The sequence below is a fragment of the Amyelois transitella genome, chromosome 6 (assembly GCF_032362555.1).
Source record: "Amyelois transitella isolate CPQ chromosome 6, ilAmyTran1.1, whole genome shotgun sequence".
In the NCBI taxonomy this organism is placed as follows: Eukaryota; Metazoa; Arthropoda; class Insecta; order Lepidoptera; family Pyralidae; genus Amyelois; species Amyelois transitella.
In genome coordinates this window covers 5,649,968-5,722,056 of record NC_083509.1, presented here as the reverse complement: position 1 = coordinate 5,722,056, position 72,089 = coordinate 5,649,968, and the positions used below count along the sequence as shown (strand labels likewise).

Below are 72,089 nucleotides of genomic sequence, written 5' to 3'. Positions count from 1 at the left end.
ATAACTAATATCTACACACTTATCCAACATTCAGTATGTCTAACAAAGCAACCTAATTCTAATAGTTTTTTTCGCTATTTGCATGAGATAAAAGTTAGATTTCGCGTACAATCTCCAACTGGATACGTGATCAGCACGGCAACCGCAGGGCCGTCCGTTCGGTGCTCAGGTGAGATTAAAAGTCCGTTGCAGTTGTTTGCGGTCGCTCCTGAATACACATGCACTCGCTGCACCGACGTCATAAAATAGGGAGAGAAGAGATAGTTTTGAGTTTTAATATCCGTTCTGTATAAATAATATCACTCATTAATCCACGTGAGGACAGAGACTTCATTTGCTATATACCCTGCATATTTGTTTTGCTTGATCTAAATCTACCACCAGAACGTCAACAATTGGATCACTGTGCATTTTTCTTGGCCTCACCCATCAACGGTTTTATTAAATTTTTACTTTCTATATTCTGCTACGTATTTTAACGCAATAAAATACATAGCAAAATATAAAAAGTAAAAATTTATGTGCCGTAAAGAAAATTTACAAACCCTACCTGCTCAATCACAAACTTTATTTAGAATGTTTGATACCTTATTGTGGGTTACCTTTAGTCTCGTCGTATGGCATTAGTAAGACAAGATGGAGTTATACTGTGTATGTACACAGAAAACAATGATTAACCCAAAATAACCGCTCTACTGAGTAAACTCCAAAGATATAAAAATCATAAGCCATAGAGAAAAAAAGCTACCAAAGGAATTTCGTTAGACTCTACGTAATGGCTATGTAAATTTTTCAATGTAATACTTATTAAGAAATAACATAAAATTTAAAAAATAATTTGGCGTGCTTTTTCAATCATTTGTCAAACAGAGTAATCTTCTATCCTCTGATTACTTTTCGCCCACAGCACCTTCTCGTTATGATTAATGTGCACCGTATTCACCTACAAATAAATGCCTACGACGGATATATTGCACAGTTATTTCAAGTTTCACATTCATTTTGTCAGTTTTGTGAGAGATCAAAGCATGAAAAGGCTTTATACTCGTGGAGTTTTACAATATGAAAAATAAAAGATTTTAGTGGGATGGGGTTATGGCAAATAGATTGTTTGTCTATCTTGTTCTATTACATTTTATTTAAATGATTTTTTAAATAATTGGCGCATGGAACAAGCATGTGATATTTTATTATTGTACCTACTTTTACTGGCAGCTTCGCCAGCGTAAATCCAGTGCCACCTAAAACATAATACAGGTTTTTGGCACATCCCACGGGAACTACAGTTTTTTACCCGTATGAGAGGTACCCTATATCTTTCTCTATACTCTTAATTATGTATACATGAAATTACAAGTAAATAAACAAATTGCCTTAACATTAACATATAATATAAGTTGAAATAGTTGTTGATCACTTCTTAATGGAACTCATGAATTTTAGCACGGAGATAGAATAAACCTGAAAATTTATCATTGCTACGAAGCTTCGGGCAGTGTATCTGAGAACACCTAAGTAGTGTAACAGTTATATATCAAAGGTAGTGTACTGGAACGATCATCGACCCATCTTCTCCCAAGAGACACACTTAGTCATCTATATTATTAAACTTTATGGATATGATCATATTGGTAGGTACTATCTAAATTATCTACATATGTCATTATATAATTATTCGAATAATGTAAATTAAATAAGGTATATGGGGATTAGTAATTTTTTCACACATACATACATAAAATATAATCACGTCTATATCCCAAGTTTATAAGCCTATAACTTAGTCGCCTTTGAACGTTTGTCGCATCCATGAGAACGAGATGAAGTGGTCCTTTTCTTTTTTTTATTAGTGCCGTAACTATACGACACTAGAAAAAAAGACACCTATTAAACATTTAATATATGTATATTTTAACATAAGAAACTATCGAGGACCAGTTAAACAGACGGTTCTCAAGGTGCTGCTGAGATTTATAGCAGCAGGCCGCGACCACTAACGACGAGCCCGGGGCGCGGCGCCGGAGCCCGACGCGTTGATTGATGCCCCACATTTGTTTCAACTGATTTACTTTCCGCATTTGCACACATTTTCAACGACTTCCCCCCAATTTATCGATCTTTTGTATTCATTCATTCATTCATTGAAAAATGTACTAGGAATCGATTCAAAACGCGGGTGCGATATACGAGCTCTGTCATTATTTATTTATAAACATCAAGAATAATTTATTAATTATGATTTAGGCTTTATCCCTTACGGGGTAGACATAGCCAACAGTCTCCAAAAAAGACTGTAAGGTCACGTTTAGCTAGCAACCAGTGACGAGCTCATGGCCTAAAAGAAGAATCCCAAGTTTATTATCCATGAGAAACAGATAAAGTGATTCTATGCTAAAGTGCAGGGGATCATACGGCGAATAATTTATTTATACAATTATCTTATTACTGCAGTATAATTCAGTCTTATTATACTGAACTAAGCCATCTCTTGATTAGTAAACCCATATTGTAATTAATGTGACATTGCTTGTGCAAAATCAGGCAAGAACGAGCCGTTCACCTCAGACGAAGTTTTCATTAGGGGTGGCGTAAGGGCAAATCATCGAGGGATAGAACGATGGACGTATTTTATTGTTGGAAAGAATAAATACGTTAAAAATATGTTTTTATACGTCAATATCTAGCTATAGTTTTTATTTTTGTGAAGTGTAATAGTGAAATTAAATAAAAATTTATTGAAACATGTAATCGTAGGTTTTTGATGGTTTTAAAGTTTATTTTGATATGTGCTGTTATCGCGTGTAAAACAGCGTCCTATAAAAACATTCACAAAGCATTACTTCTATACTATAGTTGTTTTGACGTCATAAGTTTGCGGTGAGTGTACGAATAGGAACGTTTGGTGCGATACTGATAACACAACAAACAACTTGTTACAAACGTGTTTAGTTTTAGTTATTGCTGCGAGTTCGACGGTTTAACTCATTGCTCTAATAATGAAGTGGGTAGAACCGGGCGCCGTAATTAAGCTGGGTTTTGTAGCATCCGCTACCACCGACTAATATTCATCTACAGTGTACACTGTATGCATGTTTGTATTCTGTGGTATCATCATGGGGTGTTAGGTTTCATGACTTGTTGACTAGAGTAAAAGGTAAATTAGGAGTAATCGTATTAAGAGCAAGCTTATATCAAAAATTATTAATATTTCACATCGTATAAGAGGTTAGAAAAATTAAATTCGATACACAGTGCATACCTTCAAATGGTTGTGTATCAAACTAAATAAAATAATATCAGAGATCATTGCAGCAGATTGAGAGTATGAAATGGATATTAAACAGAGTGAATTCCGATAACATAGACCGTTGAGTGCCAATTTGGATTTTTTTTATACTTAGTAATTTCTTAACTAGGCTTTTTTAACAAAAGCTAATAAACTAGTCCTACGACTCTAAAATTCGTATTAGGCTATGGTGCATATTTTTTTCGACGCACTGGTATATTTATCTATACAGCCATTACCGTGGTCCATCGTGGATCAATTTATACAAGGCTTCGTCAAAGTGGTACAAGATTCAATTACGTGCGCCCGCGTGCACGCTATGGCGTTCACTAACATTTTTTGTTTTTCCTACATTCGTTTGGAGGATGTCAAATAGATCTGTGGACAAAATCGGGATAGCATTTTTTGCCAATTAAAATGTTAACATAGTACGTTGTGTGAAAACTGACGAAGAGGAAATTCTGATTAAAATTAAATAAATAGAAAATTTTACTAATTATTTTATTATTCTAGACAAAAATTAAAAGCTTAGCATCGAAACTTTAAAACCTGTTTTCGGCATGTATCTTACCTACCTACCTAGTACCTTGCATGCACTGCAGGGCTCTGCCGTTAAATGGCCTAACAAGGTATTCATTTGTAGATCATAATTTATAAAAGGTACTATTTAATTCTTAATAATATACCGTTACTAAACTTTTTATTGGATTTTTGTAGATTGCGATTATTGTAAATTCAAATATATATAAAATAAACATTCATGAATTAGGTATAGTAAACTTGTAACTTATAACAGTTCCATTATTGTAAAACTTTTAAATTTCTTGAATGGATTTCAATGTTACATCACAATGCGAGGTGAAAATGGCATAGACGTGTGCCTACTTATACTTTGTCTTTTGTAGTGTGTCCGTTACACCATGTTAGGCAAAGGGGCAGGAAGAGGAAGCGGTTTATCTGCGCTCGGGAACTCAGGAAGACACTCCGGGCCTCGCTGGATTCCTTTAGGCTTTACATTCGTACAAAATTCCGTTTTGAACGAATGAAGTCATACTTTTAAACAGCGCGTGTGTGTTTGGTAAACTATGCGACATCGAATTAGCATATGGAATTTCCGCGAGGCACGTATATCTTTATGTGAAATTAGTTATTATAAGGTTGAGTTTTTTATCAAACTTCTTGATTCGTTGCGATTTTGAAAGCTATTTGAACTTACCATGATAAGTCCAATAAATGTACTGTGTGTTGGGATGTGGAATTACATATTATGTAAGCCTTAAGTATAAATGCTGCTTTATAATTATAACTATTTTGTTTCGTCGTGTGAATATTTCAACGAATTGAAAAATACGCAAGTTTTCAAATTTGATATGATAAATATTTAATTTTACTGCACCGAAGCTGTTGTTGGCTTCTGTCAGTGATCTCTAAACGTGCAAAAAAGTAAATGGCTACAACTCACAAGGTGAACGTAAATGTCTACTGGAACAAGAAATACGAGAAAAGCTAATGACGCTATTTCCTTTAGCCACACCGCACTGCAGCTACTCCAAATATAATTTTCAAGGTGTTCCCCGATAGGTAACACATAAATTTAAACAGCGATAGTAATAGGCCACTGTTGCTTCGCTTTGATTTAGTGCCATGAGGTTAAGACGATAAACGACCTTAATACTTAAGTTTTTACTAAAAGAACAGGTATTTATAATTGAAAAATAAGCAATTTTTATAACGTATGAGTTTGTTCATTTATGTAAAATTTCCGATGCTTGAAAGTGTAAGTATTAAGGTATGTACATATTTATTTCAAATATTTGTTTGTATGGCGTTGCCGCCTTTTGTTATTTATTTTTAACATTAATATGCCAGTAAAAAACTTGGAAGTACCTTAACGAGTTGTTACATCTACAGTTAACCAAAATTTGTAAGTACTACACCGTGAATCAGAGTCACTCACAGTTTGGATTTGCAGTGTTTGTATATCCTTTGTGGGTTAGACAGAGCCAAACGGCTTGAAAAGATTAAAAGGCCAGGTTCAGCTGTATGGAATTATGACGGAATTGGGATTCAAAGTTTTTGTTAACTATAACCAAGGCTATGGCTGAATTTAGGAAAGAGAGATAATAATTTTGATATTCAATATGTCTGATAACTTATACACCTAGTAAGCATCATTGTAGAGTGAAACTTGACTGGGCTCTGGAAGTTACTTAGTTAATGATGACGTAATGGATCGACGGTTATTCGCATGGGATTTCTCCGAAACTACAGTTGTAAGATACATATTATATGTTAACCATGGTACGAGTTAGCGACTAGCTAGGTTTGGCCATAAATTCTTGCATGCTGTTTTATTATTTTACATGGCTCCGCCCGTCGCGGGCTTACAACATTATCTACAATATACATAGATAACGGCTTAGAACACCCGGGCTTATGATGTACTTTTTTAACTGAGAAAGAATTTTCAGATCGGTTCAGCTGGTATTTTTGCTTTTACAAACCAACAATCACAGTTATTCATTAGTAGATTTTTTTTATCTTTATATTAGTAGAATATATATGCTCCACTTAACTCTATCGAAAAGTGTTAGCTCTTATGTTTAATAGGAAGAAGAATATTAGTATAGAAATATAGATGTACTTAAGAACTAACAATTAACATTTTATACACACGGTTAGCATTCCGAATATTATAATGAATTAAATTGGTTTGGAAATAAAGAAAAACTTAGTGTGTGTTAGCTGCATTTCTTTTCGGACAGACTATAAAAGTCAACCGAGAGTAAATCTTCTCAAAGGAGATTAAGAACTTCGTATAACTGACAAAAATCTTTTGATTATTATTGGCAGATGATCAAAGGGCAATATAGGTTTTTAAGAATACTAAATAATAATAATTGTAAATTCACGTATTGTAGTACGTTGTAAAGAAATTTTGTAACTAAAGTACTTTTTCTAAGATAAGTGTAAGAAGATTTAGCAAGGCAAACAAATACGCCGTGAAATTAACTGCGCCGCGTCCATGCCATTTCGGACGCCCCGCTTTTCTTTGCTGGAGATTTAATTATACTGGAAGTAGCATTGATACTGAAAATAATGGAATATTTAAAAACAGGGAAAATTTTAATTAAGAAAAATTTTCGCATTAGTATTAATATATAAATAAATTATATTCGAAACATATACTCACAGTTACGTTATATTAATGTCAGGCCAGATTTTGGGTTTATTAACATAGTCATACATAATGGGTACTTAGTTTTACACCAGAAATACATAATTAACAAAGTTAAAAGTTTATTCATTTTGAAATGTGTCATAATACACGATTTTTATTAGACAATAGGTTATCAACTTGTCATTGTCTAAATCTCATCTCTTCATCATTAAACCATCCAACTGAACGTAGTCTTTTCAAAACTATTGGCACTGTCTACTCCGTACGGGACAAAGAAGTTGTAGGTATTTAGGTACATCTTCCCACTCAGCAATGGTTGAGCAGCGAAGATCCATCCATTGCTTATAATTTCTTGGTTCATTTTCTTGGCATAATGTATGCAGGGGATATTTCTCGATGTGAACAGTTGAGAACAAAGGAAGGCGGGTGGAGTCCGGAGTAAGGATAGTTGTTAACACGTTACTAACTCTTGTTACGGAATGATAATTACTAGGTACGGACAATGTTGTAGTGATTTGTAGCTAAATATAGTTTTCACATAATATTATGTTTAAAGTCGAGTTGGGTCAAGAGTACCCTTAAACAACGAGCTTGCATGGAGAGAGTGATGAATGTGAATGTTGAAAAGGAAATTCTAAATTAATCAAGCATTCTTTTGCGCTGATTCCTATGAAATCATATACATACTTTTTTGCCAAATCATATTAAATCTTATAAAATTATGGTTGTGAGTTAATTAATGAAAAAAAAGTAGGAGAAATTCTGAAACTACGTAGAAACAAGCCGTCCTCCGCCTTTCTCTATTTAGGATTTTGTTCAAATCATTCACTTGATGCGGATTTCACCATAATATAGATAATTTTAATCCGAAGGCTAATACACACAAGATGTCAATAGAAACACCGCTGAAAAATTACATATCCACTTATTTTTTGTAAATAAAAAATCCTATTTTATTCATGGTGTGGGAGAAATGACCGCTATAAATTAAGTCTCTCAGGGACTGACCCGCTTACCACTTTAATTAACTTTTCAACCAGAATTTATTAAATGAGTATCACCACCTGATTTTGTTCTTAAAAACTGTGAACCTTCTTTTTTTTAAAACAAATTGAAATATGAATAACACAATTTTCATTAGCTTTTAGTTTATGATCAATAACGTTTTCCTTGAGGTGATAGGTGGTAAGGCAGAGCACGAATTTAAACCAATTTAGTAAAGTATGCTTCCCACTGGTTGAAACCCAAATTATTCTTCAACGGAGGCATTTTAATAACTTTGGATACAAGAGAAAAAATAAATATCTGTAATAAAAATGTTGTAATATTGCACCTGCCCTTAGATTTGACGTGGGTCGACTTGCATGTATCATCACCCTGACGGGATGAGTAAATTTCTGTCACCTGAATAAATAATAACGTCATTTTTGTCAGACGAATATGTTCCCGTCTCATATAGGCTTATGAATAACCGAAGCAGTACCCGCTGCGTACCTACCACTAACCCCATTTTTTAAGTCAGTTATTTTTGCTTAGTACAAGATGATGCTTTGTGCTGAGCGGTTCCAGGCATTTTAATAGAATAGGACCCCTCCAACTATCGTGTCATGGATGTAGTTTTTTTTTAATGCTAATGTGTTTTGTAAGCAAAAATTTTACATGATATGTTGACTATATTTTAGTGTCGGAAGTTTTGCGGTAATTATGGATGTAGTTAAAGGCGACCGGGGGAATAAGAACATTCATCTAGTGTAGTGTAGTAGCTTTTACTGTGATCCAATTTTCACCCTGGAATGGTTTCGAATGTCAGACCGGAGTTGCTTCGTGTAAAATCCTGACTGAATCCTGACCCAGTTGGACATGTTAGAACATGGTCAAAATACGCATTCCAGGCTCCACGCCAGAGATGATGATGAATCTATTTATACATTTTTTTGATAATAAAGGTGATTTGTCTGGCGCAATAGGTTTGAATTATGACACAATTATAGTACTTGTAAATTTATAATTCCTGTAACATAAAATATTTGACCTTTTGGTTTCTATTTTTGTAATAACTATAGGTATATAAATATTAAACTACTAAGTATAAAAAGCAAAAACATTTGCTGAATTTTAGATTACCTTCGGATAAGTTTTTATATTATTTTACATGTTCAGAATACATAAAAGGTTTGAAGTTAGAATAAAATAAATAAATAACTTTTAATTGTCATTAGAACTATGAACACTATTTTGGGTGTAGTAAGTCTTGGGATGAACTGCAGTGATACTCTACAAGAATAGGCGATGTTCATTTCATACCATTCAAAACTGCAGATGTTTTAGGTCCTCTATAAAGTAAAGAGTTACCTATCACCTATCAAGATCACGCGCACATTGATCAAGGAGTTGTACAATATATTACATCTTAAAGTTAAAAAAAAAAATCAATTGAAAAAATAATTAAAATATTTTTTTCTCGTAGTGGCCATCAGTACGAAACCACTGTTAGTAAACATAGAGCTACTTCCAAACAGAGACGTTTTGGCCAAGGTATTGTAATATATTAGGTGCCAGCACGCGACTCCGCAATAAGTCTGCCGCGCCTAGCTCTAGATAACAATTATAAATCTTACTAATACTTCTTACTGTCCACACAGCCCTGTACTGTTTTACGTGACGGTCTATTCGGGTCCTTCAAGTAAATGTAGCCAGATACTGATCTGATTCTACTGTGATAGAGTGAGACCAGCTCAAATTGAATTGTTCCTGTTCATTGTTATCTTGTTGATTAATTTCTTGGTAATCGACTATTTTATAGAAGTACTTGTTGTCCCGGCAAACGTTGTTCTGCCATATAAATAGTTTTTAAGTAATTTCTAGTAAATAGAAAGTGTTAAGGGTGGACAACCCTTGTCACTAAGGGGTATGAAAATTAGATGTTGGCCGATTCTCAGACCTACTCAATATGCTCACAAAATTTCATGAGAATCGATCAAGCCGTTTCGGAGGAGTACGGAAAGAAACATTGTGACACGAGAATTTTATATATAAGACAAGTATACAGCAATATGATTACTTCAACTTTCAGCATTTTGGACTTAAAATTAGTGCTTCTTTTATCGACTTTTGTTATCCCTTTTTAATCTTATCGGAAATTGTTGTGATACCTACTTATAATCTCTTCTTACATTTGTCTTCAAAGAAAAGGTACTTCACATTGAATATTCCAACAAAGCACATCTCAGGGATACGAAACATGGCACAATACGTGAATAGTAAGGGGGATAAAAAGTGCGACGTGCCTAATGTAACAGAATATTCGCATCCGCCGTCGTGGACACATCATAAAGGCATCAAGAAGCCATCAGAGATAGTAACAGGTTGTCCCACACACAAAATTCTTTATGCCATCCATATGAACATAAACCACATTTTAGTGTGTCATAAATCAAGATTTTTAGTAAGATTACGAGGATTCGCCTTAATTAATACGTGTTTTTATTTATTATACATACTATGAAATTAAGTACCAAGCATAATATAACTTTGCAATATAAAGAATAGATTCTTTTTAAGGTATTGCGGAGGCCTTATAAAACTAACTAGAAGTTTACACTGTTTTAGAAGTCAAAACCAAGGACAATACAGAGTTTTGTATAGTTCTCGAATATATCGGCAGTGCGACGGCGCGGTGGCTCCACTGAAGACAAGGTTTCCCACGTTCGATGTTCCTATCACTTTAAAGGCGACTTCACCGATCCCGACGTTTCCATGCTTTAAACGAATTTTCATAAAATAACGGTGTATTTGAATACTTGCAGAGTACACAACAATGCTATTTGTAGAATAAAAATACAATATTACTTTGTGTTCGAACTTAACAGAGAAATATATTGCATAAACATTTTGTTTCTCAAATAAGACGCGTGCTCTATTGTATCTTCAAAACTTAGAACGGCACAAACCTAAATTAATAATCGTCGTACACTTGTTGCTGTATTTAATAGTTCTTGAAGGACTATTCTCATCGATTTCCTTAAACATAATGTCCATAACCCAACTTGAATAAACTTTACGCGGTGGTAAGTTTTCGGCGCCATAAATCTTTTGGGACTAACTGTTTTTGTTCCGTAAAATCTTTGTGGTGGCCGGATTATAGTCAGATCAGTAAGAAGTAGCGAGTAAAAGTTTTTCCATTTGTTACCATTTACTAAAAGGTGTACTGTACACTAACGCAAGCTCTTATAGTAAGATAAAACATCGCGAGAAACCTACATATATATACAGACAACTGAATATGTAGGCATAGGTTGCGCTAACAATGGTCCGGCTCTACTGTTAGCCGATATGGAGGCTAGAAATCTGTGGCCAAATGGCATTCATTCCACTGTAAATTCTCCGACTTTAATCATGGTCCTAGGTGGATCAGGATCCTCCGTAAGAGACTTGTGTCTTTAAATATCTATGATTATCTATAAAATGGCAGGGAGCGGATAAAGAAAAATTAATTGTAACTTTCTTCGGTATTCAATTTCAAGCTGGGAAAGTGTTTGCTTATTAATTTTAATGATATGACCAAAATCTTGCTGAGCAAGCCTCTTAGTAGAAGTGCGCTTCTTAAAAAGGTCCATGGAGTGGGTTCAAGGTTCATCTCTCATGATAATCAGTCTTTGGACCCTACTTCACCTCGAGGGAGGTAAACGGGGTTGCTTTTTTTAGTACAGGTGTGAAGTAAGCAAATCTAAAGATTTATATTATTGCATATTAAAATATGCAATAAATTTTAGTACCGTGGTCAAATAATTTTAAAGGCTTGTTGGACAAGTCATTTTAATTATTTTTCCGAAATGACGTTTCTCGTCTAAAATTTAATACCTGTATCTTTTATTTAATTTATTAGTCATAAAGAAAAAAGTGTTTAAATTTTGAGAAAAATAAGAAAACAGAATATAGACGATATAAGTAAGCAACCCAATTGAATTATAAGTATCTTCAATAAACGAGAGTTCTGACATTATTGTACGGTTGGTAAAGTGATCATGTCCATTGGAATTTCGACCAAAAGTACGTCGAAATAAAGACTTGGAAAATTTTCTCCCTAACATTGAATTATTTATAAACATTCGGTTTTGAATGCGAACTGAGAAGAGTTTTGACACCAGCTATTGACTGCATACTTATGACTTCTGAGTGATGGCATCCTTTGTGTGCTTGCCTTTTGTTATTTTTTATAAATGAACTCTGCCATTTCTCATATTCATTCAAGATTTTGAGGATTTACTTTTGACGGTGTTAGTTTTTCTCGTAGCAAAAAGTAAGTCAGATTAATTTAATTTTTATATAGACTGATACAAATTTAAGTGTAGGAATGAATTCCTCAATTACACTTGTGTACTTACAAGACTTGTAGTAAAAAAATTCAATCTGTTTTTTTTTTTCAAATCCATTTTCATGCAGGAACATTTATTCAAAAAGTTGAACCCGATAACAAATTATGCTATAAAACGTAAGCCTTTTTATTGTTTTCTCTTACCATATAGCTAATTCATTCAAGAAACGGCCGGGAACAGCGGGAATTCAAACAATTCATCTTTCAGGCGGTTTAGCGCGAAAAAATCCGTTACTTGGTCGGGTGCGAAAGCAATCTAGCAAACGCGTGCGAACATCGCCAGGTGCTCATTCATACATTTTTTCTTTTTCTATATGTTACCGTGGAGTTTTAGAGATAAGTACGTTGACGTGCGAGGTGAGGATTTCAGATTTTGCATTTATCACCTATAAATACCTAACTACAGCATTTTTAGACGTTAAAAATAAACTAATAGATAAGTAATTGTTGGCAATAATGTATAATAATTATACATAAAGTTGCGTTTCTTCTCCGGGAAAGATGAAATATCCTACACCTCCGGAAGGGTAGGCAGAGATTTCATCTTTCCACGATCCAAAATGAATGCGCATGGATAAATGGTGTCAATATAATCCAATTAATATTTCCAACATTAGAAAGACATGTATAGAAAAATAAACTACGACAGAAAAGAGATTTCTTTTATGAAGTCTAGTATTCCACTCGCAAATAAGAAAGTCACAATCACAATCAAAGCAGATTCGAACACAACACAATCCACTTCAGTATTTGCATGCATACCTCTATACTCGTAAACAAATCTAGCGCGCGAAACGAAACTCTATGATCGAACGGACCACAAAATTCAATTACGTGGCAGACAAAATAAAAACGTTTCGGCCTGTAGCGTATCGTCGATTTGTTTTCGCTATGTTGCTCTGCATCACAAAGTCCGTGTCGTAAAATAGAATAGGAGTAAGAGTGCAGAAGATAAACAATCACAAGTTACACGGTTAGTTTAGTACGAGTAGGCTTTAATGCTAGCCATGGATATCACCTACTAATGAAAGCGAAAGTAGTTAGTTGTAATATTTAAGTAAATTATAATTAATTAGCGACCCGCCTTAAGACTTATAAGTATAACATTCCTTAGAAACTCTATTACCTATATTTCAAATAGGAACAAAATTCAAAATATATAGGGACTTTACTCGATGACAGCCGTGATTATGCGAATGAGCATTGGAAACTTTCTCTCTTTCTCTCTTTGTATTTTTCTATTTACTTCACTGATGTGCCCGTTTGTCACCAGATAACTTGAGCTCCGCCGACCACGTTGACGTTTAATAAAATGTTAAAGATAGGGAAAATCATAGCTCGCTACAGTTTGGACATGTGATAGGACAAAGTCGCTCCCTGGCGGGAGGACACTTTTGTTCAGATTTCATGAAGTTTAATTAAATCAAATCAAACGTCAAACATGAAACGAGACAGACATTTTATTTGTTTGTTTGACTATAGGAAATTAAAACATTTTCAGTGTGATTAAACCGATATTTATTTATGTGTAAATATAGGAAAATAGTAAAAAATATACAGTCAGTTTTATATTATTTAATTACAATAGATTTTTTGTTGTTAAAATCATTTTGTCATCGATTTTTTTAATAGAAATTAAATTAAAAAATATATTTATAATAGTAGTATTAAGTAATTAGTAAATAATAGTAGTAAGTACCTACGACACTATAGTTAGTAAGTCTCCGTAAGTTAAAAAATAAGGTACCTAGCGGATAAAACGTTGTCACGGTCTGCTCAGCTATTGTGAAATATGTCAAGAAAATAGCGGCGCAGTTTGCCACGGCTGCTCGAAGAGATAATGTCTGGAAATGAATGCAGAATTTGGTTTTGGCCCGACGTAACTACTATTATCAGTAACATACATATTTAGTTATTGTAATTTTTTATTAATACATGTTAAAAATTTAAAGGATATTTTATGTTTTGTTACAATTAAAACAATAAGGTAATTATTACGTATTTTTTATAAAATTGTTTGGTAATATTTGGCGAAATTACCTTTAATTTTTGACCTTTTAAGCATGACTAAAAGACAATATATTTCAGACTTTTTTATCAAAGTTAGAGTACAGTAAAGAACTATTCATTCGTCCAATGTTAAGTAGCTTTGCAACTACGAGAGTAACTAAAATGAAATAATGATAAAGGTTTTATTTATAAACCATTATTCAAATGCGTGCCATCACTGGGCAGCTACGGATGCTGGAAGCACGAATTAATTCTAATTCTATTTTACACCAGAGCGCCTTCAAGGTTTCTTGCAATGGAAGAAATATACCGTGAAATTAACTCCTGGATTCAGTTCGCACTGGACACTCAGGTACGAAAGACAAATGGCGCCGGGGGCACGAGTTGTACAGTACAGTATTCTCTCACATGATTGGAAGTTTTTAACTTACACTTTGACTTCGCAATTTATTTACAGCAGACTGCGGAAAGGATAGATTAAATAAGTAAAGGTTTAAACATTTCTGCAAGGATAAGGGTTGTTTTCCGATATGCTAATAAAGCTTGGATACATTTTTTTTTACTGTTGGTACCTATATATTATTTATAGCTTAAGTGTAGGTATGCAAACAAGTTACAGTTAATATTATAAGGTAAGTAGGTATGCAGAAAAGTAATCTATTTTTTATGTCTTGATATACCTACTTTACATTCGCCGCTATGTTGTTGCCGTGTAGTTCCCGGTACCAGTACAAAAAAGAATAGGACCACTCCATCTCTTTCCCATTAATGTCGTAAAGGCGATTTAGGGATAGGCTTACAAACTTGGGATTCTTTTTTAAGGCAATGGGCTAGCAATTTGTCACTATTTGAATCTCAATTCTATCATTAAGTCAAATAGCTGTGCGTGGCCTATCGGTCTTTTCGGGATTGTTGGCTCTGTCTACCCCACAATGGATATAGCCGTGACCATATGTATGTATGTATGTTGTAAAAAGACAGAGTTATGAATGTAGATGAAACGAAAGAAGTATGCAGGAATAGTGGCAAGTGGAAATTAGTCTCTGCCAACCTTTGCGAGAAAGAGGCATGAATATTCATTTGTATATCGTAAGTAAAAGGCAAAAATCACAATAATAGGTAATAAAATAATATACCTAATATATCTTATTTTAACCTAAAATTGTTCTTTTCCCAATTTGTACACAAATAAATAGTAAAAACAATATTATAATAATATTGTTTTTTTTATCATCATCATTCTATTCAAATTAAGACCTTAAAATATCGCCATATTTGACTACCTGAATCATGGTCAAAGGGATCCAGAATACTCCAAAAATGCAGTTGAGATAGATAAACATCTGAAGAGAAGAGATTCCGATATCTGTAAAATCATTTCAAGTTCCATTATCTCAAAGAAACTTCACATACTGAAATTAAAAACTTCTTAGCCGTAAGTGGCTCCACGTTGTTCGTCACATGAATTCTTTACGTCTTCGCGGCGTTCATAAAAAAGACAATTTCCCTTATTGCCGCAATCTGTGACACATGGTCGCGGGTTACGTCTGCAGCCTGCTCATAAACGACAAAGTAAACCATAATTTATGACGCAAATTTAGGGTCAAACATAACACTCATAAATTGCTTAGTAAATTACTTGGACTAACCAAAGCCACTTGGAACAATACGTTACAGTAATCTGTGGCGGACATTCGTTATAGCTGATTCTATTGCTAATATTGTAAAATACATTTTTGGAATATTTCGTGGATGATACAAGATAATAAACCTATTATTAAAATTAAATATTAAATAGTATCTAGTATAATATCGAAAAAATCCCAAAAAATAATAATTTGATTTCTTATTATGGTCAGAAAATTAATATAAGCTAGAGATTATTTCCAAAAATGATGATTTAGATTCCACTTTTTCATACTCGTAGCAATACAAAATATGTTATATTTAAAAAGGCTATATAGAAAAAAGATTATTAGAAATATCCTAAATGTTTATTCCTATTTTGGCCCTTGAGTCATATGAACAACTGATGCAACATGAGAAATGTTGGTACTGCTTTGAAAATTTACAGCTGAAACTTTTGAAAGTCTGAAAGATAGCTCTTCTTTTATTCATGGTCTGACATGTGGCGTTCCCCGTTGTGTTCAGGCTTTCTTCCTTAACAAAATAAACAACATTTGCTTCGAGTTAGGTCCTTTGAGAGACTGCTCCCAGCACTAATGTTTTATGAATGAGTCCTTATGCAGTTACGTCTATTACATGTGGATGCTCTACTTTGCTGTCGCTTAACTTTTATCCACTACGATAAAACGTTTGATTTGTAGTTCTACGAGTAACTTTGCCATGATAAATAAAAGAGATACCTGTACTATGGTCATATTTATCTACAGGTCTGTATTCGTTCTCACACTGATTCTTACAACATTTTAAGATTATCCCCACCATTCAAATCGTGTAGGCCGTTCCCTTTGTCATGAAAACTGTAGCTATCTCTGTCTATCACGGAAAAATTGTGACGTTTTCCAGCTTTTCGGCAGATAAGCGTTTTAGATAATATGAACTTTATGAATTGTCACAACTGAGGTGATATTTCAATGTCCAGAAATCCGCATGTATGACGTATTGGAATTACGCGAAAGCACCTTGAAAGCTGCGCCGATCACTAACGCTTGAAACGGTATATTTTACAAAGAAAAATGTATTTTGTGTCGTATGCAACGTTGGTTTATATTATTGTATCTTTAACGTGAGTGTTAAGTCGTTTTGCGTCGGAGACACTTGCGTAAAACTTGAAAGGTAGGCAAGGAGGAATCTCTGTGGATCGAGCCTTCAGTCGCATCGCGCTCATGCTGGCGTGAAGTCGGACTCGGAGCCTGGGCTTTGCGCGAAATGGCGCGAACTTTCCGATAACTTTCGTAGTAGAACTCGTCAATCTGAATAGCACGAAATAAACTCGAAAAACAGTTTCCTTTGACTTATAACGTTAGTGTGTACAAATATATGACCAAAAAGAGATTGTTTTACTATTTTCCGATTAAAAGTGACTCTAGTGGTAGATTATGTTTCACGGGCGCATTGCTGAGTACGTATACATACATGACTTCAATAACGTAACAGATTTTTCTTCTAATTTAAGAGTTAATTATACTTAATTACGCTTACATTTATTTTTCATTAAATTTAAACTAAGTAGATAAATTCAAACACATAACACATTATTAAAAAACGGATTATTTTATGTGTGATAAAAATCCAGCCAATAGCCTATAACTATTTTTTGAATTTTTACAAATAAACTACTTAAATAATAGTTTTACACAGTAAAAGTTTTCCAAAAAATGTGCAATTCATTATTTTCAAAGGTACTAACTAACTATATGAGAATTATTATAGATTTGCCAAAGTCACAGATTTTACGAGTATAAATATATTAATATACGCGAATTGTAAATAGCCGTAATTTATTAAAATATATCCCATGCGAAGTTAAAACAAATATAGATTTAATAGAAACAAACATTGGGCGTAGAAAAGCCGAAAAAATAATATTCGGCCAAATGAAAATTCCGACCGGTGCACCGGAGCGGCGCGCGGGGCGGTTTTAATTCCCTTGACTGTTGCGAATCGGCGCATGTTTTTTCATTAAAACGCATTCAATACGACGACGACGTAGCTTTGAAAAAGCGAACCTTTTCAAAAAATATTCCCCTGACATTCCGCTCCGCAATGCACTCATTCCATTCATCGTTTTTGTATACTTTAAAAATACTTTTTAATACGCCTGTAATGGTTACAATTAATGAGATATGCATGATTTAATATTTATAAAGCATCATTAATCATATTAAGTTTATAATATTGAAGTACTAGTTAATATTCAATTAAGGTTACGATAAAACAAAAAATTGTCAAATATTGTGCTTCATTTTATTTATATAAATAATATTTTTTACCGCTATGAACATGCAACAATCACAGAATTTCACCTATTTAATTACTCGATCTTGTAAATACGAAACAAATATTTATTAATAAAAATTATCGCCATTGCTTTAATGAAAAAGTAAAATTCAGTTGTCTTTGCCATTTAAATCGCTCTGACTGAGCTTCGACGCTTTAGTCAAACTTCCTATAAATCCTTTCAGATAATATCGGGCGGCCTTTGCCCTGTTTCATTCCACTTACTTTAGTTTCGCCAATTTGGCTTCAATTTAAATAAAGGAACAGTAAAAGTGAATTTATGGTTCACCGCATGATTTTTAATTAGCTCGAAAGAGTTAATAGTCCATTTAAACTGTTAATGAACATAAAGCAAGCAGGTCCTAAAAAATCGATTTAAATATCCTGCAGTAGATGACTAAGAAGTTACAAAGTTAAAATTAAAAGTACTTAAAAATATAATAATAAAACTTATAAATATAAAAATAAAACTTATAAATATAATAATAAAACTTATAAATATAATATTTTATTTGAGTATTGGTAAAACATACTATCATGATATTAAACACTATACTTTAATATTTCCGTCTATTCTTTTAGAGAGAGATATGTTATCATTTTTTTATTAATTTGCTTGTATGTGATTGTAGCAAAAAGTATATTTATATTTACCAATTACTCAAATGAACAAGGTTTGGGATATACACATTTGCGGTGTTCAATATAAGTTTATCTACGTTAATTATAGTTGCTTGGCTGACATTCGGGTTGCGCTGAAGTGGTTCGCTGCGGTCGCAATGACACCCTCACTTCTCCATTAGTACACCATGAAGCAGGGTTAACGACCAGTTCGCGTGATACAGCCCCACTTTACGCTTATTTATACGATGAAGCGAACAAACCAGAGCCCGCCATTCGAATGTTACACGGCCGCGACATATCAAATTTCCATTATCAGAAAGCAACTGAACGTAAACAATGGCCTTGGTACTTTAGAAACTCTGCCTCGCACGTCTCTGAAATTTTGGCTGTTCACTTGTTATTTTCGTGCCCGATAGAAATTCTGTGGTATGATGTTAAAATGTAAAATTACTACACTTGTATGATAGAATTGGCAAGAAAATATTAGTTTTCGTAATTCACAACTGAAATAATAACTACTCCACCAAGGTAAATTTGCATAACTATATCGGCTAACTCACCTTTTGCCCATACAATAGTATTTTTATTTAACCGATTTCCATGAATTGAAACGAGAACTCACAATCCTATATAGGCACAACTGATTTTCATTGTTTCAGATAAAAATGAAGTTTAATCGAAATAAATACATCAGATGTAACAGATAAACTCTACGAATACAGTTTTATTAAAATGAAAAGACTCAAAGAAGAGTTTAGTAGCACCAAGATGTCATAGACATCCAATGTGGGGGTCAGAAGAGCGCGTGGCATAGACAATGCACAGTCTCCTCGGAGCGGCTACAGCGTCGGCAATACTGCAAATACTGCTATCTCTTTCAGGTAATGTAAGCATGTAGCGTTAAAACTATTTTAGCCTCAAATTTACTCGTATAATTCTTTTGCCTATGTGGAAAAACATATATATCTTTTATGTAAAAGTAAAAGTATCTTTTATGTAAAAGTAAAAGAGGGAAAAGATCGTGAGGAAACCTGCAAATTTAAGCAAATGTAGTGTGTAGCCATGATCCAATATGAGTTAGGTTCTCCTGCAAAGGTTAAAGTTAGGTCCACGTGCGGCGTCATGTCAAAACCTGACTAACCCAATCCAGGATCGAGGTCTAAGGTGCACCCCAGGCTCCTCTCTCAAAAAGTACGAGTATGTAACCAGGAGTAGCGCCACGAAGGAGGTAGAGGTGTATACCTACAAGACATTCAATATTCTCTTTTGATATGTTATCTATAATAATGTTTTTTACTAGACTAATATATTGATTTCATTTGTATTATTTCCTAACTTAATATTTCTATTCATATACTTTAATTTAATACAAAATGTAAACACCCCGCTGCAGTAACGAAAGTGAAAGAACCTACTCCAATTACTTCTAATAATAGCTCTTTTGAATATTGACATTGAAAATTTAACAAAGAAAATACAAAATTAGCTATAATTATGATTGATTCCATGAGAGATAACAATTAAAGAGATTACTTTGGATAAAATAAACTTATGCGAAATTGCGTAACTTATGAAAAGAGATAAGGAAGAAGCACACAAAAAGATCCGCTTTCGTAATTAGCGTTTTATGTTGGTTTTATCGCACCTAATGTGGGGAGATGGTTGCCCACCACGCACACATTAGTGGAACGTTTGTGCATAAAATAAATGAAAATAGTCTGAATGCGCCAGAAAACTTGTCTGTCTTTTTTATCAATAGAATTATATAAAAGTTGTATGTCAAGGACTATAAAAAGAAATCTATCAAAACTGAGTGATTTAACTACAATTTTAGAAAATAGTAGTTAATTCTTATAATCCGATTTTTAAGTACATATTGCAACATTATGGTTTATATTGTTTAAATATTGTTTGTATTGCTTAAATACGAAAATTCAAACGAAAAAGAACAATAATAATAGCTCAGTATTAAATCTGTACGAAGTGCAATACCCGGGTTTTTGTCTTCTATCTCGCAATACAACATACATACATACATACATACATATGGTCACGTCTATATCCCTTGCGGGGTAGACAGAGCCAACAGTCTTGAAAAGACTGAATGGCCACGTTCAGCTATTTGGCTTAATGATAGAACCGAGATTCGCAATACAACATTATAAAAATAAATCGACAATATTTATTTTATCGATATAAGAACGACAATCCGAGATATCAGCGTATAACGAAGACGCCGACGGACAAGGAACGGAAGCAGCTGCGTCGCTCGCGTGCTGTTTGCCAATTTATCACTAAGCTGATTATATATAGGCCGTTCTGTGACGTGTTTTATGACCTTGTTTGCTCTCCTCCCATTGTTCCACACTCCTTTATTTACACACCTTTTAAATCGAAGACAAAGGTGCCAGCAAATTTTGCCGTCAATAAGTCGGGACGCGATTATTTGAAGGAAATTCTCGCTTCTTTTTTCACCCTTTATGTACACTTCTATTTTGAAATGCACAAAATATTATTTTGCTTTTTCTGTTGTCATGATAGCATTTCAGTTTTAATAATAAATTCAATTTTATACAATACAACTTAATTGTATTATATACAATATAACAATAAGCAGTGTTACCTCAGGTTTACCTCGGATATTGTATAATTAATACGGCAAAGAGCATTATCAGTCTTTTATCTGCACACTGTATGCGTTGAAAGTGCATAAAAAGTTTCGATAATTCAAAATGAATTTACTTCCAGACTTTTAAGTAAAAGGTTCCTCGAAATCATATTTAGAAATGAAAGGATTTTAATAAGTAAGGTATTACTGAACGTACTGAGCACATAATTTATGTAAATGCGATAGAGGAGATGCGACAGCCCCGTCACCCGCTGGGACGCAGCCTAGGCTGTGCCATCGCTAACCCATTTGGAGCGAAACGCCTCAAAATACACCGTGCGCTCGACTAATTAACTTGAATTAGGGATTGTTTGTTTTCAAGGGATTGTTCTACTACGTAATACAATTGTGGTTTCCAATTCTAAGATCTTATTAGGCATCATTTCTTTTTCATTCGAGGTATCTTATCCTATGTAATAAATAGGAAATATAACAATAAAATTACTCTTTATTGCATCACAATTGATAAAAGCAAATTCTCAATCATATCAAAACAAAAGGCGACCTTATCACAGAAAGCGATATTTTCCAGGTAACCTGTAAATTGTGTACCTATAAAACTTCACCCAGAGAAAATATTAGCAGGTGGCACTGAGTTAACTTTTAACCTATTCTATTGTCAATATACCGTCATAAATATGATAAAAATATTATTAACCTACATAAACATGCCTAAAATAAATCACATACCCAGGATGGACACTGAACCAGAGATATGAGATAGATAGATAAAACTCTTTATTGCACTATAAGAGTAAATCATAAAAAACAGCACCAAACAGATGGTAGAAATGCGGACTTATCGCAACTTATGCAATCTCTTCCAGTCAACCTTTGGGTGGAAGAAAACCAAACAGTAGATTGGCGTTAGCGCAGAGCAATAAATAAATGTTTGGATATAATAAAATGCATACAGAATATATATCTATTATATAATACATACAAATACGCATAAATATATAATAATAACATATACTTAGGATATAGTAGAATGATAAGTGAGAAGTTATGGAAATAACATTAAGTTTAACAAGATTTTAAAGCTATTTAGGGTTTACCGAATAGACAGTAGCAGGGCATTTCAAAGAAATATAGCTGGGACCTTTACGGTCCAGACTTGGTGTAATATTCCGAAATATTGAAATTCATTCATTCATTCGAACAGGGGTTCGCAGACGAAGGTTTTCAGCATTGTGAAGAGAGTAGTCAAGTAACGACGATAGTAAACAGAAAAGAATACAAGCCTTGAAAATTTATTTATACGTCGCGGTTCCAATGTAGACATGAACAGGGTTTCTGAAAGTCAAAAAAGCACTTGTGATAGAAATATCATTTTAATATAAAACACCACTTATTCTATTGTAATCAAATTGAAATACACCGAAGTAGATTTTGATTGTGCGGACATCCAATTTTCTAAATGTATTAAACTGCAACATATTCTATTGTTTTTTATAATTTCATTCTGGCGAATAAGCATAAATTGCATAAAGTAAACAAGAGTACAAAAGGCGCGCAGCAAATTGTGTTTTCAGTGCGGCGCAGGTGGTACGCGCCCTAAGCTTGGCCACAAAATACCGTGAGTCTAGAAATATATTGTAGAACATTTGTTCTGGTACTGTTAACTGTGTCGGCCTAGAATATTATTATTCCATTATCCGTTCTTTTAGAATGATAGTTTCTTTTTGTAGAATTATTTGTACACAGGTAAACTGGTGTAAAAATGCGAATGGCTTTATATATATGAAAGAAGGTGACTAATGGAATGACTTACTATGCACAGCTCAAATCGCAGGGTCCAAAGTTTCTTATGTAAACTAAGTGAGGATTTCACAAAATTCCAGCGAAACGGAATATTTTGTTTGTTTAAAATTTTATTAAACACAGAATCCAAAGTGTATTTATATGAGGTAGGTAACCCATTGATAAATTAAAATCAACTAGATAATTTTTAAATTAAACATTTGCCAAAATATTATCAACAAGACTAAACACGATTGTCTTGCGTTAGTTATGAATTGGTATAGTGCCGCAGCGTTTTTTTTGGTATAGTAAGATGTAGTAATTGAGTAACTAAACTTTGTAAGATTAAAACCTGTGGAGAATGATTTATTCTAGGTCTTATACAGGGAAATGTTTCGAATTCCAAGATTTCAGAATTGAACGTTTTAAGTCATAACTGTACACCTTTAATAATTTGTGTCTGGTCGGACAGCTCACTGGGGCCAGCAAATCCGTACGCGACTTTAATTTAACTTCGCTCCCCAACATTGTCTGAGCGTTACTCAAATTATGCTTGAATCAACTACATTAAAGTGCGGGATGATTTTCTTTGAAAAATTAAGTGGATATTAAAAACTGTTAATGTTCTTTTTTACCACCAAATTATTAAGAAACTCATTAGATTCAGTTGCCTTTCTCGTATAACCAAGAGAAGTCAGTATAGCCACTTCTTCATTCAAAAGATCTACAGAATACGAGTTATTAAGTTACTGTACTGACACTTAATCCAACAAAAACTCCTTTGAAATAGTGGCCATGAAACACCCAAAGAGATGAATGTCTGAAAGATTTTTCTTCAAGAACTAGGAGAACGCTTGATGATAATATTCACATTAAACAAGTCTCAGACAAAATTTCCTGAAATAGTAATAAACAGTTTTGAATCATATTCATAACATACCTACGTACTAAGGGTGAGGTAAAATGGAATAGTGTGCAATTTGCATAGGTTGGTAGAAGTTGCTCGCGCACTGCTGTAAACGATTCGAGTTGAATACTAACATGCAATAGAGTGTTAGTTTAGATAACAGATCTCATTTCATTCGCCATAAAGATCAAATTCGTTTGATAAGAAAACATTGGTCATGGACCCGCAAAACAATGTTCTGAAAGTCCTGGTGTTTCTGTTTACAAAATTCTTCAGTTATTCAAAAGATTTATTTACTAACAACATAGTTTAACTTATAATATATATACTTATGATAAATGTAATAATGTTTTTTATGTAATAATGTTGAAAAATATATTTGTAACTTATAATAAGTTACAAATATATTTTTCAACATTATTACATAAAAAATATTTCTAGGATTAATTATATAGATTGAGCCACCGCTGGCCCCAAACAAGGTATAAGTTCTTAGTTATTTTGATCCGCTATAAAATCTAAGTCTTTCGAAGATCTGTGGGATTATATACAAGGGCTCATGCAGAAAAATTAATCAACTTTAATATTACCTTTTTAATACCTACATCGCTTGATATGAACTTTTTTACATATGAATAATTCCTGAAATTAGCAATTATTTCTTTTTTAATTATGATTCCTTTTATTAAATTGAATATAATTAACTTTAGTAATTTTCCCTCCAACCAACACCTATACAAAATTTAAATTGAGTGACAGCAAATTTTCCACATCGAGTGTTTTCTTTGTCCGTGAACATATAAACGTATTTCAAACAAGTACCGCGTAGGTAACAGTACCTACTGTAGCTTTTCTTGTAGACATTGTTCATAATATTAATTGAATCATCGAATTATATGTTTATGAAATTTAAGACGTTTACCAATTTGTGACTTGGAAGTTTCAGTTTCAGTTCGGCGAAACAAACTATTGAAAATGGTAAGGCAATAAACAATTTTAGGTATAAAACATATCTAAGCGAATCACTATATAACTTAATTCTATTGAAAATAATTTATTTTATTACTGCGCTCTAATATCTCCTCTTCGCTTTGGCTTTAGTCCCAGTTGCATCCTCAACACTAAACTGTTTGCAGATAAATCTAATCCGTCTTGAAACGATGTTCAGGTTTCCTCACGATGTTTACCGTCACTGTAATAGCATCAGTTAGTATTTAAACTAATGTACATAACTTTCAAAAATGGTCATTGGTACATGGTATTGTAGCGGGAGCGATGTTTCGGCTCGACCGCCACCAAAAGGGACCTTTAAAGGGACAAAGAAGACTTTCCGCCAGGCTAGTTGTTATGCCTGGGGATCCGCGGCTCCGACGATGTTGTGTCGGAGGTTGTATATATGCTCCAATCCGTGAAATCTTTGCTTGCGCGATTTAGGTTTTTCGCTTTTTTGATTGATAGCGTCGCATGATTTTATTGTAAGTGCCAGGTTGTCTTCCTATCAAGAAAGGTATTTCGGGCTCGATCGCCACAGTACAATAGTATTCGTTTATAGCACAACGTTAAATTATTACAAAAGACATGTAAGTAAAGAAACAACTTAATAATATATTGTAGAAGTTATGTACGTTAGGCACATAACTTCTACAATATACATACATACATATGGTCACGTCTATATCCCTTGTGGCATAGACAGAGCCAACAGTCTTGAAAAGACTGATCGGCCACGTTCAGCTATTTGGCTTAATGATTTATTTTAGAGAATTGAGATTCAAATCGTGACAGGTTGCTAGCCCATCGCCTAAAAAAGAATCCCAAGATTGTAAGCCTATTCCTTAGTCGCCTTTTACGACATCCATGGGAAAGAGATGGAGTGGTCCTATTCTTTTTTGTATTGGTGCCAGGAACCACACTTCTACAATATGTTTTTATATAACATAAGGGGTTTGCTTTGCATTGCTTTAAGATTTTTCAAAAATAAATTTATTTATTATTTTAACTTCATTTTCAATACGAGTTTATCAAAATCACACAGCAAAACCAGAAATACAATTAAAATTATTCGCTTCATCGACGCTTTTGTGATGCGGGCGTTGACTGCACGGCGCGCAGCCTTGCCACATGCCACGCAAAGAACATCCAATGCACCGTGAAATTGCCTATTTTCCACGTGATTTTATTTATTTCACTCATATCCCGATGACATTCCATTGCCTTCCTCTAGAGCTGCAGTAGCTGTGTTTTATACCTGAAAACGATGGGTGCTTTAACTGAGAATTCTGACTCTGATGGAGATGTTGCATTCATGTAAGGACCATTAAATTGCTTACTTTTGCTTTTTTTCTTGAGAATTAATGAGCTTGTACAATAAAATGAATGATGCAATGGTGCATTGAGAGCTAAATATCAAGGGTCTTCAATAAAAACTTTTAAACTTTAGAGCAGAGAAATCTGATTGTTAAACACGCTTGTACACTGGAAACTTTTACCTATTTTCTTGAACATTTATGAGCTTGCACCATTTAAAATGAATGGTACAATGTGCCCACAAGTGCATCCTGCTTAAATGCGTCGCTGCATTGAGCGGTGCGATGCCGGCGTAGGGTCTCGTTTGCTATGCACGCTAACAGATATATCATTTGGTTCACTCAAAACGGAAACTGATTCATTTCCGATGCATGGTTGGAGCTCTTTGTGGAGTTCGTCGCCGGCGAATTGCTCACGTTTTCAACATTTTGATTGCGACATCAATACTGTTCAAGGGTTATTGATTTTATTTTTCGTGGTTTTTTTTTTAAATTGGTGAATCATCGTGGCTTGTTGATGATGATTTAATGTCAACTAGTCCATGAAGGGTGTGATTCATAATAATATTAAATAGTTGAAATGATAATAAACATTTATTCCGACATAATAATTTCTTCCACAAATGCATTCTTCACGTTACCTCCCGTAACAAAATTTAAAATTCAAATTTCACATGCAACCTTTATCAATACAAGCAAAATTATCTTTGTTGTTGAACGTAGCAATATGAAATTCCTTTGGGCATCCAGTGATATGCCTGCAGTCTGTCGGGAGTTAAGACTAAAGAACAGACGCTGACTGGCGTTTCTCGGGCGGGCACTTTCGTGCTCCACGTAGGAATCGCGTCGGCGAAATGCAACAATGCATAAGAATTCAATCTGACATTTGTTTCCATATACTCAACTCGTAAAACAATTTCAACGTTCAAGTTTTTCGTTTCGAATATCATCCTATTTGTTTGAATAAATGTTTTCAGTAAATGATAATAAAAAGATATAGTTGTAATGATATGTCTTTTGGAACAATTAAGTTTGCAGATAATGTAGTATGGTAATAGATGACTCTATATTAACGTGAATAAAATAATTTTAATATAAAACATACCTATTTTACTTTAATCTATACATTAGACGGCCTCTGTGGCGCGGCAGTAATACTTGTCTGTGATACTAGAGGTCCTGGGTTTGAACCTCGAATATAGCATAGTGAGAAACGAACTGATTGTTCTGGGTCGTGGATGTTTATCTTTATAAGTATTTATTATAAAATATAGTATCGTTAAGTTAGTAGCTCAGTTACAAACTTACTTCGAAGCTAACTCAATCTGTGTAAATTGTCTCGTATGTATTATTTATACGAGTATTTATATTTATTACTTATAATATAACAAAAGACTGTTGCTCGAATAGAAAATCTTATTGTTAAGGTATGAATATGGTAAAAGAAAGGACAACTTGCACAATTTGCACATGTAATAAAATTATCTAAATTCAAATTTATGAACATATTTTCATTGCAAAGTTCGGTAATTCATACCTACGTTGGCCACAATGTGCCATGCCTCAGGTGTTGTTTTCGACGGTAAAGTTGCTCTAAGCCGTACTGAGCTGTACTTAGTGTCCATGCAGACTCCCGAGCTCACTTAACGTTATCCCTGTTCTCAAAGCAATAATAATTATTAACCTATTCAACTTTCTCAACATTACTTTACAGTTACAAAATAAGAACTTCAATCCAATACGTTATTTAGAAATAAGTGAAAATGTATTCAGCTGATTCAAAGTTTGTTGAGTTGCATTAAAAGATTAAAAGTCGACAGTTCGCTCAAGCTGTATTGAATCGGGAGTGGAAACGATCTCCCGACTGTATAGGTAACATATACTTGTGATGCAGGCGGCGCGTCCGCGGCAAACTTCGCCTGGCGAATGCAAAAATTTAAATTAAAAACATAAATCAGGCGTGTATCGAGTAAGTTTCGAGATCTGTAGGTATATTTCGACTGCGCGCTTTTGGCTTTGGCTATGTAATGTATTCTAGTGTCGTTGCTTTTGTTTATTGGTTACTTTGTGTTCGCCGGTATATATTTCAACAATTTTGAATCCCATTAACATTCTGCATCGCATTAAAATTAAATATAATTAATGCTTTGTTGAAACCATTAAATTACCCAAATAAGTATCCCTTCGCGTGGAAGGAATATCTTGTTATAGGAAAATGTACTTGAACAGATAATTATCGCGAGGGAATCTCGACTAAGTATTTTTGAATTAATTGCTTGAAATATTATAAGTATCATAATCTTAATTAAGAGAAGTTAAGGCCGGAAAATTTTAATCTTTTAAAAAAGCCGATTATCTTACTCTAATCCTTGGAATGAATTAAGTCTGATTTTATTTACAAATGTTTGTTTTGGTTTCATGCAGACTATATTTTAGATTCTTTCTGAGACTATTATAAGTGTTTTTTTTATACCATTCTCTGACGGTGCTTTAAATATATATTATTTACGTTAATGATATTTCTTTAAAAAGGACACAGCAAATTTTTAATTCTAAATATTACAAAAACAAAAAGGGAAGTATTTTCTTTATTGATTAGTTACCTATATCAACTTTTAAAAAGTATCGGAGAATTATTTCTTTCACTATTGCGTTTCACCTGTGGCGAGGTCATTGATCTGATAAAATAATGCAGCCATGTATGGCAAGGAGTAGGAGTATTCATACTATTCATAATGAGAGCGGTGCAGAGCTTAATTAGATTTGGTTTGATTGCAGCCGTGAGTGGCGTCAGCTGGGAGGAATGGTGGACCTACGACGGAATTTCAGGTGAGCACTGCACAATTAACAATATGACATTACCTTCTTCCAAGACTTAAGCCTAAATGTTAGAACTTCGTAAGTAAGTATCTTTTTATATGATCACTAATTGCAAGACAAATATGTACCTAAGTGAGTTCCACTAAAATGAAATCCAATTATAATACAATTATCAAATGTGATAATGTAATGTTAAAAGAATATTATTATTAATTTTGTAAGGGTAAGGGTATGCTTCTATTTTTTTTAATTCTACATAATTAAATTTACACAATTGAGGTAAATTGTTTGTTTTCACAAATTGTTCTATGCGTTTTTTGAATCTTTAGCTCAGAAAATGTTGCACATAGAAATAGTATTTGAAATAGAAATGTTAACTTTTACGATTCACTATACGATATAAATCAAAAGAATGAGGTCCACGTGAAAAATTCAATGCATCCACACACAGGCGCGCCAAACATTCGTTTGTGGGCCGTATCAATTTCTCTGCGCCGATAACATTTTTCGCTTTTACGTGACATGGAATTTATACGGGCGATTTATCATGCATTCATATTACGTTACTAGCAGAATTGTGAGGTGTGTTATCATGTCAATTTTGTTACTTATATTCAGATGTCTTCTTCAGTATTACGCAAATGTTTTATACGTTTCGTTATAGTGACGTTGGTTAGAGAATAAAAAGTCAACGACAAAAAATATGGTTCATACAGCTAGTTGGGTGAATAATATTACTTCATTGCCAAGGAAGTCATTAAAAATTTATCAAAAAGTACAGGTCCGCCGAGTTTAGTGAAGTTAGTAAACAGTGGTCGCGTGAAACCACAGGGCCCTATTCTCTTGTAATATTTAAGGGCATTAGTGATCACATTAGAAGCGTCGCATAATTTTCTCTTGGAAAATTATGTTCGTTGCAATAATTTTACAAGTAGATTGTATAATCACTGATAATGTTGGATCAAAAAAATGTTCATTGGTCCATTTATTAGGGTTCCGTAAACCTAAAATGTAAAACAAGACCCTATTACTAAGCCTCTGCTGTCCATCTGTCTGTCACCAGACTGTATCTTATTTTCATTAATTAATTCATTCATGCCATTAACTGTGATAGCTAGAAAGCTGAATTTTCACAAATTGAGGATTTTCGTTGCCGAAAGAAATACTTGAACCAAAAAATTTAAAAACATGTTAGGTCCCCATCATTAAATGTGTTTTTTTCGTATTTTTTGCTCAATATTAATAATGGACATAGGATCAGGAAGACGTATAAAATTTTCACCGAATTTATTTACCTGTATAATAATAAATAACCTTTCATAATAAATAATTAAATACCAATAAAGTTATCCTAAAAGGGAGACTCTCATACAACGTATTTTGTCGTTTGTTGAATTACTGTCTCTGTACTTATTAAAAGTGGACATGCAACGTGTTATATATGTATTGGCCGCGTTTTGTACTACTGATTTGCGCAAGGTGGAGTTGTTATGTGACTTTACCAATATGTATCGTATCAAAATCAAAAAAAATACGATACATATTGGAAATATATCAAAAATGATTTTGATACGATACATATTGGAAAAGTCAATATGTATCGTATCAAAATCAAAAATGATTTTTTGATTTTGATATTATGCATTTTTGATTTTGATACGATGCAAACATTTTATGATTATATAATAAAAAATAATATTAAGACCTACGCTCCTTTTATTTTCTACTTCATAAACCTTTAAAACTTAAGTAAATGCATGGCATTTCTTCATATTTTTATTAATTTTTTTTGTTGATTTCAATAAACATATAAACGTGAACATAAAAAATAAATATTTAAGAAACAAACGTGATGATAGTACCTACGGAACCCATCGTGCTCGAGTCTAACTCGCAATTGGCCGGTTTTTTAACAAACTATGTGTGTGTAAAGATAATGTGATGCACCGTGAAGATATATATTCTTATCATTTTTAAAAAAAGAACTACAACTTTTCATACTTATAACTTAACGGAGAAAAAAGAAACGAATGAAAATTCACGTTTAGCTGGATGGAATTGAAATTCAGATAATGACAGGTTGCTAGCCCGTTGCCAAAAATAATTTCAAGTTTAACTATTAGTATTACATTATAAAACATCTGATTGTTCCATAAAAAAAGGTACAAATTCTCTCAAAGTTCGTATAGTGCCAAAAGCGAAAAAAAAAGTATTTTGCATTAATGGAAAGTTCGCTTAGCGCGTGCCATAAAATGGGCGTGACCACAACCGCTGCGCCGGCTTACTCATGCAATTTTCAAGGTCATAAATAATAAAAGCGTGAACGCGATCCAAAGCACTTTGGCTACTTTCCGCACTTCGCTTCCATATTGAAATGCCTTGGGATAGCGGATGTGGGAACTTTACATTGGGTATTAACCGATGCGGTAATGGCTATCGGCTGTTGTCGTTTATTTCTACGATGCCACAGAGATACCTGTAAGATTTTGTACGTCGCCTATTTCTATAATTTGAAGTATTCAATCATTTCGTATCTACAACTTTTTTAATGCACTTATTTAGCGAAATTAGTAATTTATAAAAAGATTTATTTTAAATTTTATCAATTTAAAAACGTGCGAAACAAGAGATATTTTTCGACATTTCATCTATTAAAATTTATGAAGATGTCATATCATCTTTTTTAAAACGGAAATTATCCCATTCTTTATTCATTGCGGCCTGTTAAATATTCCTATGGATAGCTTAACATTTATTTGACCGTCGAATTTATATAGTTCATTATCGTTGACCATTTGATATCTGAACAAATTCGACGTGTTCTCTGTAATAAGCCATTGTCACAGCGATAATTAACAGGGAATTTCGGTTGCATCTGATATAATGAACGTGCATGAGCGTCCATAAAACATAATCTGCTGAACATTTCGAATGTGGCATGTAACTTGCCATTTAAAGTACGTACAAATTAATGAACCGCCGTTGTTTGAAACTAAACGATTTAATATTCATTAGTATGAATGAAAACAATGCAGAGATGAAAACCAGTCGGAATTAGAGCGCTTTGTTTGAGCACATAGTAAACATTTATTGTATTATGAATGACACGGAATAGAGTCTGTCAAATTCGCAAATAACTTCTCATTTTTTATTATGGTAGGGACGTATATAATAACTCTACTAAAGTATAGACTCATAAATTTTTAAAATGTTTAATTGTCATAAGTTAAGGAAATATTATGATGTTAAATATATAAATTAGTTCATTAGAAACTTAATATTAAATAAAACAAAGCGAATCAGTGAAATTAGACATGTTTTTTTAGTCTTACATGAATTATAAATAATTTTGATTTACTCCATAATCTAAAGTACTACATATTTCTTGTGACATGATTGGATGAAGTTAGTTACAGTGACAATTCACTAATTGTTTTTTTAGTTTATTTTCCATTGGCACGCAATATTTGAAGAGTTAAATAACATTTTCATTCAAGGAAATTTTGTTCATAACAATTTTATAATAATTGTCCGTTTTTCTGTTTAGGTCCAGCATTCTGGGGCCTCATCAACCCAGAATGGTCTCTCTGCAACAAGGGGCGGAGGCAATCTCCGGTCAACCTCGAACCAGACAAGCTGCTCTTCGACCCAAACCTACGCTATTTACACATAGATAAGCATAGGGTCAGTATTAGTTTCCCCAATCACATCCTATACAACCACTTTCTAACACAAACTTCCTGTCTTTAAAAATTAAACTAATTTTCTACAAATACTAAAAGTTTTGTTGTTATGAGTTTTTGAAAGTATGAATATGCCACCATTCTTTGCCTTTGATGCTACTTCCTGTGTCTTACATCTTAAAATTGTCCTATTTTTTTTCTAGTTGACTGAACCATTTTAAAATCAACAGATAAATGGATTGATAAGCAACACAGGCCACTCGGTGATATTCACCGTGGAGAACGAGACGCGTCATCATATCAACATCACGGGCGGCCCGCTCTCCTACAAGTACCAGTTCCACGAGATCCACATACACTATGGCCTGCACGATCAGTTTGGGTCCGAGCACGCGATCAATGGCTATTCGTTTCCTGCAGAGGTGAGTAACATTTAATTAAAAATAGTTTTTTTTTCCAAATTTTGTTAATGTTAAGAAGGACTTTATAAATGATGGTGAGACAAGTTGGGTTTGTGGACATTTATAATTAAGAACCTGCCAACCATTAATGAATAGCTATGTTTGTATTATTACTTACAGGTTAAGATGCGCCAGTCAAAGTTAAAAAAAGCTCTATGTTTTTAAGTTTGTGTTTTCATCACCAGTTCAAATTATTGGTGTCACTGACTTTTTTGGCCTTCCCAATAAAAAAGTGTGATGGATATGGAGTAATCAAAAATGTACCGTTAACAGAAAAAACACAAACAGAAAGTTACAAATTTAAAAGTAAAGCAGGTGTACTTATTAAAAAGAGCTTGAATTAAACAATATCTTTAAAATGTTTAAGCTCTTTAAGTATCTATGTTCAATTAACGGAAACTAACAGGTAAAATCTGAAAAAATTGGCGTGGAAGTTATTTTATTTGACCTTTATGAGTTGTACTTGATCTCAATATATTAAGTCGATGACTGTTTAGCTAATGAGCCAAGAACAATTTGTTTATTCGGATAAACTTAGGCTTGTAATGTTTTCGTATATTGAACAAAACTTTCAAGTTACACCAAGTCATAATCATAAGTAAGTATTCTATACATATAATTCATCGTATTAACAAAACGCAGAAAAAATAAAATAAGTTCTATATGTAACGCCGGAAATATAATGTACATTTAATTATTACCTCTTATTAGCTGACTATTTCGACGTAACAACTGACTATTATTTCTAAATATATATTGTCTAACAAGCGTAATTATTTAATCTGCTCAATGCTCGCAACGTTCCACTCCCGTTCAAGTTCCACTGAGCAAACATCTCGATACACCAACCAGTAATTGCTTGCACACGCACTCATGAATATCAAATACAAATCGCGGTTAATTACCTGCTAAATTACATATTTATTATTGAATCACTTTAATAGAAAATGTTTGCAATAAGGGTGCTGATATGTTGCTTTGTTAATTACTTCAAAATATTTAGGTAATAGAATACTTAAGCCACTAAATTCGAGATTTACTACCGATTTACTTATCATAGTGTCATTTCTGCGTCTACCATGACAATAGCTACGATTCTCATTGAGACAACCATACAATTTTTTATATTTAACAAGTTCTTGATAATAACATAAGGTATTAACAATATTAATGTAATTATAGACTAGCATTTATAACCTATTTCTACTATGACACGATATTTCACATAAATAATCTTAGAAAGCTTCACCAAAATATTAAGCACATATGTAAACAAGTGAATGGATAAAGTAAATCCAGGAATAAACATGTAACGCGTGTTAAAATGTTATCGCAGATTCCTTAGAGAGGTCTCCAAAGAAAGCGTAACAGATGTTTTCACACGCATCGTCCGCGCCGCCTTCACTGAGATGCTCAAATCCCGAATGTAATCCCGACGAATGACTGCGAGCCAACTCGAGCGTAGCTCCTGTTTATTTATGTGACAAATTCTTACGTACGTTAAATCCAAAATCATGTGCCTACTCGTTTTTGTGGTTTACTTTATATATTCTTCTACGATTTGCTCTCTTAATATTTCTCGGTGAGAAACTTGTGGTATGTTTAGAAATTAACTTTTGAAGTGTAAATATAAGTATACGTTAATTACGTACGTAGTGTGTATTGATTAACCATTTTCTTTTGTTACAGATTCAAATATTTGGCTTCAACTCGCAGCTTTATTCAAACTTCTCCGAAGCTCTTCATAAAGCCCAAGGAATTGTTTCAATTTCATTACTTTTACAGGTAGGATTTGATTTTATACTAAAATATATAAGCGCGATAATTTTCTTACATTTTCTTTTGTTTCTAGTGTAAACGCAATACATTTGAACAATGAGGCGCGGCGTAATTTGATGAATGAGTGAATTGCAATTTTTGTAAAGACGTGATTGCGCTTTCACGTAATGGATATTATAGGCGAAGTGTTATCGAGTCGGCCGCACCTATTCAAAGCCTTCAGCGTTATTCCGACCAAACTGAGCGCAGTTAATTAAGGAAATTGGAATTTTCTGCGCCCTATTGGATTAGCCGTTAAAGCTATTAGTACAAATTAAGAAGTAACTAAATGAACGTAGTAAAGTATATCGCCAGTCACTTGGAGGGATCAACACAACAATGCACTATAGTTTCAATTAATTGCCTTGTGGGTGTGTTTTATTCAGTGGTGTGTGATGTGTTTGTGCAAACTGAGGGGTGTGACTTCCGTGGATGTAATTAATTGAAATACATTAATGTCTTAATCTTTTATTTATTGTAAGTAAATTTGTTATTGCTAGGATTTATTAAGTAATAAGCTTATTTATCCAATAATACTTCTTGGTCTCTAACGTAACAGTTAAAACATCTTTTTGTTACGTTCTCACTAGTTTTTGATCATTTCTTTTATCCAGTATGGGGATGTTTATATATAAAGGTTTCCCTATTCATCAAAATTTAACCGCCAAGGGCTGAACATAAACTTTGCCTCATAAACAACGTTTGGAATTTCTTGTGTGGGACGATTCGATCGTTTTATGACTTCCCTTAATGAAGGGTCTGCATCCCTCAGATGTCGTCCCGAAGGGGTTTGTTTACCTATATTGTCATTATATTTCACACGTGTGGCTTAGAAAGATATATAACAGAAATCAGCAGTTTTCTATGGCGTATACTTAGCTAGGTTTGTACTACGTATTTTACGTGTATCTAAATAAAATAGATTATTTAAGCTCCAGTAGCAATAAAGGGATTTCTTCTCCCTCACTTTAGTTCTTAGGATTGTCGAAAGTTAAAAGGCATTAAATAAAAAAATGCATGCGAAGAAGTTTTAAATAAGAAAGAAAATTAATGGAACAACATAAATAAATAGCAAAGATTAAAAATTTCGAAAGACCCGTTTGAATGAAAATCCCCGCCGTAGTTGCAGTCATCCGCGGAAAGCTAGTCGATAAATATAAGTTTCACGTTATTTATCATCTTTACTCTACTGACTTTCATTCTTGTTGCAGCTTGGTGATTTATCAAATCCGGAGCTAAGGATATTGACAGAGGAGTTAGAGAATATAAAATACGGGGGTAAGTCAAGGCGCCACAAATGGCCACTGAATTTTGAAACGATATGTAATAAAATAATGAAAGTACAGAAATAAAGCTTTGTGCAAGGCATGTGAAACTTGGTATAGGTTGAGAAGATGTTTTAATAAAAAAAAAAACTGTTTTGTCGTCTTAGTCTGACATGAAAAAAATAGGACGGCTGAACTTATTTTTAATATCATGATAACTTGAAGTAAAAAAAAATTAAGTAAGCCATACAGCTTAACGTGGTTCATCAGTATTTTCAAATCTATTGGCTCTGTCTACCCCACAGGGTATATAGAAGTGGCTATATGTACGTATGCAATAATAATTCATTCAAAAATAATAATAAAAATTCCCTTACCAGTTTTTTTATCCTCTCCTTATTTTGTGACATATGTTTCTTATGAAACTGTAATAAAGATTCTTCTTGCGGTTCGGATACTAAAACTTTGCAATAAATGATATTGCCTTGCAATTTGCTTGGTTTAGAGCCAGTTCAAAATTGTACCTTACAATTTTAACATAAAGTTTATTTAATTTTTAAGCGGCACTTCATGTAACTTCTTGTGGCTAATATCTATGAAACCCTGCCCACGTGAAAAATTACTTTGTATCCTTTGCCGTACTTCATCTATTTAATGGAGATTAGTTCAGTGGTTTGCCTGTTAAGTGATACAAAACAAAAACATTTTTGCATTGATAATTAGTTATTATTGCTATTAGTTGGGGTTGAGATTAGAGACCAGCCCCGTGTTTTTCTATTTTTCTACGCCGTAGCAATACGCGTAGCACTATAGCTACGATGAGTGTAATTCAAAAGATCGCTGTTCCGTAACATCATAACAAGAAAACGGAACAGCGATAGATCGCGCGGCAAGAACGAGAGCTAGCTATTCACTTAAACGATACACTCATCGTAGCTATAGCGCTACGCGTATTGCTACGGCGTAGAAAATTTGTAGCAAAATTAAAAATTTTCTACGAAAAAGTAATCTATTCGCTAATTGAACTATTATTCCCGCTTTTGCTTTTACCCTAGGAGCAACAGGGAAAAGTTACCTATGTAATTTTTTTAGGTCTAAACTGTGTCTGTAACAAATTTCATAAAAATCGCTTTAGTGGTTTGACTGTGAAGAAGTAACAAGCAAACAAAAAAATTATATTTACATTTTGTAAAACTAGCTAGGATCTGTATTCAATATAATAATTACTATTTCTGTGGTTATGTTCTTCGTATGTTGAGATTTTTGTTCGTAGAACCAACATTCAATTCATACTAAGTATAACAAAACATAAACGAACTATATTTGATGCCATTAAGAATCTAATCAAAGCAGCAGTTCCATCAACAAGCAATTAGGATTACCTGATTGCGTGTTATTGCTTCAGAGTACCAAAATAGCTTTATCCCCTAGGGGCGGAGAAACCGATAAACATGTCGGTGCCTCTTTCCAGACATAGATAATTATGACTAGGGTGAAAAAATAATTTTGTAAAAATAAAGATGTTTCTATTAATTGAACTGGCAAAATGATTATTTTTAATCTTGGTTTTATTGGTGGTTAAAAGTCACTTAAAGGCGAATATATTATTGTACCCAGTGAGGTCACGCCGATGTTACGTCACTTCATTTCAGAACGTTAAATCCTTAAGCCGTCTTTTGTTCATGAACCTAGATTGGATAAGTCAGGTTTATGCACAAAGCTTCTACTACTACTGCCTGACCTCCGCACTTTTTTCAAGAGACCATAAACATACTAGACCATGGTGGTGATGGTTGAAAGCTACTATTAACTAATGAAATTGTAATTTATGTGTAGGGGCCGAAATGCCAGTAAACAAGCTGTCAGTCCGCGGCCTCCTGCCTGACACGGACTACTACATGACGTACGACGGCTCCACCACGGCGCCCGCCTGTTTCGAGACCGTCACGTGGATCATCGTCAACAAGCCAATATATATCACTAAACAACAGGTATATATCAACATCATCATCTTAGAAGTATGTTATTAAAGTTATAAAACCCTGCCAGTAATAAAGGCCGACAGACGTTGGCACGCACGTTATGTGGCTCTAAAATATAGGCGTTGGCGTTTACCAAAACATCCAAAAAGGATCAACGAAAGTTAGCGAAACTCATTCGTTGGCCCGGTGAGTATGCAGGTTAAAGACATTGTATAATTTTAGAATGCCCGGAATTCATTTTAATTATCCGATTGGGAACTAAAATCTGTGCTTCAATTTTACTCGTTAAAAGGCGGTGAAATGCTAATACCCAAGTATTTAAGCATTTTACGCGAATTATACGTTTACCAGGATAGTTAACGTATGTTAATTCTACTTAAAGAGTTGAAAGATTATTAGTAGATATAATTCAGTTGTAACGTCAAAGTAACAAGCCCAAGATTAGATATTGTTGTTGATTCACAAAGCGAATAGTTGAGCTATTGTCGGGCGAACTTGTGCTAAGTTCGCGGCAATCAATAAAAGCGGTCAGGCTGCATCCGTTCAAGTACCAAGTTCACTATTTGCATAGCACGCCTATTTGTTCGAGAGTTACGCAGATGTAAGCGCCGTGGAATGTGTAAACTTTAGAGTAAAGTGAAATAGAGCGATAGAATGTACTAAAAATTTAAATGAAGGATTAAAATGGTTTTGAACAACTTTATGCTGTGGGATATGATTGTAAATGCATCTGTAAATACTGCTTATTTATATAAATAAGAAAATATCAGTTTGAATAGTGAAATTTTCCTATATTTTCACCATGAATTAAATCTTTTTGTCCTAATTATATTTGCTAAATCAACCGACACCGACCAATCGTTTCTAGCAACATTAATTCGGTGTATTGAACCGTGCTTGAGGCCAGCGTAATAACATTTTCATTTGCGCTCACGCTACAATAAACAACTCACGTCCTTCGCCTTTAGACAAAGACTCCGCCGTGAATTATGTACGTGTTAAAAGTAAACTGAAAGTGCCGCGTTGTGTGGCTGTTATTATAAATCATTGTTTATGTTTTCCGTTTGTGTTGGTAGAATTAAGTGCTAGTGGAAACTGCTTGCAGTCTAGCGGTGACTCCATCATGTGCTCGGTAGAGCAGAACAAGTATGGTAATAATATCGCTTCAGTAAGTTAACTTCCGCCGGAGTACGAAGAAAACTATTTACAATGTAATTCTTTACTAGAATAAATTTACAGAATTAAAATGTTAAAAATACGATGATACACTATAAGCATATTACTGAGAATGACTAGAAAAACATTGAATAATGATACGAGTAGTTATAGCATTAGCTTTATATCGGTTTGCGGAATGACGCATTTCAATACAAAGCTCGCACATTTTCACAAACAAATTACTACGTAAAATAACCATAACAAGAGTAATTCAATTTTTTTCAGGGGGAAAATCCATGATCAGATTGAATTTATATTCAGAATCAAATTGTTTAATATAGCGTAAACAACGATAGGAATGAGATAGGGTTCGCGTGCAGTGAGCCCGTTAATCCCCCACAAACCTACTCACAGGTCCACACTAACACGTAAAACGAAGAAATTTCAATTTACTTGAAATCGTCGGGCCGCCATACATGTTTGCAACTCACATAACAAAAACCTATGAGCACGAATGTTGGCTAAATTACAGCAAACACGTCTGTTGTCTTTAATAGGTTGTTTTTCTAAGCTTTCGCGTAGTAACCACCCTTTGTGTTATTTAAGTTGGAAAGATAAAACTTTGAATTGCAAGATTGCTGTGGTTATTGTTGTTGTTGTGTTTCTGAAGTATCTGTAAGTTTACTCTCTTAATATTTTTGTTGCATTTCAAATGCGCTAAGTCAGAGCCTGGATAATGCGGCTCGACTTTAGTGGAATAACAAAGCAACAAAAGTTGCTGTCTGCGGTTTCATGTTACCACATAGCGGATATATGATTCAAAGTTTATCTCTGTGAGGTCGGGGGATCGTTTCCGTATAGCCATCGATTACGGATGTACTTAAAATTCTGTGCTGCACCAGTTGCACGGCCTGCGGCGGCTGATGCAGGGCGACGCGCGCCACCCGAAGGCTCCCCTCGGAAACAACTTCAGGCCACCACAGCCGCTGCACCACCGGGCAGTGCGCACTAACATCGACTTCGACTTGAGCAAGGTAATACACACCCTATCCTGAACCACACTAAACTTGTTATTCCATAAGCTAGATCTACGAAAATTAAAGGCGCCTTGGTGTTATTGGTTAAAATTTGTATTTAACTATACAGATAACCTGCTAATGGTTTTAATTTAAGTAGATTTTTATAATAATAAAAACAAAATACGAACAATGAACACAGGTATTTCGACTAGCTCACCTCCGATATTATTTTCCAGAATTAGCTCTTTCATCTAAACTTAAGCAATAAAGTTAAAATAATATATACATACGTATGTGTTTAACTTTCAAGGCCAGAAATTAACACTTGATAATGATATACTTTGTAATTTTAGAAAGTACCTATAGAACATTTTACATGCTTATTCTTACATCAAAACCAATGTGTTTTTGATTAATGTTAACACACAGTCTGATTTTTTTCTGTATGCTTTTTCTACAAACAAAATACACGTTAGCTTATTCTATTTCAAAGCAATCTAATATCTACTTTATAACAACATGGTTAAAGTCTCTAGTCGAAACGTTTCAAACATGTAACATTAATATTGAAACTCTTTTTGCAGTATCCCGGGAAGACTTGCCCGAGCATGAATCGGGACATGCATTACAAAGGTAATCTTCTTTCATCGTTATTTTTAGTTACAAGAATTTTTAAGTTCAGCGACGTCAGATACAACTCGTAGTATGTGGATTGTTGGATTCAAAGCCATTAAAATAAACAATTTTTCCAAATCCTATCTGACTAATGCTACTTATCCTAAAGCAAAAGTTTGTAAGGGATGTATGTACACTTTCACGTAAAATCTGCTGGACAGATTTTGATAAAATTTGGTACACGAGGACAACTTTACTTGGAATAACATGGTAAGTAATTTTATCTTGAAATTCCCACGAGAGCGAAGCCCCGAGGCGCAGCTTATTAAGTATAAAGTCTTGAAATACGGTGATGATCAAATTAATAAAGGTATCGGGTTTAATAATGGCTGGGTATGTTTATTTAAATGTTGCATCCTTTATTATTTTATTGGTAACTAGCTGACCCGCGCAACTTCGTTTGCGTGTATCCCGCTACTTATTACACACACATTATGACACTAACTCCCATATTATTCGCATGTGCCTCAGTAAAAAAATATCTAAATATGTACTTAGAAACAAAAGAAAGATACCTATTCTATTAAGTTCTTTTTCTGAACTTATCTTACCTTAAATTACGATTTTTTTTTTAATTATATTGACCTAATATTAAATTGACCTAACTTTAAATTTTAACAAAATCTTAATAGAAAATATCAATCCATAAATTACGGTTTTATATTTTAAAAAACTAATCTTACTAATAAGTGCGATTTAATACTAACCTTAGAATACAATACCTACTATTATCATACAATTATATTGTTGTCGCGCTGAAAAGCACGTTTTATTTTTCTCAAAGAGCTGCGATAAATAAACGCGTCCGATCGCTTCCAATTTCAAAGTGCTAATGGGGAGCCGCTGTTTTTTTTTTTTTTTTTTTTTTATTTTATTTTTTTTTTTTTTTATTTTTTTTTTTTTTTTTTTTTTTTTCATGGGGCATTCACTATTACGCTCCTCCTAACAGCCTTTTCGGCAAAAGCGCGCAAGGGGCTCCCAGTTGGGACGAACCTCGGCCTTGGACTTTGCCTTTGAGCAATGCGAGCAATGCAAACTCGCGAGCGGATGCAAACGGGGAGCCGCTGCCGCCGACGCGCTATTTATAGGGACGCTGCCCCCGCCGCCGCGGCCGGCCCGTACCGTGCCGCAATACTAATATCGTGATATCTCCTGAACTATATGTCTAAATAACACACTGTAAACTGCAAAAATAATCTAAATTAAATGCTCGTGATGATGAACTTACTTATTTTGATAAGGATATATGTATTATTGGTCATATCACCAGTTAAACATCACCCAACGAATTAAATGTTTTTTTAATACAGAAAAGTGGTTTTTGTGACTTAAATAAAAAAGCTGGATATATGTCATCGCGGACTTTTTTGTAGAACTAATAAAGACCAATGTTTTTGCTATACATTGTTCTTACTTGTATCCAACGGTATAAGCGGCGCACGCACAAATGCAATCTTCAATTAGATTTTTTTTCTGACTTCTTGGACATAAATCGCTATAACTCAGCTAATATAGTTTCAATGTATTTCAATTATATATAAAAACCTGTCGGAGAAAATACTCTTTCTATTAGTGAAAACCGCATCAAAATCCGTTGCGTAGTTTTAAAGTTTTATGCATACGAAGGGACTACAGACAAAATGGGCGACTTTGTTTTATACTATGTAGTGACGTTAATTTTGATTTCAAATACTTTTATAATGTACTAACTCCAATTTTATATTCAGATATATCTATATTTTGTATTATAATGAGAATATTTTTTGTTGCAGCCAAAAGCTGGACACAATATTGAAGAATTTTTTTTTTCAAACGGTAGGCATTCATCTAAATTAAGTAGCCGCTATGTAGAAAGTAAAGCATATCTAACATTAAACATAGGACCTAAGTGAAATTGTAAATAACTTTTGTACAGTGTAAGGATTATCTCGCTTATGATAACTGGAGCTACAAATGTATATTTGATTAGTTAAGTCGCTGTAACTATGACTTAAAATGTATTAACTAGTGTGACATAATTGTGAGTAGTTCTTTAGAAAAATATTGTGATGTTATGCTACTTTATATAGTGAATTGTTAAACTCGTAATTGATATTATATCGGCCTCCACTTAGGTAGGACATACATACATATTTTCGGATAGAACGTAAATACCAAGATCATCGGCTTTCAAATAAACTAAGGATATGTTAAAACTGTCATACTATTATTAAAGTTTTCTAGTTCATTGTAAAAGATTTTGTATCCCTTACAAGTATTGTACTTAATATTTAAAATGTTCGAGTAGAAGTTTCCTTAAAATAAGCTTCGAATTTATTTTGTTAGTACAATGTCATATTTTAAATAAAATGTTTATTATTAATACTATAAACATAAATGAAATAACATATCTAACATATGTACTTATTAGGAACAATTACTGATTTCTTTAGTAGACACCGTTTTAAAAAATGAAGGTTTTAGATCCATTATCATATCAAAATCCTATGTATTATAAAATGATACTTGAATGATATATATGACGTTTATATTAATAAACTAAATTTACTATAACGCATTTATAGCTTTAATAAATAAATATTTCTGTAAGAGACTTATTCAACTGCTAAATGTATAAATGATTATAAATAATAATCATTGTATTATATCGCCTCGCTTCTTGTAAAAACTATAGAAATATTATTTGAATAAAATTATCATTAAAATCATTTTTTTAATTTTATTTATTATTTATTACTATAAAATTATTATTGAACAGCCGCAATTGATCATTAAAACCATCTTCGAATCTGATGCCATTTACCCAACTGAAATAACGTATCCCGATCTTTTACCGTCATGTAAAATATTGCGTTCACGGTGAGTATTTTTTATGCCGTCATTAGCGGATCCCGAACTATTAAGTTGCCAGTGGAATCTAAAATACAGTACAATACGTTAAAAGAGAGAAAGAGAGGTAGGTATTAACGTCACGGAAACATTTCCGACAAAGCGGAGTGAAGCAGTAACGACAATGTTACTTAACTTTAAATAAGACAATATTCTATTCGTACATTGGACTTTATCCCTCCTAAATAACCATAAAACTCTTGATGTTTAAGCGATAAGGTTTAAAAGCAGATATGCGCTTACGTTTTTCAAATGCAATGGGACCATCTGTTTTAGTGTTTCCTCTCTCTTGTTTGAATAAAATGCTCATTTGAATGCTATGAGAATCGAAATTGCTCTCTTTTCGCTGTAGTAACTTAATTTAATCGAGTTCTATCACAATGTCCTTTGCCCTTGGATAGGGAAGGTGCTCGCAATAACGCGAAGGTGGGAAGCAAAATACTTCAGTTTTCCACACAGCTAAGTAGGTTTTCTTTATTTGATGGCGATACAATTACGTTTCCTTGTTCCTATACAATTGAATTGATAGCTTATTGTTAACGTATTCAATAACAAGAAGGAAATGTTCCAAATACACTGCATTTGGAGATTCTGTTTCTGCCCTTATTGAAGTAAGAAAATAATTTTATAATAACAATTAGTTATACCTTTAGCCTTCTAATCATTTGCCAAAAGTAAATATGTGCATAAATATTTAATAAAATAATATGTATCCAATTAGTCCATAAAAAGATATTAATTTTAGCTGTCTTATTGCGCGTCTTAAGCCATTTCACTAGCTACTGCGTTATTATATAAGCAATGTAGCCAATTTCTGCCTATATAAGTTTAAGAAATATAAGCCTGTCACTAAAACCGTTAAGGATTTTGTACAGTTCCAGGGTATTTTACTGTTCCAAAATTCAAATTGCTATTACGGCATGGCCTTAATTTATATTGTGTATCATTATACAATAATCAAGTAGCATTAAAAAGAATTTACCTGATGCAAGTCAATAAACTGAAGATTAAGATATCGTAAAATAAATCGTTCGATTTCCAGTGGCGGAACTAGACTGGGCGTTATTGGAAAACTTTCCACCGGCCAACGTTAATAGACTTACACAAATTGAGTTCATCACAAATAACATAATTGAGCGTAGAATTGCCTATGCTACGTGTTTTTAAACTGATATAAATCGTGATTAGAAAAGTATAACGTGATTATTAACTAGGATTTAGTTCTAACCAATGTTGTAAAAATGAAAACGGTTTGATTACTGGTTTTAATCCCAATGAACAGATCCGCCTGATACCTACTTAAATTGTTTATTATTTTGAAACAAATCAATTACCGTGATATAAGCCTTACTTCAAGTTTTTCTGAAATCAACGATATGTTTGTAATATTAATAAGAATTACAAAAAGAAAAATATCGAGTATCTTGGTAAAAAAACTTGACTACCCCAATTTAGGCGCACCTCGGGCTCTTCTCCAAAGAAGATGTAATCGAGACTAACGTCAGAAGGAAGAAGAAGAGTACTTAAATACAAAGGAAATTCGCTCGCTAGTTTGCTCGTTGACAATCTATGTATGTTCGCGTAAATATATTTTTTTAAATCAACTCAAAAATATATTGAACAAATGTAGCGCAATAGAATGTCAGACGAACACGGTTCATAATATAAGTTATTTCTATTTAGAAGTTTTCTCGGAAGTAGAGGAGTTATCCCTGGGGTATTGAGAAAGCGCGGAAAATCTAGTTGAGCGTTAACAGAATCATGTTTATTTCTTTGCGCTACATCTTCCTGTTTAAACAGCCAGGGGAATCGAAATAAAATTTAATACTGCCTGTGTCATATATTGCAAATACGAAATAGTAAAAAGTAGGTTTATTTTTAAGTCACTATTATTATTTTTAGTACATAATTTTTTTGTCCATCTTTCAGTCTTTAGTCAGTTACATTACGAATATATCTTTAATATTTAAGAATAGCAAATAATACTTTTAAACGTCATATTACTTTTTATCACCAAATGATACCTACGGCCTTGTACCAATGACTATTTTTGTAGTTACGTACATTCGTTTGATAATTAACCGATGTTATTACGGCAAGGGAAAATCGTGAGGAAACCTGCACATTTAGGTTACTGCATGTGTAACCACGATCGATCCAATACGCGTTAGGTTCTCCTGTAAAACTTGCGGAGATCAGACGGAAAGCACTTCGCGTAAAAACCTGACTCGCCCAATCCAGGATCCATGGTCAAGGGCTTACCCCAGGCTCCTCTCCAGAATGGTGAGGATGCAACCGGGACTAAAAGCTAGGAGGAAGAGATATCTATAGTTAAAAGCTTAAAAATGTCTAACATTGCAAAACGTATTCAGAAAATTGGCGATATTACTTGTACAGATAAGTGCAGCAGCGTTTTGCCCACCAAGTCACGATCTCACGTAAACCTGAGTTCACAGTAATAAAAAGTTAGAAGTCGCTGGCTTCAGTTCGAGTAGAAAACACGTAATTTAAAAACGACGGGATGTTTGATTCCCAATGGGCTATTGGATGAGCATAAAAGTACCTCACTAGATTGTTTTCCAAGAAGCACTCAATCGAAAGCTTTACATAAAAATCGAGGTGCGAAATGGATTGAAATATGTATAGTTTACGTCAGATTTTTTTTCGCATGCATTCTTAAATGCGTTAGTAAGAGGAGGTAATGTTATAAATGCTCGAAAGGCATCGCGTTTATGATATTGTATATAAATATTATTATAAATGAAGTTGTACAGTAAATTAATAACTGAATTTTAACTTCGCTTTGACAAAATATAAGTAGATACGTTACGTGCGCGTTTAATAACAGTAAATTAATATATTTTGTATTTCTTTATATTTTTTTAAATTTTTGGTGAGCCTTTTGTTACATTATTAAAAGTATATAGGTACAATATAAGTAAGTGTGTAATATTTGAATCTCAATTCTATCATTAAGCCAAATAGCTGAGTGTGGCCTATCAATCTTTTCAAGACTGATGGCTCTGTCTACCTCACAAGGGATATAGACGTGACCATATGTATGTATGTATAGGTACAATTTTTTTGCGAAATACATCCAATGATTCCGATCAAGTTAGAGAGACTTTTAAATTAATTTAAAAGTATCTCTTTTTCTTCTCGTTAGGCGTCTATTCATAAACTTACTTGCCAATTAATATTCAAAGCATGATTATAATTTCTTAGTAATTTTCCTCAGTTAATTCGCCTGCAATAACATAGATGTTATTGTCAAATCAATCCACGTGTTATGAATCTTTAGAAGGGCGTGTATACACAGTCTGTTAAACACTCAGCAGGAGTGAGCTTGAGTGTACACTTCAAGACGAGTGTGAGCTTTTCTGTATTCGAACGCTTAGTATATTTGCCTTGTTCGGAAAAGGATTTTGCCATATAAAATAAGTTCATTCAAAGTCTTGACACATTTATTTGTAAATATAGATAAATTTTATAAATAAAACATAGATTATATTATAGCTTCACAAATGCTATTTCCGACCGTAATTATACCTACCACCATACTTAGTACACTCTCTAACACACACACATCACACACACACAGGACATCAGCCTGACAGCCCATATAGTATAATATATCAACATGGTTATAGGATAAAATCTACGATGGTGTTAGTAGATAAATATAGGTAGATATACTAAATATAACCTAATATGTAATACTTAACACCTGTAGCAGAGGTCCACCTGGATCTATTTCAGGAACTAGGCTCTTTGCAGGACTTCAATGTCATTTATGAATTAAACAAATTATTGTTAACTAGTTAGTAAGGTCATTTTTGTGAAGAGCAAATAGACGTTTATTAATATAGATAAATTAACAAATATGCATTTGTTAATAAATTAAACAAAATTTACAAAAATGATTACAAGTAAGTGCATAAAAAGGTACGTAAATGTGTTTACATTTAGACAGTGTTAATAACAAAGGATTAAAATGAAGTAAAGTTGACTTGTCCCAAAAGAATAATTTTGTCTCTTTTTCATAAAAGCAAACATTTAAGCGATTAATTCTAAGTTTAAACTTGTTTACTAGACGTTAATCTAGAGGATAAAGTGGCGGTAAACCACGATTAATGGAATAACGAGGTGCACATAAAATGTAGGCATTGCACGTATAAATAAGTGTTAGAGCTTTGCATTAATGATAAAAACTTACCCGGTACCTAATTTGGAAGCAGCTTTAGTTAGGACTTTTATAGGATTTAAACGTAGTACGAGTATGAGTCGAGACGCAGGCTTTTGAAGCTTTTGGTTATATTGTATATCGAAATAAAATGTATGATATATTTTTTCTATGTGAAAGAAAACCAGAGTTCAACATTATTTCCATTAAAACAGAATATTCAATAGAATTGCCTTTAGCCAAGAATATGTTTAATAGACGATAAACACTAAATTTCAGCTGCAATAAACCTAAAGAAAATGCACCAGAAATAGAAATTTGTATTTCTGACAAAAAGCATAACTTTTAAAGTATAACAAAAACTCGAGTACTAACATTGTGCAGGAATCCGCTTTCGCATCCAACCGTCTCTTTATTTGTACCGGGTCCCGCGGGAGTGGAAGTTAAAAACAGCTTTCACCGGCCGACGCGTTTGAATAACTTCCCCTCAAGTTTTATTGAACTTGTAACCTTCGCCTTTGATATATGTACTCGGCATCTGTAGCCTCGGCCGAAGTTAGTGCAATCGTAAATTATTCAACCCTCTATATGTACTTACTTCGCGTCGAGGCCCACTGTTGCTAACAACCTACTTGATGTATGGCGTTTCCAACTACAAGGATTAATAAACGAATGGTTTGTCATTCATTTATTGTAACAATACTCTATCAACTATTGCAAATATAGTTTTATTTTAAACGTGACTTTTCTAAATATATTTCCTTTTTTTTTAAATAGTAGATGTTTGTTTTTGGTATCAAACACTTGATTTTACCATTTCTAAAATACAATTAGTATTTTTGTAAGATCTGTATGCAAAATCCTCACGTTTTGCTTAAATATAAATATTTATTTAGGCAAAGTAAAAGAGTATGCAATGATAATGTGGAGAGTGAGAGAGAGCAAGTGGAGAGATGTAGTCTCTAGAAAACGGTGTGTTCGTATTTACGTATATCTATAAATATTAAGAGTACTCAGTAGTACGGTACTGAGAAGGGCTTAACTGAAAGTTCAAAGATATTGCAACAATAACAATTAAATAGGATTTAAATATGACCAGGCGTACAAGTTGCATTTTACAAAGGTTAATAACATTGCATGCTTAGCTCTACGACCGCTACAAGGCTGCTACGACGGCGCTACGAATTCCATTCTACGGGCTACGATGAGCGTGGGAAGCGGCCCAGTTGCACAACTACATCTTGGCAATACAGTATGTTACGTATTCTTATTTTTTGCCTTATAAAAAATGCGTTATGTCAATGCAGCAACGGTGATCCTTTTGTAAAAATACGAAGCAGTTATTGAAACATAAACAAATGGTACATCCATTTATATAATTAATTGTTTTAATTTTAAATACAAATTATGCACAAGTATCGAGTATAATTAAATGGCGATTAAGAGATGGACAATGGGTTCAGGTGTCTGTTGTAATCTCGTATTGTAAGCAAGCCGGCAGGGATTCCGCGGTCCCTATTCTAGCCGAAACTCCGCGCGATAAATTGAGTTTTTCCTGTAACGTTACTCCGGAGACCGCTTGCTGCCAATCACAGCGCGTGACGGTAACAAACGGAATTTATTTACACTTTATCTACGCTGTGGTAACATTTAAAAAGCATTATGTCGTGGAGTAAATTTACTATATAAATTAACTCCACGACAACATGTGTTTGTTGTGAAATATAAAAAAATAAAAACAATAAAAAATAATAACAACAGATAAAGGTCATATTGCAATAGGTCAGATCAAACAAACTCATCTTTGTATATTATGAGTTGTATCTTCAGTTTTAAGGGTTTATCAAATTGAGCGACGTCAAGCTAGGTTTATAGCTAGCTAGGTCGGACTATTTACCTATGATCGGCATAGTGTGCATGCCATACATTTATTCCTCAGACAGATGGATGATACACGTTATGCGTAGCACGTTATACACGTAGCAATGCCGTTGCATTCTGGTCGTCTGATATAAGATGAGGACTATACAATAAACTTAAATCTTCTTAAGTGTACAATATAAATAGTGCTATAGTTCCTGAATAAGGGCGCAAGGAGGCGCCGCGTGCGCTTGTTCCCACGCCCTCGCCGCAGACATGCGACGTTTATTAAGCTCTTCGCGTTTTTGTTACCTGCAGGGAGATTTATCACTTTTAATTATTTCTCATTGTCCGCCGCCGCTATTCGTCTAAGCGCCAAAATTATTATGCTCACAAGTAATTTACAGCCGAACATCACGTGATTTACGAGGAGAAAAATTTATTCTTTAGTTAGAAATAACTAAGATACCATGCTTTAATATTACCTTTTGCAATTTAAATTTGGATTAAAAAACTATTGCTCTACTTTTGTTGACATACCTGTCCATTGTTAATTACCTACGTTTCATAAGTTTAGGAGCTCTTTTTTAAATATAAATTTAACTTCGAAGCGCGATTGCGAAGCAATCTAATTTAATTATTACAAGCATGGCATTGGCATTGGCATGAACAGTATTTAACCTGAGTTTAACGTATGTAGTTGCACTGTACAGCACATTAAATAGATCCGAAGAAAATTTATCTATCTAAATAGTCTGAACAAAATTGCATATGCTAAGCAAAACTGAATACATGTTCCCAATACACCGATCAAGGAATATAAAATTCATGTTATAAACATGTAGCTTGTAGCCCTTCATCGGTATTCATCGGGCCCGTACTGGGTTCATTAAAATGCGAGGAACAATAAACGCTGGCCCGCGGGACCTTTTGTGACTGAGCGAGTTTTAACCGCATTTCAATCTGGGGTTATTATTTTTCATATTATTTATAATTGCTTTTCTGTAACTGAAGTCGGACAGTCAATCTACGTTGACTGTGACGAAATGTAATAGTGTATTAGTTATCATGCGAAACTAGTTCTATAATTAGAAATGTATGTGATCTGAAGTAAAAAAAGAACAATGGATTTTTTACGTATTTTAGTTTAATACGTGGTCGAAATAAGATTTTCTAGAAAGTTAATAGATTAATTTATAATACGTGGTGCACTGCACGCGCGACGACGCCCAGGCGGTGTTCGCTATATCTATGACTCCAAGGCCCGCCCACTATTTCCATACGGCTATGAGAGACCATAAATTTACGTGGACTATTAGCTCACTTATGGATTCATAATTTTATGAAAGGTGAATTTTTCAGGAGTAAAGATTTTATATTTTAAATAGATAAGTTTTTATATAAGCAGATATACAAGGAGAGTGTGGAGGGAAAGGTCGGAGTGGGAAGACCTAGACGAACGTATCTTGATCAAATTAAGGACGTCCTGGTAAAGGGTCAGGTCAAAAGTACCCGAAACCGCCGAGCTTGTATGAAGAGAGTTATGAATGTGGACGAAGCGAAAGAAGTATGCAGAGATCGTGGCAAGTGGAAAGAGGTAGTCTCTGCCTACCCCTCCGGGAAAGAGGCGTGATTTTATGTATGTATGTATGTAAGTTTTTAATATCCGGTGTCTTTGACACGGAATGTGATTTGAAATATTCATAGTTGAAAAGTTAAATAATTGGATTTCAGTTCCCTGGAATCCTCTCTAGAGAGATACGGATGTAGCCCGTCAAGTATTATGCGAAGATTACACCACTACATGGTTGGTCGGTTTTAGATTTACCTGAATTATTCAGCAACAATATTTGAAGACAAAATATAGTTAGGTTTGATTATTATTTTAAATGACAGTTATCGTTATACTTATACAAATATCTGTCAATTTTCTGACAGCTTGAAGGCATACGGGTTAAGATATTTGCCCGCGTTCAGACACGGCCCATTCAAAAGGCGCTCTAAACGGAAGGATACGAGCCGTAAAATAGGATTTCATGCATGCGTTGGCTTGTGTGAACAAATATGTACGGTTGACAACGCACGACCTTTGCCAATAACCATCTGGGTGGAGAAAAATCATTTCTCATTCCTTTTCTAAATGAGATTACAGCCACTTGACCTGTGTCATTCAAAATAACTGGTTGTATTTCATGCCAGGTATCTAAAAGAATAAAATAGCAAATACGTACCTACTAAAACGAAGAAAATTCTTCTATTGTATTTTTTATTATTTCATGTGTAAATTCGTTCGTGCCGTGTGGCACGTGTTCCCGGCACCAATAAAAAAAAAGAATAGAACCACTCCTTCTCATGCCCATGGATGTCGTAACTTGAGATTCTTCTTTTAGGTGATTGGCTAGCAACCTGTCACTATTTGAATCTCAATTTCACCATTAAGCCAAACAACTGAACATAGCCAATCAGTCTTTTTAAGACTATTGGCTCTGTCTAACCCGCATGGGATATAGACGTGAATATGTGTATGTATGTATGTAAATTCGAAGACCTTAACAGTGACTTCAAGTTAGGTTAATAGGCTGCAGAATTATTGTTAATTATTTAATATTTTGCAGATGCAATCATTCCCATTATTATTTTCTCCATAGTTAAATATAAAGAGAATAAATGACTGTTTTCACAGCAGCTGTGAGCTAACATCGCAGATTCATACCGCGGGTACTATTCTCAGAGCAATCAGCAACACATACGTGTGTCTGCGCGTCCCGAGTGCCCCGTACCAGAGTCGTTTTGAATATTGCATTTAGCATCACCCCCTCCACCCACCAGGCGACACTTGTAGTTTTTACTCAAAGAAAAATGTACAACGCGCTATTGTGGTCTGTGACCTTTAACGTAAGGGTTAACCCTCTGTAACTTTCGAGATAAAATTTCTTTTAACAATATAACTGTGCTATCGTATTTTATGCAACATAAACATATGAATTTAAAATGTTATATACATTTTAAATTCATATGATTTCTTCATTATGGTTAATAATCTTTCATCCATACATATAAACTGTAATAAAATAATATTATCTAAGAATCTGTTAAATAATATTTCTCTTTTTTCAATGAATATGTCGTTAAATAAATTTTATTGATTATAGTTTGGTTACTCTAGATTAAGACCGTTCTTTATTCTCAGTAAGTAATGAGCAGTTAACGCAGCTTACGCCAACAATAGATGGTGTTTGCAATTCGATTCCAAACAGTGGTAATCTAAGTTACTGGTCGGATTGCGGGTAACTTAGTCGGAACTGGAGCTAGGCGTATCCATTTAACTAATGCACTGTCCGACTATTGGTCTTGGTGCAAACGAGGCACTTTGTTCTACTGAGTAACATATTAGCTACTCGGAGGTAGGAACCCGTCTCGCTTCTGTTTACGTTTTAGTTCTCAACTATACCGACTACGTTATTCTCTTAGAGAAGCCGTGTAATAAGTTAGTGTATGTTTTAAATATTATACGAACACACTTATTGGTGAAGTGTTGTTCCGTGATCAGGTCATGGCAAAAAGGGTAACTAAAAGGTTTAAGTTGGCGACAATGTATCAGCAATAGCAGCAAAAGCATAGTTATCAGACTAACCAGTCGGGCACATTCGACTATCAAAAGGTCTGAATTATATTTTTTGAGCAAATGGACTTCCTTCAAGGAACTCCTTGTATTGCTTTCCCAAGCTGCTTGGTCATCATTCTCCTGACGTTAATTCCCGTTGCGTCTTCACCTCTCTGGAAGAGTCCGAGGTGCTCCTATAACCATACCGCCGCATGATAACGTATTTATAAAAACTTAATACAAATGTGCGGTGTGGTTCCCGGCGCCAATATATGAATAGGACCACTTTATTTATAGTCGTGACGTATAAATAAATGAATGAATTAATACCAATGCGCTTTCATAAAAAATACCTGAACAAAACAATATAATTTACATCGAATTTACTCTCAATTTAGTACTGTGTAGTTCCAATGCAGCTCTGCCAACGTTATTAGTTCCAATTAACGTGGTAACCTCAACACATGTATGGGCAATTAAATGGAGTGATACCTCTTCCATTAGTACGTACCCTGTGTTGTTTACATCAATTAACAGGCGTGTTAATTTTAATGCGCGCATATGCGGCTCGCTTTGTATGTACTATGTGGTGACTTGTTGCCGCTTCGTGTTTGTTTTAGATCGTTGATGTTTACTATGATATGGATTCGATGTTTGAAATAAGTACTTATATTTGTAAGGGATCGTTCAGCGTGCCATCGATTTCGTACGACCTACACGTTTAGATAATTGTTTTAAGTTTTCTAAGTTTGCATAATTGTGAAGTTAACGTTATTTTAGAAAATGCTGCAGTGAAATTTGTTTCCACTTCTTCTGCACTGACGCTTTGGAAACGGCAGTAAACTTAGATGATTTGAAATAATTTAGTTGACGTATATCAATTTTGTGAAACCAAAAGATATGTAAATTATGAATTGATGTTTGAAATGTCCCATAATAATGAATAAAAAAATTAATTTAATTCCAGTCGCTTTGAGTCGATGCGGCCAAGGTCGTAAGAAGTTGGCGACACGCTTCACGAATCCTAAAAAGTGTACTGCTTTCCTATAATAATGTTTTAGTTTAAATTTTAAAAGTAATTAAAAATCCGCTCTCCCCACGTTTTATGCGGGCACGAATTTATTACGGATTATTTTACGGATTTTTACTTACCCATCACTAACAGTAATTATTTTTATATTTAAATCTAAATCAGCTTAGCATGAGAGCTTAGTTGATAATTTAATATGTAATTGTACAATAACCTTTGAGATGGAATGGCCCATTTCTAATGGTAATGTCTATTTAAAAGTTTTAAATAACAATAAAATTATTTACAAGAGGTGTTATCAATGTAGTTACGAGGTGAAATGAAACTGCGCCGTATGGGCGTTAAGGCTGGAATGCAATGCCACAGGTCGTCGTTTTTACGCTCCCTTTAATGTTATTTCCTCCTTTATGACACTATAAAGACGATACCGGCCACTACGCGTAATGAAATCTTGTGTTCAATACCCCGTGGATAGTGCTTTAGCTATTAACACATATTCAACATGGGACACAATGGCAGGAGAAGCTTATGCTGTTAGATATTTTTGTTTAAACATCTTTCAATTTTACTTTTTTTAAGCCTGTACTGTGTATATATATGAAATGAAGGCATCCCCTAAAAACTGCTGGTTACGAGTATATATGCTTTCTAAGTATAAGTAAAATCAGGCTTCAGCTTGATAAGTAAGTAACAACTATTTAATTACAGTAAGATGGATTTCTGCGTGCTCACGGCGTATTATTAATGTAAATACCTACCGATTTGTAGTGTTAATATTGCGTCTTTGTCAAGAGCCCGCATGAGGTAATCTACTATACAAGCAGATTGAGCTCCTAAGTATCATCAACAATTATTTACCTATTAGGTACCGAGATATTGCAAACACTGAATGTACATTACAGTTAACAGCAATTGTATGAGTGTTTACATCGTATTGAACGAAGTTTAGCAGTTTTCGCACGTGGCTTCTTATGTAAAAATTTTGATACCACTATAAGTAATTATATCTATATTTTTTTTATTTATCTCTTTTTTATGTGATAAATAGAGATCGGATAATCGGATGCATATTTACCTAAACTAATATTTTGGCTAAGAAAGTATGGAGGCGGCTTCTTGCTTTCGGGATTCGAATTATTTTCAGACCATCAAACTGAACAACTTTTACCATATGGTCACATTAAGTGTATCAATGCCGAATCCCGGAACTTTTGAGGTACAGAAGTACGTTCCATACTAACCCAACACCCCAACTTTAGGTAAATATGCATCCGAATATCCGATCTCTGGTAATAAACCATCTATGAGTTTAAAACCTTATAAACTCACTTTCGCATCCCATGTCATCCTGTGACTACGTCAATTCATCCATTAATTCAATGGCTTTACGTTTCGTTTTTCAAATCAAATTTTTGATGTCGCTGTAGACACGTTAGCTGATTAACATACAGGTTTCCTTTTTTTGTCTCCGTTTTTACCCGGTCTTACACTCGAGTGATTTAAAGAAAGTTTTATTTAAGACACTGAAAATAAGGAATTTTTTAGTTCTTTGTATGTTGGTCGATTTTCAGCCAATTATTGCCATCTTGTTTACGAACATGTAATGATGCACTTTAACCTGTTGTAGTTGTGGTAGGTCCTATATAAGCCAAACAAAGCATAGTTGAAAGAATTATTTAAAAAAGGGAGTGCATACCTCCAAACCATAATTAAAGTTGAATTAAATTGTACACATTGCGTGATTTGACCGGCAACTTCCTACGACAGAATTACAGAGGTGTTAAATAGATAGGTAAATTGTTTAGTAACACGTGCTAACGTCCATTGAAAGACTTCCGATGTATCTGTTAAATGTGCCAGTATAAAGTCAGAGGTGACGATATTGTCGAACACGTCTTCGCGCTCACTAATCCTTTAGTCGCGACGACGTCGCTGCGACAAACTTTGCCTTGCGATTTACGAAGCGGGAAAATTTATTTCCGATACATGTAGGCAAGCGTCAAAAATAAACTTTTGTACGGTGTAGGTAACAAGATATTATCGTTTCTTAACAATTTTAATTTATATTCAAAATTTAGAATCATGCATTGATGTTGCAGTTATTATAAACATTGTGCATTTCTTGCTTTTGACCGCGACTTCGTTTGCTTGAATTCTTTTTTCGCAATAAATATCGATATTCTTCCTTAGGGTCAGTTCTATTTCTGTACTAATTTCATTAAAATCGGTTCAGTAGTTTAGGCGTGAAAGCGTAACAGAAAGGCGGAGTTAATTTCGTATTTATAATTTTATTAGGGATATAGATTTTAAGTAGAGGGTAATAAATGCTTATTAAATTTTGCAAAATACTAATACGCATGAGTCATAAGAATGCCTTTATAAATTTACCTAGCAAAAACTTAAAGATATCTACAAAGAAGCATAAGGTTTCTTACTACTCAGTTGTAGTATTTTGCGATCTTTTCTACACACAGAATTTCCCGCGACTTTCCTGTTGTCGCGACGATACGTTTTGCACTGCAAGGATGTCGAAGTTGTGACATGAATTGAAAGTACGACATCGAGTAGGGTGATGAACTGGTTACTCTGCTGTCACACTATTTTGTCTTAAGCTCGAATAAGAAGAATTATATCATTTGAATTATGGCTTAGAATTTTAGTTGAATACATCTCAAATAGTTTGGATTTAATATATTTTGTAGATTAGATAGACTGGTTGCGCTAGGAAAACCTAGAAAAGGGTAAACGTAAAAAATTACATATTTTCAAAATTGTCAATTTGAAGGTCTTAAATTTTTTTATGACACACAAATTCAAATTTCAATTGCCAACGTTAAATACAAAACAGTGATTATAAAAAAAGTGTAGGTGAAATAATCTATCAAAAGTCTTCCTCCAAAATTATTGGAAAGCTATATAATAAATATACAAGTGCAATCCCTCTTAAAGTAGTTTGTATATAGACATTTGTATATGAACGTTCAACTTTTGGGCGGTTAACTTTTCTGGTCTCTTACCCATGCTAGGATTAAATTTTGAACTTCTTCAGACTATCGTCGTGAAGTTGAAATGAGTTGGATTTATACAGTGGACTTGTGAATTTAAGTTTTAACTTGTTAGTGAGAAAACGATTTATTTATTGCTGAAACTGGCTGACGAAATTTTGTTTTAATTAAATCGTATAGTAAAAATAAATGTAAAACATTTTAGTTGGGCACTATGTTTTCTACAATTCCATCATATACAATAACGAATTTAAAAACAAAAAAATTGCTTCTTTACCAGTCTGAGAAAGCCTTCTAAACAAATAGTTCTTTTTGGGCCGGCAACTAGTATCTCTGAATCTCCATTCTATCATTAAAAACTATCGCAAATAAATAAATAAAAGCTATTTGCTCTGTAACAATAAATTAAGTATAAATTTTGTAACAGTAAAAGTACAAAAAATTTATCGATTCATTATATAAAATATTGTTAGTTTGGCTAAAGACAGCAAAACAAGTCGGGGACGGCAAAAGGAAATCTTCGTTCTATTATGTAATCGATTGCTGATGTTATTGCACAAGTTTGCGACTTTATTGATAGAGTTGTCGAAGTAATTTCGATAGACACTATTCTCGGTATTGCTGGACACATGAAATTAATGAAATAAACTTCACTGTATTAACGAGGAACGATAAAACACATTCAATATATTAAAATAATGGCGAAGATTTTATTGACGGCCTATTTGGCGCAGCGGTAGTACGCTTGTCTGTGGCACCTAAGGTCCCGGGTTCGAATCCTGGCCAAGGCATGATGAGAAAAGAACATTTTCTGATTGGCCTGGTCTTGGATCTATATAGGTACGTATTTATTATAAAATATAGTATCGTTGAGTTAGTATCTCGTTACGCAAGTCTCGAACTTACTTCAAGGCTAACTCAATAAGTATAATTTGTCCCTTATTTATTTATTTTTTACTTATTTGCTTAAAAAAATATGACATCACAAAATGTATGTAAATGTACATTTGGGGCCAATAGATTGTAAGTTCTACTTGCTCTTTACCAGTCACAAATATGCTGTTACAATAAAAATTATAATTATTATACATATCCACAATTTATTATCTTTCTTTCTATTACTACAAGTAATTTTTTCAGAAAATTTTTACGAGACCGAAGTTTTGGTAAGCCAGTAAATAAATTCAACTTCAAATAAAGTTGGGTAAAATAATAATAATACCCAATGTGGAACATTTTTAAGATACATTGAAGATGAGGACTAAAGGCAGAGTGAGAGCAAACAGTTCGGACATGAGACTCCAAAATATGTATATGTTTGTATATTTTGGCAAACATAATAACACTGGCTTGGATACTTAGGAGATAGCTATGCATACAGTCTAGACTTAATGCCAGGTAACACGCCACAAAATTTTGGATATACACAAAAGCTTGAGTTGAATAATGATGTTTGACTAACGAAAAACTTTTAATGTATTACGAGTACTGATTGCGCCTTATTTGTGACTCAACAATAAACGTTCTTAATTTTTTTTAAACATTATAGAAATTTATTATTGGTGCACAACAATGATACTAAGCGCCAGAAATAAGAAACAATAATTAAAACAAAAAAAAAAAGATAATGATCAATATCAAAGCGACAAAAATAAAATCGAAAATGTAAAGACAAAGAGTAGCTTTTGTTGACTGTGCCTAAACATAAAGGTGGCGGGGACGAGACGCGCGGACATTTCCTTAGAGGCAGGAAATCACTGCCTCCTTTAATCGCCTTCGAGAAAATGGCTTCGATGCATTTCATCGGTTGCTCTAAAGAATTTCTCTTTTTAATATGAGCATCGATTCCAATTACAAAAGATCAAAGAATCGCCGCGCGGCCCACTTCGTCTTTGTTCAAACGAAAGATGAATTATTCAGAGAGCTGGAAACGTTTCAATTGGCCAGCTATAAAAAAGGAGACGGTTCGTTGCTTTTTCCACTAAATTAAAAATTTCTTTATTTTCGTTTCGTGGGTGTTTCGGGACAGTTTTGATTTGTGAACATAATTATCAATTTAGCATTTCAGCGGCTATTTATCGGCATTGTTATACGTGAATAAAAAGATGCTATGCTATTTGCTAGTCACTGAAATGTAACAGAAACTCGTAGAAAATATTTACTGTCGTTAAAAACATACATTTGTTGTTATTTCTTTCTTTTATTTCTTTAAAATATAGGGTTTAAGTTAACTCTTCCGGTCTTTTAATATATTCTTTTAATATATAAAGATTGTTTTTATCTCCAATAATTGCTAAACATGCAAAGCCATGGATCAGCTAGTATTTAAATAAATAGCATGATATTTTGTCAATTCCGTCCCTTTTGATACTCTGAGAGTTGCAAATGGGTCACAGGCAGCGAGTGAGGTCTGAGAGGACGAAATAGTGATATCAGTTCTGTAATTATACAAGAATATATTCTAGTATACCCGACATTAAAATTTCACTGTGCTACACATTTTTATTTTATCTTGCAGTGAATTCTTTGTCGCTTAATTTTCACTGGTGCATCTCTTTCACTCGGATGTTTCAGCCATGCGATATTTTTGCCGCTGTCATCGTTACACGACTCTTTTTTATGAAAATTGTCTTTATTAAAAGTTGAATGCACTGATATTGGTAACATTTTTTAAAATTATATTGAAAAGTAAGGGTTCAATAACAGTATAATGCTGGTATTTTAGTGAACACAAAACAGTGTGTGCTTGCTGTTTCTCTTCCCGAATTGGAAATAATTCAATCAAGGGTAACGTTAAAAACTTAGAATTGTTCATAGGGCGATAGGTGGTTGGGTACTATTACTATCTCTAAATTTCATTTTAATTTTTCAGATTTTGTCTTTTGTATGTGTGTGTTATGTAAAGTAAGTCATATTTGTTGATGGATTGTCGTGCACTTGAGTTAACAATACGTACGTCACACGTACGTCAGAGTTAGGAAGGGCGCATTGTAAGGACAACAAGTAATAGAAATAACCGATACACAAATAACTGCATTTCCATAGAAATATCACATTATGTATTGCTTTAAAGTAAATTTAAAGTATGAAGGAAGGTCAGTTTGTAATAAAAATACTGGATTTAAATAATTTTATGGTTTATTAATTTTTCGATCAATAAATAATTAGAGATCCACAAAACTTTGAAATAAGCTGAAGGAACTTGATAGTACTTAAAGTTTTCATGACAAAAAATTTGCCGTGTTAGGAGTAATGAGAACCCTTGTAATTTTTAACTAGAGCTGATTTATGTTGGCAACACCTGGTCGTACCAGTGATTGAGAGAGCGGGCCGTACACGAATTATTAAAGCGTAATTTATGCTTGCAATTTGTACGTAACTTGAATTCGTTTCTTGTGTCATCCATCACGGCTGCCAGTGGGCGATTAATTTCGACAATCATGCGAAAAACGCACGGGCATGAGGCGTGGCGCAACAGCTATGTACATACATACATACATACATAAAATCACGCCTCTTTCCCGGAGGGGTAGGCAGAGACTACCTCTTTCCACTTGCCACGATCTCTGCATACTTCTTTCGCTTCGTCCACATTCATAACTCTCTTCATACAAGCTCGGCGGTTTCGGGTACTTTTGACCTGACCCTTTACCAGGACGTCCTTAATTTGATCAAGATACGTTCGTCTAGGTCTTCCCACTCCGACCTTTCCCTCCACACTCTCCTTGTATATCTGCTTAGTCAACCTGCTTTCATTCATCCTCTCCACATGACCGAACCATCTTAACATACCCTTTTCTATTCCTGTAACTACATCTTCTTTCACATCACAACAGCTATGTAATTTACAATAATTGACGTCAAACGCTTACTTTTCCTACATTTTTATTTTAGACTAGATTACGCCCGCAACTATGCCTGTGTGGAACGAAAAGTCCAGCAAAATCTCTCTTTGTGCATGCCTATACAAAGTCAAAAGGTGTGAAACTTCCTATTCTAAAATGCCGACAACAAGATGGCAGAAGTAAATTAAATATTATTAAAAATACTGATAAGTTTGTATGACGACGTCTTCTACGTCGGTCATATCCGCCGGGATTAGCCTTGGTTATTAAATGCTTCAATAACTCCAATAGATTACTTCGATACGTTTGTATTATTTATCAGTAATATTTGTAAATTCTTTACTGTATCCTGCACGCGGACGGATTTTAGAAAATCTCCTTTTAGTAATCGTATTTTGTTAAGAACTTAGGTTGCCATCACCAGTTTTCTAAGAATAATCTTTAGTTAACCGCTGCCGTAGTAAGTCGCTTAATGGTCCAGCCTCTTTATCTGGAATAAACAAAGAAAAAAAGATTAATTACTTCAAACATCTTACATATGAAATACTTAATGACATTGTCATTATTTACATACATATAATCACGTCTATATCCCTTGCGGGGCAGACAAAGCCAACAGTCTTGAAGAGACTGAATGGCCACGTTCAGCTATTTGGCTTAATGATAGAATTGAGATTTAAATAGTGACAGCTTGCTAGCCCATCGCCTAAAAAAGAACCCCAAGTTTGTTAGCCTATCCCTGAGTCGCCTTTTACGACATCCATGGGAAAGAAATGGAGTGGTTCAATTCTTTTTTGTATTGGTGCTGGGAACAACACTTATACTACTATTTTTAAGAGCTTTCACAAAAAATAAACAAAATCCAAGTAGCATCAACCATATTCTGCGACAGCCACACAAGTACTTATTATACTCGTAGAAATTTATATAAATCCGAAAATCCGAATCCGAAAAGATGAAAATCCCAAAAATCCCAAATTTCAGTCATTTATTATTTAATGCATTAGTTTTGCCTACTGGCTGGAAGCAAAAAACCTAATTATTATTCAAATCAAGCCCCTTTTGTTCCTTCATGGGCTACAATAAAAATTAAATTATACCGAATTTTATTATCTTCCTCTTCGGGCTCATAACTCAGTAGAAATATTCATGAGGAAACTTTTAACTAAAGATTTGTGATTGTTCAGCAGATTTTTATAATATTATTTAATTTACCACGTTTCTATATCTATTCTGTTCGTCCGTAAAATGATTTCCGGGATTTCCTATTTTGCTCCTCGGAATGTCATAATAACTTTGAAGTTGTGTCCCTTATTTAGTATTACTATCGTCAAGTAGAAGTACATTGTTGTCGAGTGCTAAGGTTCATACGCTGGAGTTTGGTATAATTTCAATAAATCGGAAATTCGGAATATTGTTCTGTATGAGGTTATTTGTTCAGTTACGTGAGTCAGAATTTAATGTGAGAGCTTCTGAGAAACCAATTTTGGGCTTTGATGTGGATTTAACTATTGCAATGCTTATTAAGTAGTTTTGCGTAAATTGTATGTTGAAAGTCATTTACAAAGGCTTTGATAATGTAGGTACGCACCTAAGTACATATATTTAAAGTTTATTATAACTATTTAGTTTGTCAATGTAAAGCAAAAGCTGGTTTAGATTTAGTCTATCGTCCTTTCAGATAATTGTATATCTTTATGTATAACAAATGCTTCTCTACCTTGTATGCCTCTCACATCGGCATTTCCTACGTCATATCTTTTGTTTTAGTTTGTAATTTTGGATGACGATAGTCCACAGCTTTTACTATGCAAACCATTGCAGTTTTATAAACATTTTTTACATTAATGAAGTTAACCATGTCATTCCCATGTTAGCAATGGAGCAGCTGCATCTAAGACTCAGCTTAACCTGCCTACTGAAACACCGGGCATTGTCAACTAATTGCAAAGGTATTACACTTGACAGCTAAATAGAGTAATGAAGATATTATTTCTATATTACTTACAGAGGACGTGAGATTACTGGGCATGGATTTTTTATGTTTATTACGAAAAATTGTTCGGTGATCATTTCTTAATCCAGATTTAAGTATTTTGAATTAAACGCACAACCAAACGCAATTTTTTTTTTTGGAAATCTGTTCATTGGTAATAAAAGAAAATAAATATACCGACAGAGAACAAATAGTTCTAAAGTAAAGTACTAAGTTTAATAAGTGTAAATCTAAGAATACGAGTAGGTATCACATTAAATGTGATTCTTAAACCTGTAGAAAGTCGGGGTTCGATTAACACCCAAACTGGTGAAAATTTTCCAATCAGCCCCTGTAAATTGGAAAACTTTTATATGCGTTCAAAAGTCCAGGTGTATTTCTATCGTTTTCGAGGGCTGGGAAGTTTTTGTTCCGATCTACTCAAAAAACGATTTAATTAGGGACGATTGAAAATTTCGCACTTAAAGTGGAAGTTCCTAAGATACGGCCAGTGAATATTATTTTTATATAGTTACTTCAGTAGGTGCTATAATTTAAACTATATGTAAAATGGGCTGCTTGAAAATAATGTCAAATTATTCATTAGGTCATCCAGCAAAACGATCTTGTAACCAAAAGTCGCTCAGTCTACAAAAGGTACATAAGCAATTAAAAACAAATCATAATAAGTCAAACTACGAGTTATTAAGAAATATTCAAATTAATCAGCACACAAATTAAAGTGTCAATGACGTTTATTATAAAATGTATTTTATACCCGTGGTGGGATTTAATGGAATAGCCAAACAACATTATTAGTGTGTTGCAAATTGGTTTTTGGCTCGATCCCGCGCGGCCGCCGCTGTACTCGCGGTCATTAGCCATTTTGGCAGCTGCATGCGCCACATACAACTTATGAGATTCATTGCTACTAAATTGATTGTTAAATATAAATCCACAAGTTCGACTTATATCTGAATAGATGGTATCAGTAATATATGAAATCGTTCTAAAATCGAGAAGGAACAATAAGGTCCTATTATTAAACTTAACTGTTAGTAATAATTAAAAATCGCGTTATATAGGGTGACATTTAAAACAACTGCATCCTTTTAAACATAGACTATACCCGTGCTTCTGAGCTGTTTAAGCCTATTTTTATTTAAATTAAACGTCATAATTTTACACATTTAAAAACGTCACACGCTTTATTAAAGACCAATACTACAAAAAGAAATTAAAACTAAACACTAAACATGTAAATAAATGTCTGAAAAATAAATTATTTTTCTAGTATCAAGATCAAGTAAAGTACAGGGTTGTCGAGATCGCTTAGCTGAATGTATTGCTGGGGTGATATGACGTATTTAGGATGGTGGATTTTGATACTTTTCTTTTTTTTCGTACTTCCTGAAATATGAACCGATATTTTTCTTTTAACGTTTTTAAGTATCCTTAAGATGAGTACACTTAACAGTTAAATTTGTGCAGTTGAATTAAAAGTCACCCTGTATTTAGTCAAAATGTACTTTGCAAGTTACTGGATTAAATAAAAATGTATAAGTTGGTGATAATTTGCCCTTTCTTTTGCTATTTTCTATAAAAGGGTTTGTCAAATATATGTATGTATATATTTATTCCTTTTCCAAAATATTCACAGGAACGATATATTCATGCTTATTGTATATTCGTAGGTACACAAATGTCTGTATTATTTTATTAAATTAATGTGTTATGATTCATTCATTTTCCCATCTTAAAAGTTGTCCAACAAAAAGCAGACTTACCCCACTTGACTCCGAGGCGTACAATAAATACTAACGAAGTACGAGTTCCACAGACTGCGGTCTGCATTGCTCGTCATACCGAGTATTTTTAGCAGCTAATCAACATTCCTGTCTTACTGCCACTCTCATTAGTACACCTTTGTCTTTAATTAACAATGTTGCTTGCAAAATTGTAGTGTACTGAAAATTGTGTGTATTCAGAATGTTCGTGGGATTGAAACGAAATTTTGAGGAATATATAAATTTTTTAGTTGCGTATTTTATTGACTTTAAAATTCTTGTCAAGGAATTAAGTTACTTCATTTATCTTGCTGTATCAAAAACACGTAGAAATAGCAATTAAGGAAAGCTTAAGTTTAACAATAAGCACATTATAACACTCCTTTCTAATTAATAAATAAACTTTGCGATGTACAAAAATAACACGCATGGACTATCCAATGTCAAAACCATAAATTTTTCTAATCAAAAGAAAATAGCTAAAGATATTTTTGCACTCGTAAATCCGTCTTTATTTTCTGAGGGAGGCACTTCACGCGTCGTGATGAGCATCGTCAAAATCTGGAGGGCGCCACTTGAATCTATCACTGTTTTTATTTACCAATGAAAGCGGTATGGGGACGATTGGTGTACACTATTAAAATAGATCCAAAGATTTTTTTTGTTATTGAGTTTTTTTCCTTTTACCTTCATCCAGCCACCTTTGGGTGAGCGATTAAAAAATTGTGAAATCTACATCAAAGTTAGTTTATCCGTTTTGCTGCTGCTTCTCAATCCGTATTAATAAAAAAACTTACTTGAATATTTAGGGAATAACATTGTAAATGAGAAATATAAGAGCACTTATTCCATTTAGAGGGTGTACTTGAGAAAATTACGGAAGACCTCTTCACCTGCCACTCCCAAAGGTTTGAACTCAAATTATTATCTGCATGCCCCTTATTATAAATCTTTGATAAGTACGGGGCCGAAGAGCCGCTCTGCTACTTTGATATTCTAAATGAAAATTGATTTAAGTTATGGAATAACCATAAGATATAGCTAAATTATACACAGGGTGACGATCCTATGGACCTTAAACTTAGGATTCCGATAGAAAAATGCCATAGAGAATTATGGAATCGCCTTTAAGAATATCAAGTTTATTCTTACCCTTTCCCTTGATTGACTTTTACTACCTGCACGGGAACCTGGCACACGTTATGTTATTTCTTCGCTACCAGTCCAGCCTGAAAGCTACCATTAAATATATATTTCAATATTGTCTTAATATAAGTTCCTATTTGGGCGACGGCATATATTTTTCTTAGCGGTTTAATAATAAAATGTATGCTGAAATAGGATTTACAATAGAATGTCTCTACTCAAAATACTACTTATTTTAAATTATAATCAATTAAACATATTTTCTTTATATTTTAATTTAAATGTTGTAATAAAAATATAATTTAGCTTAATTTAATTCTTATCTTCAGCAGCAAGACCATATCTGGGAGAAAATTCGTAAATTATTCATGAAGAAAGTTTTAACGGGGACATGATTTTAAAACCGACATTTGTAAGTCCCGCTACGCAATAACTTGGTGGGATTTAAAGCGGTCTTCGTCACTATCTCAAAAAATTACATGCTCCCCTCTTGTAATGTAATGGTTAGTATGATCTACTTATAATGAAAATATTAATAATCTGTATCTAAAAAGTTATAAAAATTATATTCTAAAAAAAGGAACTATTAAGTTGTAAATTAGGATGAGAAATTAGTTTCGTGTACTCTTGATCTGACTCTTTGTTAGGTCATCCTTAATTTGATCAAGATACATTCGTCTAGGCCTTCCCACTCCTACCTTTCCCTCCACACTCTCCTTGTATATTTGCTTAGTCAACCTGCTTTCATTCATCCTCTTCACATGACTAAACCATCTTAACTTAAACCCTTTTCTATTCCTTTTAGTACATCTTCTTTCACAGCACAACATTTCTTTATTTCGATGTTTCATATTCGGTCACTCAATTTTACACCGATCATACAGATACAGATGAATAAACCAAATTTTCTTATATACTCGTATTAATTGTGAAATTTTGATAAAATTCCTATAAGTACAAACATACTAACAAAATCAAGCCTCGTTTACGAAAATATATACATACATACAAAAGGTCATATCTTTCCACTTTTTTACTTCAGATCACCGGCTACTCTCTCAAACAATGGAGCACCTGTTGTCCTACCCTTTATAGTCACCGGTAAGGCTGTAAAAATGGTAGAATATTATAGGGGGAAAATTTGACTATCGTTGACGAAGGATTATCGACACGCCAAGAAGACGAAATCTCCTGTTTGGGTACACATAAAACTACTACATGAACTTGTTTTATTTATCAAAATCAGCTTGTAGAAACTTAATGGAAAAGTAAAATATCTCAATTAACAAGAAATGCTAAAATAAATATTCAAGTCAAGTTGAACACGATCTTGACTCAGAAGGCGCACGCTTTGTTAGCTACAACAAATCAAAGCAAAATAAGAAAGCAAACAAATATAATGGAGAGTTGTAGTCATCGTTTATGTTAGGGCTAGATAGACTAGCTACTTTTACTTTATTAACGATCGGCGACTTTTCGCAAAAGTAGCGAGAGCGATCTAAAACATAGTTGTATTAAACCTATAACTGAGTAACTCATCGTTGTAAATGTGTGTTACATGTGCAATTTGATTAACATGGCAAAAACATGTTGATTTAGTTAGCTTGAAGTAAGTCCTAAGTGAACTTGGCCTCTGCTACGAAAAATCCTGGCCAAATAACCATCACACTACAAAGCCGTTTCAAGCGATTCGACGTTATTCATAATCACGCATTTAAAAAATCGCAAAATATTTTACGAGCTTTCAGATAGTAGCGTGTGTGCTTAAATTTACACGAACATTCAACAAACACAATGCAGCAATCGCTTTGCAGCGGGCGCTGAAAAGTTGCTTTAACTTAAGTCTACAATATAACACAATTACTGAATATAAAACTAATGTTGTTAAAAATATAGTGTACATACAAACATCATCTTTATTCTCTAAGGGAAGATAGAGCCAGCAGTCTTTAAAGGCTCGAATGCCACATTCAGCTGGCTGGCTTATTTTTTTTTAAATTAGAATTGTATTTTACGAGTTCAAATTTATAAATACGATAACGTTATCACTACACAGTATAAAACAAAGTCGCTATTTTAGTCTGTTTGTCTGTATGCTTAAATATTAAAAATTACGCAACGGATTTTGATGCGGTTTTTTGTAACAGGTAGAGGTGATTCAAGAGGAAGGTTTTTATGTATAATAACATTTATAATTTTGCACCCGTGCGAAGTCGGGGCGGGTCGCTAATCTTACTATAAACAAGTCTTGTCCAGAAAAAGTAAGAAGATAAAGTAAAACAATTTGAACACTTTCCTTACACTAAATCTACCACTTAGCCGCATTCTGGGCCACACATCTGTCATGTAAACACTGTGCCGGAGCAAATTAAGTGTAATCACTCTATTCAGAAATCACGTAGGTATAATTTACAGGCATCCTGATTTATATGCAAATGTGCTTATGCGACAAGCGATGCCAATTCGAGTCGCTACCAACGTCAATAGAAGTCTAATTTGCGTATAGCAATCAAATTTCTATTAATTATGAGCCATACTATTGATTAGTGTGGTTGTCGGCCCTTTAGAATAGAACTTTCCATCTCTTTCCTATGTATGTTGTAAAAGGCGACTAGAGCAAGAGGCATATTTAACTAGTGCGGCTTTTATCATGATCTAATATGAGTTAGGTTTCCCGGCGAAGATTGCGGAGGCAGTCGTTGCGAGGAAAAATTTGACTTATCCAAGATCATGATCAAAACGCGCACCCCGGACTCCTCTCCAGTAGGTAAGGTGAGGAATCGGGATTACCGTCGTATAGAAAAAGATGAGCCATACTTTGGATTGCTGTAATTAAGAAGTTACAATAAATAGCTATCTATTTTTTTGACGGCCTCTGTGGCTCAGCGGTAGTACGCTTGTCTGTGACACCGGAGGTCCCGGGTTCGAATCCCGGCCAGGGCATGATGAGAAAAGAACTTTTTCTGATTGTCCTGGGTCTTGGATGTGTATCTATATAAGTATTATATTATAAAATATAGTATCGTTGAGTTAGTATCTCGTAACACAAGTTTCGAACTTACTTCGAGGCTAACTCAATCAGTGTAATCTGTCCCGTATATATTTATTTATATTTATATTTTATTTTATTTATATTTTCAAGAACGTTAGTTTTAACGTTAACCTTTGTTTTATTGATTTGACATGAATAAATGAGATATTGTTTTGAAATAAGATAATAATTTTTCTGGTCATTTTGAAATTAGTTCTCAGTTATTGCTACTTGTAACTTTGAAACTTTTCAAATAAATTTTGTTTAGAAATTTTAAAGTACTTATGAAATTTAAATATTTAATTTCAAAGAATTTTTTTTTTTAATATAAAAGTCTTTAAAGTGAAATAAGTTGTAGTAAAAATGTCTTTATCAAACACGTTTTACAATCACGTATCATAGATATAATGTTTACCTGTAGTATCTATACATAACATTAAGAGCTGTACCACTCCAATAGAACAGTTCAATTCAGCCGAATAGATTGTCAATCCATAGACCATTCGCGCTGTTCAGTTAAACGATGAACTACAAGTTGTGTTCCGAGACCGATTGGATTTGAACAAAGCTAACGAACCGTTGGATCATGTAAACAGAAGCAAGACGATCGTCTTGTTTACCTAAAGAGCCTTTGCTTCATTAGGATCCAATTTGCTGTCAACAAATTAATCCCCTTGCCGTATTGTACCTGTATTTTGATAGCATTTTATCGTATTGTGTAATACAATCAAACTTCTGTTTAGTTTTATTCGAACGTGATATAGATACTCAGTTTGAACTGTAATATAATATTATTACAGGATTAGATCGGCATTTTGATAATAAGGGAAAATAACTTGTTACTTTCTTAGTATTTAGCTACTTTTTAATGACAGAAAATAAAACATTATGTACCTATTTAAAAAGAAAATATATGTACATACGTTTATTTTAATTAATAAGATATAGTCATATTTACGTTGACATACAATTTTTTTTTATTTAATTCTAAAATAATGTTAAACAAGACTATTTGCTCCGCTATAGAGCGGGCTAATAATGAGACCCGTTGAAAAGCTAAGAAAGCAAACGGCTAAGCGGAACACAATGCCTCAACACGGAAAACTTTTCTATTGTTAAATTAAATTAATTGCTCTCTCAATATAAATTGAGCAATGGATATCTCCACCTACACAAAGAGACCAGAGGAAAATAATCAGCGATATCTCTCTGCCTCTATATTTCTTAAATTTATTCTATATCGTAAGAAATATTAATTTGATTGTTTTATTTGTTACCTTCATTGATAAAAGAAGCTTTTGCTGAGCAGAGGAAGATTAGTTAAAAACCGATAATTATATGAAATGGTTGTGTAATGGTAATTTTTATGTAAAAAAATGCCGCGAATTTTCCAAGATATAGTCGTTGTTAGTTAATTCTGAGATTTAAATCACTACAGATTATCCATAGTTCGTCATTTCGTCCATTTTATGTGAGCGTTTAAAATCTCACATTAAAAACCTTAATCTTAAATGCAGAGACAGTTGTCAAAAGCATTTACTGTGGAAGATCTAATTGCTTGTCGAAATTGGCAAATTAATTTAAAATACGTGCGCGTTGAGTGAGACCGTCTTGTTTGTAGCACCTGCAATAAATTGCAATTAGGAAAGCTGTTGTGTCTTGTTATCGAGTTAGCAGCCTCCAGCCTCTCGGCGGAGCTCCAACGCTGCGACGAATTAATAACGACCCATCATTTGTTCAACTTAGAATGCGTCAATATTAAAAACCTATACGAATACAATTTAGAATAACGTAATTCCGATTTGTTTGGTGTATAGGTACATACGTATTTCAAGACACAGTCTATTCACTAAATAGATAAATATTTTATTTTGTATAGCATTATGAAAAATCTTAGCTATAAGTCTGGGAAGATGATATACAAGCTGATGATGAAAGCAAAGCGGATGCGGAGAGTGCAATCGGGAACACGCCATGAAAGAGAGCAAATGCAAATAAAAATCTTTCGAAGTACCTATAAATTTTATGAATCGAAGCTATTATTAAATTCGATTTGCTAAATATTGGGATCACACAAAGTCACCATTCATCAGTATTCATCTTTCACAATCAAAGTTGCCTTTCCAACATTCAAAGATAAAATAAACGCCAAATCTTTTCTCGTAAATCTGTCAGCAAAACAATTCGTACCCTTTCACGAGCAATAAAATGCTACCAAGAACAGTAGCAACGAAAAAAAGTATCATAAATATAAGATTCATTTATATTCGTTGAGTCGACCCCTTGAGAGAAAATTGGAACCGCTAGAGAAAAACAATATAAAATCCCTACTGATGGTTTATTTTTGACACAGAATTCTCAACTTTTGTATTTAATATAACTTATCAAATTTTTTGCTAATAATTAAAGACATAAAAAAATCGATTCTGTTGTGCTACATTATGCTAACAAATAATTACACATTTTGCTATCCTTCATTTAAATTTTGAAAGTAATTACCAAAAGTTTCACAGCACATTATGCAAACAAAGCCATAAACGCTTACACGGGCTTGTAATGGGTAATCCCATGTTAACTATATGCACTTACATGGCAGACAATGAGCAAAGCCTATCGCATGAATCTATTGGATGCATCTGACGGTGCCGTGACATGCGAATTCTCTTTGTACGAGGTCTAAAGCATTATACTGAGGACAGCCAATCAAGCGACTAATCGCATTCACTACTGAAAGAGACGGTCCCACAAACAGAAATCAAGAAAACATTATTAATTTTCGGAGCCTAACGGA

At 33.7% G+C, this 72,089-nt stretch overlaps 1 protein-coding gene across 1 annotated transcript; it reads left to right on the top strand.

Moving 5' to 3' along the window:
* The first annotated feature begins 19,105 nt into the window (after positions 1 to 19,105).
* LOC106131065 (carbonic anhydrase-related protein 10) lies at positions 19,106 to 43,257 on the top strand. The gene is made up of 10 exons (XM_013330053.2): positions 19,106 to 19,319; positions 28,841 to 28,891; positions 32,430 to 32,566; positions 32,796 to 32,987; positions 34,716 to 34,811; positions 36,056 to 36,122; positions 37,946 to 38,100; positions 40,152 to 40,283; positions 40,853 to 40,901; positions 42,716 to 43,257. Exons 1-10 carry the CDS (start codon positions 19,256 to 19,258, stop codon positions 42,736 to 42,738), a joined length of 966 nt encoding a protein of 321 aa, XP_013185507.2. The 5' UTR covers positions 19,106 to 19,255; the 3' UTR covers positions 42,739 to 43,257.
* The last annotated feature ends 28,832 nt before the right edge of the window (positions 43,258 to 72,089 follow it).

Coding starts and splice junctions, on each gene's coding strand:
- LOC106131065 (XM_013330053.2), top strand. CDS start 19,256: ATGCACAGTCTCCTCGGAGCGGCTACAGCGTCGGCAATACTGCAAATA. Junction 32,567..32,795: donor TACACATAGATAAGCATAGG/GTCAGTATTAGT, acceptor TAAAATCAACAG/ATAAATGGATTGATAAGCAA. Junction 36,123..37,945: donor AGAGAATATAAAATACGGGG/GTAAGTCAAGGC, acceptor ATTTATGTGTAG/GGGCCGAAATGCCAGTAAAC.